Below are 70099 nucleotides of genomic sequence, written 5' to 3'. Positions count from 1 at the left end.
ATGGCGAAATTAGAAAGAAAACACATAAATAATGTGATGGTGAATCGTCGTGTCGACTACTATTTGATACTAGCGGACACAAATTCCCAGCAGGCAAATCAGCTCATTTCCAACGGAGCTTGGGCGCCATTTTGTGCATTTTTTGGCGACGCTACATTGGAGTCCTTACAGCTCAATTGATACTGAAGTACTTCTTTAATCAATTGCAAACATTTATGCTTGCCCCTTCATAACTATTTGAATCATATTCATAACTGGATGAGTAACAAGAAAGCATCTTCTCCAAATCTGAAGCCATTGTTTTGATTCTGTAGCAAGGCAGTTTGTGAAGGAGTATCCTGGCGTGACGTCACGAACAAGGGGGCGGGACCTTCTGAAACTGAAACTTTCTGAGGTCATTTTGAAGTAGTTTTAGGACACTTTTAGTCCTTTCTATTGGTGTTTTTCATTTGACTAAAAATATCAGCCTGTATGTTTTGGGTATTTTAGATGCTATAAAACGTTTTTCTGATGTCAGTTAGGAAACAAAAAAATTGCGTCGGTTGTCCTTTAAACATACATTCTATACAATATAAAACACTGAAGCAACTTACAATCAAATTCACCTAATGAATGACCGCTAGGAACGTATCTCGTTCGTAAGGTTGGGAGTGTCTGTATTTTAATTTAATAGTAAAGCGCTTTGTTACAGTTGCGAGTCAAATGAATGTGCATTGTATTGTATTCCCTATAGCATCACTCGCTCTAGTGCAAGGGTCCCCAACCACCGATCCGTGGACCAGTGTAGATCCCAGGTCGTTTGGAACTGGGCCTTACAGAAATAATAAGAAATTTAACACTACTTCCGTTTTTTTTTTACATTTTGGAATGTGAAAATCGTTTTATTTTGAAAAATGATCAGATATTTTTTATTACATGTCTACATTATATAACTCTTGACGCTCTTTTCGTTCACACAGTTGGTTTGCGTTAAAATGAATCCCAAATAAGTTTAAAAATAAAAATAAAAAAATAAATTCAATTACAGTAAAGTCTCGTTGTATCGATATTCTCCGGAGTCGGAAAAAATATCGATATAACCGGACTATCGATATATCCGATCCTGCGGCATGTAAATTTTCTCCTTGAGTTCATAGAAATAGTATTGTAATAAGCAGTACTATGGATATAACCGATATCGATATAACGAGACTTTACTGTATTCTTTTATACTGTAGTCTTTTATTTTGAAGGCACATTTAAATGTCACCATGAGTACCGGCCAGATCGGATGTTCCTCTTGTCATGATTTGTGTTTGTTATATTTCGAAAATATCACAGTTTTCATCCAGGTCATATCATATATATTTTTTTTCCTTTTATTTATTCAGTTTTTTTCTTTATATTGCTTTTTTATTATACGGTATCATCCGACATATCTGACACAAGACCGGTTCGTGGGGGGAAAAAAAGGTTGTGGACCGCTTCCTCTAGTCTAGTGGATGTATAACGCAGCCACTATTGTCGCCTCTTTTCATACATGCTCAAGAGTATGCCGTGTATTGAAAGTACGACTTATACACTGAAGTCAGGAAAATATGATTCGTTGCCAAAATAATTTCCACAGATGATGACATGACATAACAAGAATGCGGGATAGCAGGAGAGATGAAGTCAACATGACATATTGATTGATTGGTACTTCACAATGTTGGCTTTGCTTGCGAGTCTGTTTGGTGTATTCGAATGTTGACTCTGTTTGCACCGGAAAACATTTTCACACCAGCGGAATGAAACTCGACTCGTTTGCCATATGCTCACAAGAGTGATGAGAAATCTGGACTCTCATTGGACAAAATGTAAATAAAAATAATTTATATAATATTTATATTTATGATTATATAATATTTATGATATTTTGTGTATATAATTTGTGTATTACATTTGTGTATATAATTATTTGTGCATTATGATCATACAATGGCAATTATGCCGCAGTACAATACAAATGCATAGATGGGAAAAAAACAAGATGAACGGTCGCAACAGTGCAGTAAGCTGCAGTAATATTGATTTTTTTTTGGAGAGAGGATAAAGAATTCATGCAGACATATATTATTTTACTGTCTACACTGTGTTGGGATATCCATTGCTTAAAGGACAACCGATACCATTTTTTTGTTTCCTAACTGACATCAGAAAACCGTTTTATAGCATCTAAAATACCCAAAACACACAGGCTGATATTTTTAGTCAAATGCAAAACATCAATAAAAATGACTTAAAGTGACCCAAAACTACATCAAAATGACATCGAAAATGCTACATTGGAGTCCTGACGGCTCAATTGATACGGAAGTACTTCTTTAATAGATTGCAAACATTTATGCTTTCCTCTTCATAACTATTTGAATCATATTACTAACTGGATGAATAACAAGAAAGCATCTTCTCCGAGGTCCCGCCCCCTTGGTTGTGACATCACGCCAGGACGTCTTGCCTTGCTCTAGAATCAAAACAATGGCTTCTGATTCGGAGAAGATGCTTTCTTGTTACTCATCCAGTTATGAATATGATTCAAATAGTTCTGAAGAGGAAAGCATACATGTTTGCAATCGATGAAAGAAGTCCTTCCGCATCATTTTGAGGCGTCTGCACAAGATGGCGCACAAGCTACGTTGGAAATGGGCTGATTTGTCTGCTGGGAATTTGTGTCAACTACTATCAAATAGTAGTCTTGGTGCCACACACAACGATTCACCATCGCGTTATTTATGTTTTCCTTCGAATTTCGCCATCAACACGGATCAACACGATGTTTTTAGACCAAACAAAGTACCCAAAATGCATTGTGTGTCGCTTTTCTCGCTCAGGGGCGTTCGTCACCAACTTGAAAACAAGATTTCCTGAATATTCAGTGCGAGTTTTAAAAATGTAAAACATAGCTATATGCCGTGGAATCTTTATAAAATACGCTCAGTAGAAGTCATTTGAAGTGATTTTTACAAATTATGGACACAACTCGTCCGGAGGCGTCGGTTGTCCTTTGAATGGCTATACAGTCAAACCTGAGTTTTCGACCATAATCCATTCCAGAAACCTGTTTGAAAACCGATTTGTCCGAAAACTGAAACATTTCCCATTATCCCTTTGCTGCTGTGAAATGTAAATTTCTCCACTGTGAGACTAAAAGAGGCATATCCAATCCAATCCAATCCAATAATCAATATAATCAATGTTTGCTTTTTTATTTTTATCGTGATTGAACAATACAAACACACCTGTTCCCAATGGAATGCTCCACGATCGATAATGCGTCGGGCACAATGAAACGTGACACAAGGAAGTGACATATAACGAAGCGGAAGGGAGTCAAGTGGTGCATTCAGGTGCCCTCAGTTTGGTCGAGAACCCATTTCGGGTTGTAAACCAAAGCATTAAGAAATGACATTTTTGGTCGAAAACAGAGACGTTGGACAACCCAGGTTTGACTGTATTGTCATGCAGTGACATGGACGTGTGGCATTTTAAAAATGAAGTGAGTGAGTTGCGAACGCATAACATGTCGATCTCTTACTTTGACGTTAGATGACCTTGAGGAGCTGAAGAACCACTCTGATCGTAACCCCCCCCCCCCCCCCCCCCACCTCCGGCGAGAGGCGTCATTGTTGTTCTTGGCGCCGGTCTCGACAGCCTTTTGATGGAATTACGTAACTCCACGCCGAGTGCGGTGAGGCGGACCCGTCACAGGTTTGATCATGAAGCCCCTCCTGGCACCCCGTCCAAGTCTATACGGCCTTACTATAATCATCACATGGCTTCATTTCCCACAAACGCTGCGTCTTAAAAGGTGGGAATGGGATGTGACAGGATGAAGGGGATTTCACTGTTTGGCGGATCAAACACGTCAGGGCAATTTTTTTTTGGGTGGGCTTTGAGGTGGGGCGTCTTATCGCGCTCTCGGGTTACACGGGGGTGAATGTGGGAAAGGGGTTCACCTTATTTGCGAAGGTAGAACTGAAAATAAAAGATGAGCTGTGGCACATGATGCAGAGAAGCTGTTATTCTGGCCTCGGTTTCAATGCAATGGAAAAAAAAAACTGCAAAAAAATGAATTAATAAAAAAAAGAAAATGTCAACAAAACAGATTTTGTTATCATCTTCCTTTTTTTGATGTCAAAACACGGAAATAGAAATTTCAGAATAGTAGAATGTGTGGTATTTTCACAATTTTTATGAGCTCAAAATTTTTCTGGGGTTTTAGAAGAGTTGATCATATTACCACAATAAAGACAATTTTCAGACATAACTAATCTGCCTTCTTTAAAACTTTCATATTCCTCAGAGATTTTCATGGGATATTTTGGCCTTGAAATTTTCTGTCATGAACTAATTTAGTTTTTTTTTTTTAAGACAGTAGATACAAAAACAAGCAAATTAAGGGGCCACATTTTCCATTTCTAATCATTTTGCCAAAAGTGGAAAATTATGGAAAAATCGAGAAAAAAAAAACACCTGACGACAGTTTTAAAAGATTACCGAAATGAAACTCCATTTTATCTATATTTTGCCCTTAAATTTTTCAGACTGAAAGTAATGTTTTTTTTGAGACACTACACAAAAAAACAAGCAAAAAACGGCAACTTTTCCATTTTTAATCATTGTGCCAAAATGGAAAATGATGGCGAAATTGAGAAAAAAATTCCGCCTGGAGAAGTTATTTTATTTTATTTCATTTTATTTTATTTTATTTTATTTTTTATTTGATTTCATTTGATTTCATTTCATTGTATTTCATTTCATTTCATTATATATTTTTTTATTTTTTTATTACCTAAATGAAATGCCATTTTATATATATTCTGATATAAACTATAAATATAAAATAAAATATTTATATTAGTTTATTTGCGACACTAACTTTTCCATTTTTATCATTGTGCCAAAAACATAAAAATGGTGGCAAAATTGAGAAAAAAAATTCACCCGGCAAAGTCATTTTAAGAGATTACCAAAATGAAACGTCGTTTTATATATCCCAGCATGCATTACTTCTTCTACGAGGGTGGGGGGTGGAGTCGGTGGCTGCAGACAGTAGTTTTGAGACATTTTGCACCTTAATATTACTTCACAAAAAAGGTGCATCGGTTTATAAGGCGCAAGGTCAACTTTTCAAGAAAATCAAGGTGTACCTTATAGTGCAGAAAATACCGTATCGTTTTTTTTGCACTGGCCGAGTAAATGTAAAATGCTCCCTTTACCCGATTCCGATAAATCAAAGACCATTTTGCCTACCTCGGCTCATCTGCGCCGGGATGCATCCAGCCAGAACGGCTGCTCCTAAGAGCAATAGGTGGTGTAGGAATGAAGCGGTGCAGGCCATGTCGTCGTTACCTCGCCGCCTGGTTGAAGGCTGAGAAACTGGATGAAAGCTCGACCGGGAGCGAGACAAACCAAAACAAAACCAAACACTTTAGGATGGTGTTTGTTCAGCTCTCAGATGCCTTCAGGAGTGAAGACAACCAGGATTTATAGCTGAAGCATGCAAGGGGGGTGTGGCCCCTCCTGAAACATTAACTTCTCCATTTTGAATCACGCCCCCTCGACCCGTGACCCTCTCCCCCCGTCAGCCCCAAGGAGAAAGAGGAAAGTCCCAAAACACGCCAAACAAACATTCCCACCCCCCCACCCCCCAAATCGATTTACTTGATGTCCTTCAAACGGAAGTTGACGCCGTCCGTCCGTCCGTCTCACACGCGTCGTCGAGGGTCATTATGGAGGGGGAGGATTACATTTCAAATTAGTGCCCATCGCCCTGACAAACGTTCTTAAGAAATGAGAAGAGTGCAACGGGCAAACAGGACTTTAAACACTGGACAAACATCTGTCCACAAGACACGGGCTGATAAACATTGCAGCTGCAGCTGCGGGACGTAGAGGTGTGCGCGGGAAATTCACGTTGCATTCAATACGTCTGTGTAAGCTCTCAGTCGTACAGGAGTGGTCCATCGATGAGAAGGTTTCTTCAGCCGTCATCTGTACTTCTTTGAAGGTGTCGGACGTTTCGCTTCTTATCCAAGAAACTTCGTCAACAAACTAAAGTCAAGGACTTTAGTTTAGACGGCTGAAGAAACCTTTTCATCGACATTACATTCAATGTACAACCATAAAACCATATGTGGGCCACATATGGCCTCGGTAGATGTCAAGTGGGCCGGACCATTAAAGGACAACCGACATCTACGGACAAGTTGTGTCTATAATTTGTAAAATGGCTTCAAATGACTTCTATTGAGCGTATTTTACACAGATTCCACCGCATATATCTATATTTTACGTTTTAAGACTCGCGCTGAATATTCCGGAAGTCTTGTTTTTGAGTTGGTGATGAGTCCTCACCCTACGTCACTAAAGGAACGCCCCTGACCGAAAAAAGGACACATTGTAGCAGTCCTTCCATCATGTCAAATCATTTTGCTGTACTTTGGTCTGAAAACGTCATGTAGGACCAAAAAGAGGCAGAAGAGGGCGACAAACCTCCATGTCAGGAATTAATCAGCCTGTGGAAACGGGCTGATTAATTCCTCACATGGAGGTTGGTCGCCATTTTCTGCCCTTTTTGGGTGTGACATTTCCCACCCCTGATGCCTCAAAATGACAAGTAATAAATTATTTAATCGATTGCAAACATGTATGCTTTCTTCTTCAGAACTATTTGAATTATATTCATAACTGGATGAGTAACAAGAAAGCATATTCTCCGAATCTGAAGCCATTGTTTTGATTCTCCATCAAGGCAAGACGTCTTGGGGTGACACCACGAACAAGGGGGCGGGACCTTCTGAAACTGGCCACTTCCGGTTTCAAATTGAAGTACTTTTTAGACACTTTAAGTCATTTTTATTGGTGTTTTGCATTTGACTAAAAATATCATACAGCGTGTTTTGGGTATTTTAGATGCTATAAAACGTTTTTCTGATGTGAGATAGGAAGCAAAAAAGTGATGTCGGTTGTCCTTTAAAATTATACCATAAATGGTATAAATAACCAAATATCAGTCCTTCAATACCGAAACTTGAAATGTTAGGTTAGAAATGTTACGTTAGAATATTACAAGCTACTATTAGCGTTAACAGTTACATTGAATCTTTTAACAATTTTGAACAGAATTAAACATTTTAAACGTACTATTTTAATGTTTATCTTGAGCAATATTTACTATGGCTAAATAAATTTATCTATTTCCTTCAAAACACACCAAGCACAAATGTTTCCTAACCATCTCTGTAAAAAAATACTACTATAATTCTACACTCATCTACTTTTCTCTTTTTGGATAATGACATTTTGGCTAATGAGAGTGTTGAAAACGCGGTTGAAAAAAAAGAACGCTGTTTTTCTTCTACGTTGATCGAAACAGTACCACTCTGCCCTCTATTGGACAATCCTTGAATTGCACCTCGTTAAAAATATGAATTCCATGTCGTTTTTGCATTTTTTTCCACTTTTAAATAATCCTGCGGGCCTGATCAAACCTCTTTGGGGGCCGGTTCTGGCCCGCGGGCCGTATGTTTGATGAAACCCTCTCGCCATTTCGCAATACCCAAAAAAGTTGATGGGATGTCAAACCCAAGATCCATTTTTTCACAAAAGTTGAGTTCCCCCTTTTTCCCCACCTCGCCCCCGTCGCATCAGATATTTTTTTTGTTTCCACCTGTTCTCATCACCTCCCCCCCAAAAAACTCGTGTCTCGTCCAGGTGTGCCTTGTTTGTCTCTTCAGTTTGCTTGCATTTTGTTCCCCTCGGGTTTCTTTCCGCCTTTGTCAGCTTCTCAAACACGTGCTGAATTGCAATCGGAGACGGAAAAAGAATAATAAATAAAACTCCTTGCCAGGTGGCAATTTTGTGTTTTCGGTGTCAACGAACAAGCAATGCGTAGTCGGCGTTTGTGGGGTCAAATGGACATTTTTAATTCATTCTACAGCCCAACTCACAATGTCATTCCCATATTCTGCCCCTGCCTGTGCAAAATACTACCACTTTGAGCATGGGTGTCAAAGTCAAGGCCCGGGGGCCAAATCTGGCCTGCCAAATCATTTTATTTGGCCCGCGAAAGCAAATCAAACTTGTATATTAAATGATGCTTGCTAAAGTCCGAAATTTCAAATTGTTCCATGTAAACCACAATAACAGTCATTATTTCAGACTTCAAATTTGAAAACTACCTATTCATTAATTTGTTGTGTGCTCTATTATGTAATACATGGAGGGGATTAAAACATTCCAATGGCTTCCCTAAGTTCATAACGGCCGCCGACAGGAAACCGTAACTACAATCTCGCACTCGGCAAAAAGCAAAACGAGTTTGACATCTTTGACTTCGAGCGTTCGCCCAACCGCGATCTAATCTTCTTTTCAATCAAGGTTTGTAATGATATCACCTTACATTCAGTCGCATTTGGCTTTTCCCAAGGGTCACAATGTACGGGCTGCAGCTCATTTCAACATTGAGTCCACCCCGAAGCTGATCGCGGGATACACAGAGACACACGACCATTCGCGCTCAAAACTCCGGAACGTTTACAGTAGAGTGTTCAATCAACCTGCCGTGCATGTTTTTTAGAATGTGGAATGATACCAGAGTACCCGGAGAAAACCCATGCAGGCAAAGGGGAAACCAATGCTAACTACAAACACAAATGCAGAGCCCCCGGAATCAAACCTCTGCACTCTGAGGTGAACCAATCATCCACCGCGCCAGTAGCATACAATGTAATGAACAAATTAGCGACGAATGGGATTTTGGGATAGCGTTAGCTTGATGTTGGTAGCAACTATGTCATGGCAATAAAAACTGTGATCACTCAAGTCGAATGGGAGTACCCTGAGATAACCCATGCAAACACCGCAAAGCCCCACCACCACACCCCGAAAAAAGATACAGTGATACATCGAACCCCTTGGCTTACGAACTTTTCGGTTTACAAACGTTACATTTATGAAAAATTTGCCTTGGCATACAAACTTTACCTTGGCATACGAACTCTTTTCGTGCACGGAGCTGCCTCAATGAGTGACGTGTGACATTCTTCTAACAACAAAATGGCAGCCGACTGTTTATGTCCTCTATTCCCCGCCCTCAGTCTTCGGTTAAAGCCACGTGATTGGTCAAGAACGCAGCAGTGAGGGGGGGGGGGTTAAACATTAAAGAGACAGGCAGACGACAGTGAGAGAGTTTCAACTTTGCAGAGTGTCGATTGCAAGGTTAAAATATCCCATCAACCAGGCTCCACAAACAACCCGCACAAGCCATCTGTATACTTGATGCAAAAAGCTATCAACCCAGCTAAACAGAACACAATTGATGAGGAACTACATAAAATTATCACAGAGAAAGGACCTCCAAGGGATCATTCGTCAAGATGGTGAAAGAAGAAGGTCACGTTCCTCACCAAGTGTTTATTGCTGATGAAACCAGCCACTCCATTCCATCAAGCCATCAACGACCATTACAAAGGTAAATAAAACGACTTTATTATACAGTACAGTTTATTCCTTTAATTATAATAACATGGTACACATATTCTACATAAAATAAGGTCTATTTTGTGTAGTTTTAAGGCTTAGAAAATTAGAAAGTAGAAAACCATGTTTTATGGGGACCTGGGAACGGATTATTCTCATTTGATTGGTTTTCTATGGGAAATTAATTTTTGAGATACACACTTTTTGCCTTACACACTCTGTTTGGGAACCAATTAAGTTCGTAAGCCAAAGTATCACTGTACTTCAAAGTAAGCATCAGCCGATGCTGGAAGCTAAAAAGCTAGCAACCGACTTCTTGCCAAAGTTATGGCTTTGCCGCACGTGCATGACATCACGTTAGCAAACACTCCAGCTTACATAACCCGCGGAACAAAGCTGCCTATTGTGTACCACAGGACTGGTCAGCATTTGAGCACCAGACACAAAAATTCCAACCAACCACCCACTCACTCGCTCAAGGTTGGTCCCTCGGAGCGTGTTCATCATTAGCGAAGTAAAACTTTCAGGAGGATTTCAGCTTAGTTTTATTGCCAAAGACTTTCAGTGGTGGCAAGTAATGAGGTAAAAATATTGACTGACTGTACCTGAGGATATTTTGAGGAACTGGATGATTTGTTTTCCAGACAATTGGATTTTTGCTTCCTCGCTGAAGTTATTTTTTTTGATAGCAACAAAACAAAATGATACCGATGTTGAGTGGTTGATAGCGCCTCACGGGATCACTATTTAAAAAAAAAAAAAAGGAGGATCAACTTAATAAAATGATACAGATATCGATAGTGGTTGATAGCGTTTCATGCGATCTATATTTTAAAACGTCATGTATTTTCAGAAAGAAATATGGAGAAGCTACAAAACAAAATGATACCGAGATCGATAGTAAAGCGCGTTATGAGAGCAATGTCGTAAAACATATTTTCAGAAAAAAATATGGAGTAGCCACATATCTAAATACAGTATGGCTTCATGCCATAAAAGAGTATGACAGATGCAGTGTTTGCTTTAAGAATACTGATAGAAAAGTACAGAGAAGGTCAGAAGGAATTGCATTGTGTCTTTAGAAAAGTACAGAGAAGGTCAGAAGGAATTGCATTGTGTCTTTGTAGATCTGGAGAAAGCGTATGACAGGGTGCCCAGAGAAGAGCTGTGGTATTGCATGAGGAAGTCTGGAGTGACAGAAAAGTATGTCAGAGCGGTGCAAGACATGTATCATGACTGTAGGACAGTTGTGAGGTGTGCTGTCGGTGTGACTGAGGAATTCAAGGTGGAGGTGGGACTCCACCAGGGGTAAGCTCTAAGCCCCTTCTTATTCGCTATGGTGATGGACAGGCTGACAGACGATGTTAGACAAGAATCTCCTTGGACCATGATGTTTGCAGATGACATTGTGATCTGTAGCGAGAACAGGGAACAGGTGGCGGAGAAACTAGAGGTGTGGCGCTATGCCATGGAAAGGACAGGAATGAAGATCAGTCGCAGCAAGACGGAATATATGTGTGTGAATGAGAGGGATCCCAGTGCAAGAGTGATGGTACAGGGAGAAGAGATAAAGAAGGTGGAGGATTTTAAGTACTTGGGGTCAACTGTCCAGAGCAATGCAGAGTGTGCAAAAGAGGTGAAGAAGCGTGTCCAGGCAGGCTGGAGCGGCTGGAGAAAAATGTCAGGTGTGATGTGTGATAGAAGGGTTTCAGCTAGGATGAAAGGAAAAGTGTATAAAACGGTGGTGAGACCAGCCATGATGTTTAGACTGGAGACAGTGCCACTGAAGAAAAGACAGGAAGCAGAGCTGGAGATAGTAGAGCTGGAGATGTTGAGGTTTTCTTTGGGAGTGACCAGGTTGGATAGGATCAGGAATGAGTACATTAGAGGGACAACTCATATTAGAGGCTTTGGAAAGTAAGTCAGAGAGGCCAGACTGAGATGGTTTGGACATGTCCAGAGGAGAGAGAGTGACTATATCGGGAGAAGGATGCTGAGTCTTGAACTGCCAGGCAGGAGACCGAGAGGAAGACCAAAGAGGAGGTTTATGGATGTAGTCAAAGAGGAAATGAAGGTAGAGGATGCATAAAACCGGCTTAGATGGAGGACACTGATTCGCTGTGGCGACCCCTGAAGGGAAAAGCCGAAAGGAAAAGAAGAAGGTATTTTCAGAAATTAAAAAAAGCACACAAAAAAATGTACATCTGATTCTCAAGCATTTCCCAAATCCTTTTCCAGCTATGAACGACAACTCCCACAAGAGAAAGAGCACAAAAACTCTTGCAAGTTGATTCACGTTTCCAAATTTCATGATGCGTCATTCTGAATGATTGATTAAAAACTCTGAGAATTGATGTTGTCGATACTGGACTGATATTTTATGAATATTGGATTAGAATCAGAAAGCCTTTAATAGTCCCAACAATGGGGAAATTTGCAATCTACAGCAGCACAATTGAAAGGGAGATGGGGTGGGTGGGGGTAAAAGATAAAACAAAGTATTCTATGCACACGAAAAAAAACGTCAGGGGACTGAAATGCACAACTGCACAAAAAATGTTTCATTAATAGAACTGTACATGGTGCAAAGTATAAAAATATTGTATAAGAAGAATATTTGATATATGCAACTGTATTGACTGGACATAAGGTGTCTTTGCTATTTACAATGCATGAGCCCAAGGTTTATTTATTTATGTATTTATTTATTTATTTATTTATTTCATTTCATTTCAAGTCGGAAGGAACGAGCGGCGGTATTTCTCTTTTGTGCTGCGCGGATGTAACAGTCTCTGGATTTCATACAAGAAAAAAATAAACAATACATACAGCAGTGTCTGAAACTCATGACAAAATGTTAGCGGACACCCGGGCAGACAACTCTGAAAAGTTGCCTGCCCGGCCATAAAGTTTCCTGCCCCATTTTTCACAACTTGAAACACATTAAGACGACTAATCGCAAAAAAATAAAACAAAAAAACAAACAAACATCGTTGCGAAGTATAAAGATTTTTTTTTAAATTGAGGAAGTACCTACCACAAATGCTCCCTTGCTTAATTTATGGTAAATATGCCTTGCTGAAGATTTTGCTCCAGTTGTCGTTTGTCATCATGGTGCACAATGCAGGGTTTGCGTTGCGTTGTCTGCTCAAAGTCACGTGGACTCTTTCAAAGCGGCTTTCAAAACTCTCAAGTACACTTTTCAGTCACTGTGTAGTCCAAAGCACGAAACAGGCTTCTGATTGGTTGCCAGTGCTGAGTATGCAAATTAATATTTTTTTTTATTAATTAAAAATTAATAATTTGCATACTACATAAACATTCAATGCAGGGTAAGAAACATTATGTTATTTTCTTTCATCAGAAAAAAAGTTAATTCCTAAGTCATATGGTTCTGGAGTAATATGAGGTGCAACAAAGGCGCTTATAAATTTCTTATAAATTTATATAATATTATTTATAATATTTATATAATTTAATAATATATTATAAGTGGGGACGGCTGTACAAAAGGCAAATGCTGCCCCCTCGTGGGAGGGAAAACAATTGCCAGTGGCCTGATTGGCTGCCGGTGCCGAGTATGCAAATCAATAATTTGCATACTCGGCACCGGCAGCCAATCAGAAGCATGTTTCGTGCTTCGGACTATACCGTGACTCTAAAGTGTACTAGAGAGTTTTGAAAGTCGCTTAGTAAGAGGACTCCACGTGACTTGTATGGGTTTGCTTGTAGCTTTTGCTTTATTGAATAAAACAAACAAAAAAAAAACTTTTTGGGTTTTTTTTTCTTGAAGAATTTGTCGGCCACCCGGGCCAAGATGTTTTGAAAGTCGTATGCCCGACGTAAAAGTTGTATGCCCGGGGCCACCGGGGCAGACGTTATTTGAAACACTGTATACAGCTTTAACTTTAAATGGCAGGCTGGGAACACGGAAGGGGATTTTCGATGTGTGAGCAAAGATGGAAATGTGAGCCCTTATTAGAGTTGCAAATACATTTTCAAGTGCAAATGTTGAAAAAAAAAACGACCATGGTCTCCAACAGAACCATACATGGGCGGTGATTCTTCGCTTACCACACTTTTTGAAACTCACTGTTCCATAGGGTGTCGGCTGGCAGCCAGTCGCCTCCGCAGGCTCTTATGTAGCGCGCTTGATGTAATTACCTGGGCAATTGTCGTCTTTTTCTTTTCCAAATGCCTTGAACGCTTTGCCAAAACTCAGTCCAGAGGCCTCGGGATCATGTCGCCAGAGACCAAAAGAGGGAAGCCAGAACAGAGAAAATTCTTCAGGAGCTGCTGGGAAAACACTTAAGTGGTCAATCAAACGCATGTGGAAAATTCAAATAAAATTGTAAAGAGACAAACAACTTCCTCGATCACACGAACAAACATGGGTTGTTGTACTTAGTTTAGTTTCCTCTGTGACTCACAAGCGCATTTCCGATTCGGTTTCGATGTCCGGCTTGACTTTCTTGTCAGCTTTTCCAGATGAAGGAACCGTATGGGTGGACAAGGGGGACCCACGTTTTGACATCAACACAGTTCATGTCGTTTTTCAGAGGATACACACTTTCCTTCCATGTGTCGCGATTTGGAAACAGGTTTGCAGAAGTTGCCAGTGGTGCCGCCACCATATTTGCAAACCCTTCTTCGGTATTGGATGGCCTCAGATCTGCAAAGCAAAGCAGCAAAGATCTGGGCCAATTTTCCGTAGCAGCTTCAGAATGAGAAGTTCTCTGAGAAGACGCCGCACTCCAAGTTCTCCACCGCATTTCCGTTTTGTACTCCCCTTCCACCTTGTGTTCTGACTCCGATGTTCTGTATTAGCAATCATTTCGTCACAACTTCCAAGAGTCAAACCTCCCTTCAATTGTGGTGGAAGCAGATGTGACTTTTCACCCCAACATTCAAGGAGACATGTTCTTCATGTGATCCTGAATAAAATGGCCGCAGAAGACTTTTGCTGTCGTCAATTAGGCCAAGACTGAAAGGGAAATGAGGAAGCACTGTTTGTTCAGTTATGTAACAGCAACAGATGACCTTGCTGCGTCTGGGTCCTGTCAGACAGGAAACAACTGAGTTTAATGGGCGGTTGCCTTCGACATAGAAGGACGAGTGGATAGATACGCTAGGTAGCGAGCTTGCTAGCTAGTGAGCTCGCTAGCGAACTGGATGTATCCATCTAACTAGCCAGCATATCCATCCAGCTCGCTAATGAGCTCACTAGCTGGATGTGCTAGCTAGCTGGATGGAAACGCTAGATAGTGTTTCCAGCTAGCTAGCGTATCTAACCAGCTCACTAGCAAGCTCACTAGCTGGCTCGCGAATCCATTCACCTCGCTAGCGAGCGAGTTGGCTAACTGGCTAGATGAATAGCTATCTAGCAAGATGGCTAGCTCGCTGGCTAGGTAGCGAGTGAGGGAGAAATATACAGAAAACATCAAAAACTGTATCTACATGACATTTAAAAAAATATGTTTTTATAAATTCAGAAATAAACAAAGTTATGTCTTTTGATTTTTTGAATGTTGACAAATATGCTACATTGTCAAAATCCATATTTTGCTGTGATTTAAAAAACAGACAGGAGACATAGTACCGCTGTCGGAGAGACATAGGGAAACGCAGTAAAAAATATTGTCATTTTATTTTAGAAAAGGGTGCTGCTGGCTCAAACACATCTTAGTCATGTTGGTCTGTGATTGGACCGATAGAAAACACAATACAAAACTCAACACAATATTAGGCAAAGCAGCTTGTTTGCTTCTTGTCCAACACAGACATCTAGACAAACAAACCCACAAGGAAAGAATCCAAGGGGAGACATAATGTAGCTGTGCAATGTTGTTTCAAGTATGCTTTGTTTGGACATTTAGGTCGCTCAAATTTGACCGTAAAGATATTTTTTGGTCAAGTCCATATACAGAACAACATTTAGTAAGCTTTGCCGAACATTTATGCTAGAAAAATGATTTGATGTGGACCTTTCAAACAGAATTTGAAAACACGAAACAAGCTGTAGGATTCTAACGGACAAAAACAAAACCAAAAAAAATGCACATTTTGCCAATCTTGAGAAATGTGGATCAATAGCTTCTGCTTCTTTGCTAAATTAGCATGAAAATATAGAAAGATATAAAACTGTAATGTAGCATGTTAACTGTAAGGGTGTCGTTAAAAAAAAAAAAAAAGCAACTGTATCGCCAGGCTACTCTTAATCTATGACTGCTGTAAACATGCAGGGTGCATGGTTGCCCTGTGCAGGCGGCTGACCGGACCAAGCCAAGAGAGAAACAAGTGAAGCGATCCAGTTCGAAACGCAAAATGCATTTGGTTGCATCGCATCCACAAGCCCACAGAGCGACCAAGGCACTGAGGAAGTGTCATGCCGGCCCCCAAGAACCAACCCAGTAACAAAGAGGTAAAGGTTTCTGGAAAGAGGACAAAATCGCTACATTTCTTGTGCCGCGCGAGCCGTGACGGAGGAATAACTATTGGTGGAAGCAACATGGACATGACAGCAGTAAAATAAATCAATCAATCAATATTTGGGGCCTGGTTTGCAAAGAGTTTGCAAAAATTTATCAACCAGGCAACAGGTTCCATGGTAAAAACTTTTACCTCGATCTGTTCAAGTGTGTGAACATGCAATTTAGTGCTCGCTATTTAAGATTTTTGACAATCAGGCCGATACAGAAAGAAAAAAATGGAAGAAATAAAAAAAAATGGATACAAGGAGATAATGACAACCCAAAAAAGATTAGACACGATCGTGGTCAATGCTCAAAATAAAAAATAAAACCCAAAACCTCACCTCTCTCTCTCTCTCCAATCAGGAGCTACGACCGCTCCCAGTCCAAAGTTTCACAGTCGCAGACAAAGGCAGCTGTCTGTCGTAAAAAGATGCTAGCCAACCTAATTTGAATGGCAGTCGACTGCAAGGGGTGCCCGACATTTTGTTTTTCACGAAAGATCTATTTTTGAAGGAACCAAACCCCCAACTTTGAGTCATAATAGTGAGTAAACAAATAAATAATCTATCCCAACAGCATTTATCGATGGCTGCAATAGCAGAGAGCTGATCACTAACAACTTCTGATGATGGAGGTCACGCGAAGGTTAAAGGTTAATTTTATCTTGGCAATATTTTGTTCTTTGTGAATGTGAAACCAATCGGATATTACAGGACAACTGACACCATTTTTTGTTTCCTGACATCAGAAAAACGTTTTAGAGCATCTAAAATACCCAAATCACGCAGGCCAATATTTTTAGTCAAATGAAAAACACAAATAAAAATGACTTAAAGTCTCCCTAAAGCACTTCAAAATGATCTGAGAAAGTTTCAGTTTCAGAAGGTCCCGCCCCCTTGTTCGTGACATCACGCCAAGACGTCTTGCCTTACTCGAGAATCAAAACAATGGCTTCATATTCAGAGAAGATGCTTTCTTGTTACTCATCCAGTTATGAATATGATTCAAATAGTTTTGAAGAGGAAAGCATAAATGTTTGCAATCGATTAAAGGAGTCCTCCCATATCAATTCGAGCCGTCAATGACAGCAATGTAGCACCCAGAAAATGCACAAGATGGCGCCCAAGCTTCATTGGAAATGGGCTGATTTGTCTGCTGGGAATTTGTGTCAGCAAATATCAAATATTTGTCTTGGTGCAACATACAACGATTCACCATCGCGTTATTTATGTGTTTTCATTCTAATTTCGCCATCAACACGGATCAACACGTTACGTCATGGAGGGAACGCCCCTGACCGAGAAAGCGACACACAATGCATTTTGTGGTACTTTGTTTGGTCTGAAAACTTCATGTTGATCTGTGTTGATGGTGAAATTAGAAGGAAAAGACATAAATAACGCGATGGTGAATCGTTGTGTGTTGCACCAAGACAACTATTTGATATTCGCTGACATAAATTCCCAGGAGGTAAATCACCCCATTTCCACGGAGCTTTGTCGCCATCTTCTGCATTTTTTTTGGGTGGTACATTTCTGTCCTGACGGCTCAAATTGATACGAGAGGACTTCTTTAATCGATTGCAAACATGTATGCTTTCCTCTTCAGAACTATTGGAATCATATTCATAACTGGATGAGTAACAAGAAAGTATCCTCTCCGAATCTGAAGCCATTGTTTTGATTCTCGAGCAAGGCAAGCCGTCTTGGTGTGATGTCATGAACAAAGGGGCGGGACCTTCTGAAACTGAAACTTTCTCAGATCATTTTGAAGTGCTTTAGGGAGACTTTAAGTCATTTTTATTTGCGTTTTTCATTTGACTAAAAATATCGGCCTGCGTGATTTGGGTATTTTAGATGCTATAAAACGTTTTTCTGATGTCAGTTAGGAAACAAAAAAAGTGGTGTCGGTTGTCCTTTAAGTGTGTAGTGCTGACTTAAAAAAAAAAATATTGAATATAAATAACACGCAGACACACAAACACACAAATGCCCCCCCCCCCCCCCCCCCCCACACACACACACACACACACACCCCTCGTGATCGATTTCAGGCCAGTCGGCGGGCTCCCGGTCGATCGCGCTCGCCGTATTTGAACACCCCTGGTCTACTTCATTGTGAGATTTGAACATTGTAGAATGCAAAAATGTAAATGAATCAGTTTGCTGGTACATGGAGGATTGCCACCCTGAAAAGTTTAAAAACATTATTATTAGAGAACACAAAAATCAATTTAGCATACACCCGTTTAACGGAATGAAATAAAAATACATAAAGTCACGTATGGTATTAAAATTATGACCTTAGTACCTGTTAAGCTTGCAAGACGTTATGTTGTGGAGCTGCCCCGACGTTCCAGGTATCTGCACCGTGAAAATGAAACAAAAATAACATTGAATCAGTTGACAATTGACAAAAGAGCAAAATGTCACAACCATGAACAAGCCGGTTAACAGTTTCCGATTTCTCTCAATCGAAACAAATTTGTTTTCGGAATTCATATTAATACATTCATACGGTGTCAGAGTGGAAGCACTCACACTTGTGTCTGTCGCACAAAGTCTGCAAAATGTTGATCCCTGGCGCACAGCTCGATGATCCTCAGACGTTCTTGGATCTCCTGTCAGAGGTGAAAGGTCATTGATAGCGGTCCATAAAATTTATCAATGCGATGGCTTTGTTTTTTTGTTTTTTTTAAGCGCAAGGTTCAAGTGACACAAAAATTAGAGTGCAGTGCTCCCCCGCTATATTGCTCTTCATTTATTGCTGCTTGACGATGTCACTTTTTTTGTTTATTTTTTAGTCAGTTAATTTGAATGTTAATTTCTGTAGAACACGCGTGTCAAAGTCAAGGCCTGGGGGCCAAATCTGGCTCGCCACATCATTTTATTCAGCACGCGAAAGCAAATCAAACGAGTCAAATTCCATGATGCTTGCTAAAGTGTGAACCAAAATTTCAAATTGAATATGTAAACCACAATAAGTCATTGTATTTTACTTCAAAATTGAAAACTAACGGTAGTTAATCATTAATTTGTTGTGTGTACTATAGGCAATATGTGGAAGGGATGCAACATTCTAATGGTTTCTCCAAATTCATAACAGCCACTGAGAGGAAAACGTAACTCCAATTCGGCCCGCAGCAAAAAAAAAAAAAAGACTGACACCCTTGCTGTAGAATGTTTTATAATTCAATATTTAAGTATAGTGATGCCTTGGCTTACAAACTTAATTGGTTCCCAGACAGAGTGTGTAAGGCAAAAAGTGTGTATCCCAAAAATTAATTTCCCATTGGAAAACATTAAAATGAGAATAATCGGATCCCAGGTCCCATAAAATATAATTTTCTACTTTCTAATTTTCTAAGCCTTAAAACTACACAAAATATACCTTATTTTATGTATAATAAAGGTGATATGGTATTATAATTAAAGAAATAAACTGTGCTGTATAATAAAGTCATTTTATTTACCTTTGTGATGGTTGTTGATGGCTTGATGGAATGGAGTGGCCGGTTTCATCAGCATTGAACACTTGAGGAACGTAACCTTCTTCTTTCACCATCTTGAGGAATGATCCCTTGTAGCGGCTTTCTCTGCGATAATTTTACCTAGTTCCTCATCAATTGTGTTCTGTTTAGCTGGGTTGATAGCTTTTTGCATCAAGTGTACAGATGGCTCGTGCGGGTTATTTGTGGAGACTGAATGATGGAATATTTTAACCCTGCAGTCTACACTCTGCCTTTGAACTATCAAAGTTGAAACGTGTCCAAATGTCATAGTTTTCTATCCATTTTGACACTCTGTCGTCTGCCTGTCTCTTTAATGTTTAAACCCCCCCCTCACTGCTGCGTGCTTGACCAATCACATGGCTTTAACCGAAGACTGGGGGCGGGGAATAGAGGACAAAAAAAAGTTGGCTGCCATTTTCTTGTTAGGCGAACGGGCTCGTTCGCGAATGACACATCAGTCATTGTGGCGCTCTGTGTGTATCCCAAAAAATAGTTTGTATGCCAAGGTAACATTTTCATAAATTTAACATTCATAAACTGAAAAGTTCGTAAGCCAAGGGGTTTGTAAACCGAGGTATCACTGTAACTGTGCGTACTTCTGTAGTCCTTGTCTCAAATATATAAAGTATAAATACTATTTGCATATTTTAAACAAGGTGGTACCCCACATGCACTTAAACAAAAATTACTTGGGGGGGGGGGGGGGTGTCGGTGTATGGGGGCAACCCTGCTTTGTGGTTTTTCACCTGTCGCAGTAGGGTCCCGGTCCTCATTAACCGCGAGAAGTGAGGGACCACTGTATGTGTATGGCAGTATGATGGGGGGAAGTGGGAGGGGCTTTTGAAATGTGATCATTTTGGAATTTGTCGAAATGTGGACTAAAATCCAGCATAAAGCTGTAACTTGGAAAACAAACACAAATAAAGTACAGTAAAGTCTCGTTATATCGATATCGGATATATCGATAGTCCCGGTTATATCGATACTATTTCTATGCACGCACGGAGAAAATTACATGCAAACAGGGTCGGATATATCGATAGTCCCGGTTATATCGATATTTTTTCGGACTCCCTTGAATATCGATATAACGAGACTTTACTGTATGTGCACATGCGGTGAAGACTTTCTGTTCACTTCCACTAACAACCCAGGCTAAAGTTAGCTTCTTCCGCGACAATACAAAAATATTCTACCACAGTAGGGATGCATCCCTTGGGCATACTGTATTGCCATAACACCATTTTTCTACTTCTGTTCACGTTGTAAATGTACTGCGCATGTTTTTGAAAAAGACAAATATTTGCATTAACATAAGAAATAAGTGCATAGGTGTCACATGAAATGTAGTAATAGATACGAGCATTGAATCGGAATTAGGCACTTGAAAAGCGACTGTCTTGTCAAAGACAACATGAAACGTGGCACAGAAATTTGCAAAATGTCACAAGACAAAGGGAGATCAAACCACAAATGTCTCGCACTTCTTTGGTGAGCGCCATATTCTGGTAGATGTGCCGGACCTCGTCGCTACTGAGCTCCTTCGACGTGGCGGTGGGGCTGCTGTATTGGGGACAGTCGTCGTCGTAGCGGCGGTAATACTGGGTGGTGACAGGATCACTCTCAAACATGGGGTTAAATTTTGTGGCACGTTCCAGAGTTGGCACGCTGTCACCTCGTCTGCAACACAGAATATTCGTCACTTGTACAAAGTATCTCCAATCCCTTGAGGTGGTCTTATAAATTATACTAAAGTGTAAAACAATGCTTACAAATACTGATTGAGATTCCCAAAACATTTCAATGTTATAACAATAAATTGCATTCGACAATGCCCATAACGTATTGAGAAAAAAAACGGAAGATTTTTGTTGTATCAATACAACGGACATTGTGCATCTTAAAAGTGCTCACTAAACTGCAGAAATATTCATTATTTTCACAGACTATGAAAAAGGTATGCCTCTGTGTATTGTTACATTATCTGTCTACATGTGATGCTACAGCATTTGTGTGGAAAAAAATCCATTGCCCAAAGGGGTACGACGCCATGACACCAATAATATTTGTTACCCCATCTGTGGCATTTTGCAGTCTTCTTCGGGAGACTTTAGCCATAGCAATGTGTTGTTTGACATGACAGGTGTAATTCTCTTTGTGCATTTAGTTTGGCAGTAAACATCCACAGGGAGCGACGTTAAACAGTTTACAGTGTAATTGTATTTATTTTTTGAAGAAGTAAAATTATTCACTATCTGCCAAACAGCTGCTTTGGTGTAATGCGGTTCCACAGGTTAATTGAACTTCAAGAGATGATATGAAAGAGCTTTTAAAGGACAACCTCCGTCTCCGGACAAGTTGTGTCCATAATTTGTAAAATGGCTTCAAATGCCTTCTCCTGAGCGTATTTTAATAAGATTCCACCGCATATAGCTATATTTTACGTCTTTTCAGACTTGCGCTGAATATTCAGGAAGTCTTGTTTTTGAGTTAAAGGAACGCCCCTGACCGAAAAAAAGACAAATTGTAGCAGTCCTTCCATCACGTCAATGTATTTTGCTGTACTTGTTTGGTCTGACAACCTCGTGTTGCACCCAAAAGCCACCAGAAGAGGGCATCCAAGCTCCATTGAAGTAATTTATCAGCCTGTGGAAACGGAGGTGGCCACAGGAAGTCGCCATTTTGTGCCTCTTTTTTGGGGCAGACAGTTCCCCCCAATGTTGCCTCAAAATGGCACGAAATAAATTCTTTAATCGATTGCAAACATGTATGCTTTCCTCTTCAGAACTATTTGATTTTTTGCAGATTTTGGACACTTTAAGTCATTTTTATTGGTGTTTAGCATTTGAATAAAAATATCATACTGCGCGTTTTGGGTATTTTAGATGCTATAAAACAAAAAAGTGACGTCGGTCCTTTAAATGTATTTTCTGTCAGCAAAAAAAAATATCCATCCATTTCTATATCCATGTATTTATGTGTTTATTACCAAGGCCTATTTATTTATTTATTTTATTTATTTATTTATTTATTTGGTTTTCTATTTAGCTATGTATTTGTTTATATAAATATATATTTATGTATCCATCTATTTGTTTATTTATATATTTGTTTATTATTATTTTTAATTAATTGACAATTCATTTATTCATTTATCTATTCATCTATTTATATATTCTCTTTATTGGAGAATATAGAATGAGGTGAAAGTGGCTAATTTCCCGCGGTGCTCTTATCGAGTCCTCACGGCGCGGTGGGAGGTTGGGTGTCACTGGGTTTAAAAACAAGCATGGAGCGACCGCCTGACTGACCTCAGCGGATCCTCCATATCCTCTGTGTCATACTGCTCACGCAAGGTCCTGGCAAGGAAGAAGATGATTCCTGCCGCCACTGCAAGGAAACCCGCAACCGAGGCGATGGCAATGCCGACCACTAGCGGCTCTGACACGTACTCTTCGCAGTGTTCGCCACGGTACCACCAGTTCTCTCCTACGCGGCATCTGCGGTTGTATAACAGAAGTAAAAAAAGGGACAAAACTGTAGACGGCGTGGCCCACATGGCCTTCGTGTGAAAAATTAAACATGCATGGGTCACATCTAGTTAAGACTGGAAAAAATATTTAATTAGATTTATTATTACGACCCCTTGCTTTGGGGCTATACAGTAAAGTCTCGTTATATCGATATTCAAGGGAGTCCAAAAAAATATCGATATAACCGGGACTATCGATATATCCGACCCTGTTTGCATGTAATTTTCTCCGTGTGTGCATAGAAATAGTATCGATATAACCGGGACTATCGATATATCCGATATCGATATAACGAGACTTTACTGTATAATAATAATACATTTAATTTCTAAGCGCCTTTCAAAACTATCATAGCTCATTTGATGTCTCGAGAAATGTCAACGTTATTTATTACCATGACAATTTTGACATTTCGGTTTAGATTCCAGCAAGAATCATCAGGGTTGAAACACATTATATCTTCCTGCGGGCCACATAAAATGACATGGGGGGCTGGATTTGGCCCCCCGGCCTTGACTTGGACACAGGTGGGCTATGGTGCATTTAATTGCTTTGAAAGAAAGTGGGGAAATATGAAATGTCATTATCGTTCAACAGCATATAAATGCAGATGAAAAATAATGATGTTTCATACAATCTCGATTTTGCATTTGCATCAAAATAGTCTGACCTGCAGATGGCGCCCTTGCCGGCAATGATGTCGCATTTGCCATCATTGAGGCAGAAGTCTTCCTGCACGTCGCAAATGCTTTGGCAAGGCAAACCGTCCACGCTCAGATATCCGGCATCGCAAACACATTCGGCTTCTCCGGACCAGCGATTGACCATACACTGCGAGAAGGCATTACATGCCTGGAATTTACAGGGGTCCGCGTTGTCACCTAGAGAGGATAACCAAATAAGTCTCATTCTTATGACCTACTTTGAACAATCATGCTGAGTGCCCGTCACTCAATATAAATACATAAATAGATAAATAAGCGGTTAACTAATTAATTAGTTAATTAATTTATGAAGTAGTGAATTCATTAGTTTAACAAATAAATATATAAATAAAAAAATCACATGAATAAATCCATCGATGAGAACGTTTCTTCAGCCGTCATCTGTACTTCTTTGAAGGTGTCGGATGTTTCGCTTCTTATCCAAGAAACTTCGTCAGCAAACTAAAGTCTTACAGGTAGTTTAGGCCCTATATGGACCATTCCTGTACGACTGAGAGCTTACACAGACGTATGAATAAATCAATGTTTTTTTAAGTATACATGTATATGTAATTACATGACTCAATAAATTAATTGTATTGGGTTATAACAGTTACATTTCCAGAAATGGAACTTTCAAATTTGACAACACGGGTGGCAAAAATCCTCACGATCTGTACAATTACAAATACATGTATTTATATCATGTATCATATTATGTACTGTATTATAAAAAGAAAACACGACTTGAAGTATAAATGCATTACTGAATGTACTCCTTTACTGTAGGTAAACTAAAACATATACTTTGAAGTGTATTAAAGTTCAATACATCTATATGTATATAGCTAGCTAGCTAGGTATGATACATTTCTACCGAGCTAGCTCGCTAGGTATTGGGTATCTAAAACTACTGTATATCTACAGTACATATCTAGCTAGCTAGGTGGGTACTATATCTATATAGGTAGCTAGAAAGCGATCCAACTGGGTAGGTAAGTAGGTAGGTTGGTAGATAGGTATGTGTGTGTGCGCGCACGCGTGTTTTACAGTAAAATTGTTTTTGGTTTTTTTACTTGTTGCACGGCAGTAACAGACTCAACTAGACAGTTAGAGGTCACCAAGATGGTGCAGCTGACCAGGACGACTCTTGTTCCGTTCACGTTCCTCCCAGACAGATTAACTCAGGCGTATGTGACCTGACTGCTGCGATGGCGTGTTAAGCGTCTTTCCAATCAGTGACACAACTCGGACCGGAGTCCCCCCCCTACTATACATTAAGCGGTTTTCGGTGGGTGTAAGTGACGATAGACCGCAATTCCACCCCAGTGTCGCATATGTACCAGTGGTTAATTTGAGTCATTTCCAGCGCTAAAAACTTTCTCTGGCCTTTGAGAGCCATTTTCAAGTTCTTGCCAGAGAATGGCTACCCATAAGCATTGGTGTGTAAAAAAACGGAATGGCCTATTTCAAGAAAATTGAATTGTCATTTTTGTGACATTTCATGCTTGAACTCAAGGTCAGCCATCATCACCGATCAATTGTCAACAGTTGTAATCAGCAGCATTATGTCTTTATATGCTTGGATAAAAATTGTGCGCCTGTTCGAACAAATCAGCAAGAGGCTCTGTATTACCTGACTCGACATCCAGTGAGTACTTATCAATGGCGAGGTTCATGGTCTGGTAGGCGGTGTTCGCAAAGTCCTCGAGGATGAGGAAGACAACATTGGCAACGCCTTGAGAAACGGGTTTGCCAAATCTCATCCGGCTATTGACCACGATGCTGCCATTTCGGAAATTGAGGATCTCTAAGTTCTGGAAGTTGTTGAGGTTGGACTGCAGATATGGGACAAGCTGAAATAACCACAAACATGTCACGTTATTCTGGTGGCAGGTCTTTCCCTCTGTCGTGGTCCGGTCCTCACCAGTTGTAGAAACCGTTGCTCAAGTGATTTGTATTCGGGGGAACTCTTGTTGAAAAGGTCCGTGGAGAATGCCATGTTGGTCACCCGAAGTCTGAAGAACACCGTCAGAGCTTGGATGGGCTTGGTGGGTAGGGCGATAGCATCCAGCTCAGAGCCCCTCGCCCCGCTAGCATAGCCACTGCTGTCGCTTTCGGTGACCATGCCGCCATACTGGAATACGTCAAGGCTGACGCCGATGCCTGTCACACTCGAGGGGTTGCGCCGAACAGTTTGCATTTCCGATGCTTCTGTGCTGTTTATGTTTTCCGGAGGAATCAACGTTTCCGTTTTAAGGATATCAAAGTGACTTCCCAAATCTCCATCAGTTTTTTTTTCATCGACTTCTGAAGACATTGTTCCGAAGAGACCATGATCTTGGTGATGAAGCGAATCGTCGTCTTCGGGAGCTGAATCCGACACTCGAGTGAAAGGTGAATCCTTCTCGGGAGAGAGGGCAATGGGGTTGGGTTCTGAACTGACGGGAGAAAAAGTGACAACAGGAACAGTGGCGGAAGAAGTGGTCTTTGTGACAACTAAGATTTCATCCACGGCCAGGTCTTCGTCGAGGGTAACGACCACTGGCGTTGGTTGAGAGAAGAGGATATGTTGCTCCTCTAACACTTCCACCTCATCGTGGTGGGTTTCCGGAAGTGGCAAACTCGGTTCTTCAGGTAAGACTTCCTCACGAGGCATTTGAGGAGGTAGGTGTGATTCTTCAAATGCAGCTTCATCTGCTGGCCTTGAGATGGCCTCGTCAGGTTTTTCAGACATAATCGCTGTTGCAGAGTCAGTGTTTTGCCGCGCAGCAGAAACTTTTGTGGTTTCCCTTGTCACTGCCACATCAGGTGTAAAACCTGGGTGCTCATTTGACCAGGTCTGCAAGTGAGGTGCGCCAGTGAATGCCAGCAAATTGTGTTGATCCTGTGTCACCTGGGCCTCTTCATCCAGGCCGGATGCTTCCACTGTTTGCATCGACAACTCAACTGTCAATGTGCCTTTGGGTGAAAATACGGGTGGGCCACTGGTAGCAAAGCGTGGGTCCGTGCTGATGTGCGGTGTAAATAAAACCTGATCCAAGAATGGCTTTTCTGCGTCCCCACCCGGCATAGAATCCTCAAATGTAGCAAGTGTGGCCAAAGGTGGAGAGGGGGTTGACTCGGAAGCCATGACGCCATCCTCTTTGCTGGTAAGGGACTGACCAAGAGTTTCACCCACTTCCTGGATTCCATCATCTTCATCTGTGTCTTCCAGATCCGGTGGCGGTAGGACCTCCAGATGGCTCTCACCGTAAAAGCTTGCTTCCACTTCCCAAGACTGAAGAACTCCTTCGTGATCATCTCCTGAGAAACCGGAGCCAGAACCAAAGTCTGTTGTGACCTCGAGGTCTTTCTGTGAAGGTGGGGTTTTGGAAGCATGACGGTCCCCTTGGGAGGGTTTGCTTCCTTCATTGCTCATGAGAAAACCCTCCTGTTCGATATTTTCATCAGCTGTCAATCACCAAAAGGCATGAACATTAAAACAATGCATAGAGCAGAACACAATCTTAGTAGACGTGCTGGAAATGATTAAAAAAATATCTAAGATCATAACTAATAAATCACCATCTTGTCCGTTTAGCAGAAGACTTGGTATCCTCTCAAGGGTTGGTGGAAAAGTAGTACTCTCATCAACCGTAAAGACGTCATTTTCGCTCACTGCTCCGCTCTTTACATCTTTCCTCGAATCAAAAAGGAAGTCATCTTTCTTCAGAAAACCATCACTGTTCTCCATCTCGTGACTCGGTGCGTCGGGTGGTCTCTCCGCGGCGAGGACATTATCCTGTCCAGATGATGGTTACAGATTAATCAGTGGGAAGGAAAATGGATTCGGGCACATTTGAGTGGTGAGTCACCATGTTGTCGTAGAAGTCGTCCGGTCGAGTTGTCGGGTAGCCCGGAGGTAACACATTTCCATCTGTTAAACACAAACCATAAATTTCAACACATTGTGAGTCTGAAGTTGATCAAGGTGGGTGGCGACGCCTCTCGTTTTGAAGAGATAAAAATTGAGTTCCAATCACCGTTCTCTGGGTCAGATTGGGTCCCCAGACTGCTGTTGGTCAGCATGTTGTCTTTACGAAGAGCTTCAGTAATGTAGTTGCGGAAATCGGTGATGGTGTAAACGACAGTTGGCTCTTCGGCGGCAGCGGGGTAGTTCTTCTCCACCAGGTTGTTCTGCTGAGTGATGAAATCCATTGTGGCACTGGGGATTCCGTCACCACCAACCGCCAAATTGATGGCATAGTGGACATGAACCACCAGACCCCTAAAAAGACGACAAACGACCCAGATACATGTTGGTTGCCTGCTCTCTTACCTCCTGGCTTTAGATGAGGGCTTACCGTTCTAAGTCCTTTTGAGGTCTAACAACAGAGAAAAGAAAATCACAGAAAAACTGGAATTAAGAAGTCCTAAACACAAATCTATCATCAATGACTTCAGCAGACCATATCCGTACCTGAATTCGATGACAAAAACATTCTTGAAGCCTGGCAGCTTTTCAAAGGCGTGTCTAACCTGGACATAAAACAGTCAATAAAAGATTTATGACTTGTTTATACAGTCCTACCTCTTCTTTATACAGTCCAACCCTGACAACGCTGGCATTTCAAAGCCCCGATTTCAGATTCGTCACGAGGTTGGACGGAAAAGACCCTTTTGAAGAAAAATTGTTCACCCATTGAACGTAAGCACCGAGACGATCAAGGGCGTTGAAAAATAAAATTGACGCAGAGCTTAACTTGAACGTACCCTGCGGGTAAAGTGTCGAACTAGTTGCTGGTATTGTACACTGCTTGGGTCTCTCAGAGCACCGGTATAGGATTCTTCCCTTAGTGTCATACTGAGTTCCACCATCTGGTCATTCGGAAGCCTCAGGAAATTGTCGATTTCATTATGAAGCTGAAGGTGTGAGAACATGGTAAAGGTTTAATGAAGTTGAAAAATAAAATTGGTGGTCTGTGGATGTGTACAACTCACCGAGTTCTCCTGCTCTTCCAGGGGGAAACGTAGTAAGTCATCATCAACCTTCAAGGGGGTTTCCGTGGAATCTGGGAAATTTCCGTTGTTGTATTCCACAATGTATGTTGTGGCTACTGGCATGTAGCTTCTCGGTGTGGCCTCGACCTCGGCATCGCTTTCCACAGTGGATTTAACGACCGTTTCATGGGAGTGTGCCTCCGTGTGTATTCCTGCTTCTGCCGTTGCGTCTGTCAAGATGAGCTGGATGGCGTCAGGAGGAACCTGTGCGGGACTGGGCCAGACACTTTCTGGGGGGTCTTCCTCAGGGGCCACTAGTGGGCTGACGTCTTTACCCGCAGAATTCTGTGTGGTCATTTCTGAAGGCCGCTCCAATTCAGAGTCTTCCGGAGGTTCTTCTGTAACTTCCAGCAACTCTGAATTGCTGTCAGGCAGTAATTTTTCAGAACCATCCAGAGAAATAACCGGAGTAACAACATAATTGTTTTCATCCAAAGTTTCAACCCCAGGTTTTGGGGACTTCTCCACAAGATGGATTCCGTTTGCGCCAATTGCGCCAGGTCTAGTTTCACTTTTCACAGATTTTGCTCCCGAAGGATCCGATTCTTCCCCAAGCTTGATATCATGTGACGGTTGTTGTTCTTGCAACGTTTCGGTGACACCTATTCCCGCAGGGGGAATAGGTGCTTTGGCTGGATTTTCGGTAGCTTCAACAAGTCTTTCCTCTTGTGCCTTGTCAACAAATTTGACACTGTCTTTTGTGGCCTCCATCGGCTCCTCCTCATTTGTGGCATCCTCATCAATTTCGAGTGGATCTTTTACCGAACTGGTTTTCTCGTTTTCCAATTGTGTTTCTTCAGTCACCACGTCTGATTGAAATGGATCTGGGAAACCTTCCACCGTCAAAGAGGTGACCCCTGGATGACTATACTCTTGCAAGGGCCGGGGAGTCGGCTTAGAAATTAGCTCTACAATAGCATCTGAAGGTTCCTTTGTGGTCTTGTTAGAGTGACTCGCGACATTAGAACCACAGGCGACAACAACAGAGTCAAAGGGCGAATCCACATGAGTCTTTGTTAATTCTCCTTCAAGGACTTGTTCATGTGGGGAGGTTGAAGGCCTCCAAGTTGGGGCCTGTTGACCAGGGGTTTCTAGAACAGCAACATCCCAGGAAAAATAAACATGAAACACCAATATGTTTTTTTTTAAAAGAGATGAATCACATGTGAAGATAAACCTTGTCTCTTCACCCACAAACATCATACACTGATGTCATCTGACAATAATGTTGCGAGAATACAAATTTGTGACTGCCCCTCGACCCGTTTTTACCAAACCCAGACTTTATGAGTCGGTTGTGATGACCCTCGTCTCGCACTAAGCTGGGGAACACATCGTCTTCGGGTCTGCCATTGACCAGGCTGTGGCGTGTAAATAGGCTTAATGAGCTATTCTGGACAGAGGGCACATTTGTTCCGGCGCCCACTGCTTGTGGGGTAGAGGCGGACACTGACCATTGCGGCTCTAAACCGATTTCTTTTTTTTTTTTTTTTTTTTTATGGTCTAAATGTCCCAACTTCGGTTGACAAAATATCTCGATTCTCCCACTCTGGAAAGTTCTATTTTGTGAATTGAAATTTTTACTCGCATGCAGATGGTACTCGGTAGTGCCTCTCCGGCATCCCTTTTCGACTTTTCTCCCCTGATCGACCGCCTCAGCCCAGCCTTGTCAAACAGTCACAATATAGAAATGGAACCAAACCAAGCCCAAGGCTTGGTCGGCGGTACACCTCCCAACGCTAAATGCAGTGTGAAAATACCTCTTTGCTCACGACTACGCAATTTTATTTATCAATGAAACATAAAGAAACCAATCACTTATCCTAACTTGAGGCGTGCCTTTTAGAAACAATGACCTGCGAGAATTCCAAGTTTTTTTTCACCATTTTGACAAAGTTTCTGACAAAACCCAACTTATCAATAATAATAATAAAAATAATACTGACTCCTTAGCGCCCAGGAGGTGGGAGGCAAAGTGTCCAATAACATCATGTATAAGATATGAGATAAGAGATTGTTTTGCCCCCCTGCCACAGCACAGTGAGGACCCTTTGGTTAGGGTTTAAAATTCAGTGCTCACATAAAACGAGTCTTAAAGGACAATTTTTTTTTCCAAAGATGAAACAGTTTTCAATTCCTCGTCTCTCTCCGATGCAGGGGGGGGGAAAAAACTAGTGCATCCTTGTGACCTCTAGCCTGGATTATTGTAACTCTCTCTGAGCAGGCTGCTCCATCAAATCGCTAAAGACTCTCCAGCTGGTTCCTAAATGTTCTGGCACGAGCACTCGAACAAGCAGAACAGGTCTTTTTTCCGCTGTACTAGCTTCACGACGCTGGCTGCCGATAAAATTTTGAATGAAAATTCAAATTCACCACGTCGGAAGGCACTAAAAGTGGTGTCTTATGAAGCTACAAGAGCTATGGACCCCTGGGGGCCGCCACACATCGAGTGCTGCGGTGGAATTCCACTCAACATGATTTCACGAGTGCCTGAAGCTCAGCCACTGGTTTGGTGTTGATTCAAAACTTGAATCTTAGTTGGAGAATATATCTCTATCTTTGTCTGTCTATATATCTCTATCTTTGTCTGTCTATATATATATATATATATATATATATATATAGCCATCCACTATGGAATTGTCTGCTGGTCAGGCAGCATCTGCACCCGGGACAGGAAAAGACTGGAGCGCCTTGTCAAGAGGGCCAGTTATGTCCTGGGCTGCTCGCTGGACTCTCTGGAGGAGGTGGGCAACAGACGAATGCTTGCTAAACTAAAAGCTATGATGGACAGCCCCTCCCACCCCCTCCTGCCCACCCTGACACCACTGGGTAGCTCCTTCAGCCAGAGACTGTTACACCCACGCTGCAAGAAGGAGAGGTACCGCCGCTCGTCAGGCTTCGCAATTCTCAATAATCACATGTGGAAGAAAAGAAAACTGGACACTTGTACTGTAAATATGGGGTGATGCAATACAGCTACATATATCAATTTGCCTTTCTTGATACTTGCACTATCTACAGTTTTTTTATGAAACGGTTTTGCACATTTACAGTATACAGTTGAAATTTTTATTTTACTATGCTTAGAATATCTTGTTTTTCTATCCTTTCAGCCCCCCCCCCCCATCCCCTTTCAAATTGCTGCTGTGGACTGCAAATTTCCCCATTGTGGGACGAAACAAGGTTTTCTGATATATATAGTACATATACAAGAAATAATAATAATAATAATAATAATAATAATAATACATTTCATTTATAACAGCCATTCAAAACTGTCAAGGACCCTTTACAGTCACAGTACAGGATATATAATGTAATCTAATTTTAATTTCATCTGTGCTGTATGTCATGCATATACTTTGACTTGATATATATACAGTAAAGTCTCGTTATATCGATATCAGATATATCGATAGTCCCGGTTATATCGATACTATTTCTATGCACACACTGAGAAAATTACATGCAAACAGGATCGGATATATCGATAGTCCCGGTTATATCGATATTTTTTCAGACTCCCTTGAATATCGATATAACGAGACTTTACTGTATTGTAATTTTATTTGCATAGATTTTTTTCGCCCCTATTACTTTCAAACGGTGTTATTGTACTGCACAAAAAAATGTAATATAAAATAAAATAACCAAGTGAACTACTCAAATTAGGGTTGTCAGAGTTACTTAATGACTACGTCACAATCATATCAAAGCTTTTAATAAGCCGACAGCTAAGGTAGGAAGAAGTAATTGGTTTAGTACGTCTGTTTAATAGGCGCTTCGCTCCCCACCATGTTCCAGGAAATGATGCAACAATAACTGATTGAAAATTATATTTTTGGATCCCAAGCTCTGGCTTGAGGACCTCCAAGGGCCCCAGTTTGAGAGCCAGCGCACTAGAAGACTACGATTACCCAAATCGGTGGATGTTGGACAGAAAGGAGAACCTTCAAATTTTTTTCCATCAACCGTATGTCTGGGAGGCAGACGCTTTCTCGTCATTTGAAAAGCAGACTCAAGTATCCCTCTGGTTCTGGTCAGGGCTGACTCAGGTTTGCCCTGGGTCAACCCCGAGATAAGCCGCCGTAGGCCTAGACTGGCGGGAATGTGAGGATACACAGAGCCCGGTTCTCTCTTTCTCTCTCCCTGCAGCGGTTTGTATTTCAACTGTGTGCCGAAATTTACCGCTGGCATACCGCAAAGGGGGAAAACTATGAAATGCACTATTTGTTTATCAACTATTTGTTAATTTTATTTGTTGAAGCCCCCGTCAGATTCATTCGAATATATAAAATGAGCATTACATCCATCTTCCTATCCGCTTATCCTCAGGAGGGTCGCTGTCATGATGGAGCCTATCCCAGCTGTCTTGTAGTAGACTGGGGACACCCTGAACTGGTTGTCAGCCAATAAGAGTGCACACAACCATTAGACGAACAACCATTCACAATCTAGGGACAATTTAGATCGGCCATGCATGTTTTTTTGGGGACGTGGGAGGAAACCAAAGCACCCGGATGAAAACCATTCAATCCCTGCATAGGATGGATGGAGCTCGAATTGAACGCTGCATCTCTGCGCTGCAAGGCAGATGTGCTAACCAGTTGCTCACCGTGTCCCCAAAGCTAACAATAATTTTGGAGTGTGAACAATCATTACCAGAGTAATGAGGGATTTACCTGGTTTGGCGCTGGTCAAAAGCCCTCCGACTGGAACACTGGACAAACTTTCAGAACTACAGGAACAGAAACACAAAATAAATTTGGAGAAGATAAAAAATGGTTTGTTACGTCTCATTTTTTCATGCGTTAATGAACACCTGAAGCTACCATAAGCGGCGGGAATGGATAGCCAGATGTTTTTGAAGTAGATATTTACAACACTATGTTTTTTTTGGAGGGGGGCCCAGGTTTCATCTTATTCGGTGTATTTCAACATTGACAGTCATTTTTTTCTGCTTCAGTCATAGCAACAACGCTGATTTTTTTTCTTTTTTTTTGTCTTCAAGGTCACCGCACAACAAAAAAACAAAACAAAATCAAGAGAAATGTAAAGCGTGACATCTTTTGTGAATTGATGCATGGAGGCCTACCTGCACAGGGGTGGGCCTGAGCTGATGGGAACACTGCAAGCAGGTGAAAAAAGCAGAACAAACGACACATGTTTAATCAACAAGACATCAACGTTTGATGAGCTTGCACTTTGTAGAACATGCTCCACAATTGGTTTTCATTCTGCGGAAGGCCATTAAACATCTTGGTCGAAACCCAAGAAAAATATTTCCGCTCTGCGGACCTTTGGGGATCACGGACATGCAACAGAATCATAACAAAAAACAGGGTACCTCAAATTTATATAAATATAAATATACTAAAGTGGTATATTATGAAGCTACAAGAGCAACAGTTATCACACTTCATGGGTCCCAATGGGGACCCGTGAGGTCCGCCAAACATAGAGCGATGCGGCAGAATTCCACTCAACACGATTTCACGAGTGCTTGAGTCTTAGCCACTGGTTTTGTGTCTATTCAAAACTATATATATATATATATATATATATATATATATATATATATATATATATATATATATATATATATTTTTTTTTACAAGCGACGTACCTGCTTATGGGCGCCGCCATGCCAACTCTCTGAAAGAAACACCAAAAGAATCTTTGTTAAAGGTGTCGATCTAAAACATGATTCGGGCCATACCAGAACGAATAAGGCGACTCACGCTGCGAATGAGGCGGGTGTGCTCCTCCGATTGACTGAAGAACTTTCCAATGTCTTTGATGCTAATGGAGCCATCCATGCAGCGACCCACCCAGTCCCGATACTGTTCGCGTTCGGGCAAATGGTCCCAGAATATCTTGAAGGCCTCCCAGATAGTCTCCTGGCACACTGGAGGACGACGGCAGACCAGGTCACATGATAAGGAGACATATTTTAGGACAGGCATGTGGTATCACAAATCACAATTTGTTATTATATGAGCACCCATGATAGTCTTGGAGGGTGAGACTATCCCCGCTGACTTTGGGCAGAAGGCAGACTACACCCTGAAATGGTCCCCAGGCAGTTGGGGGACATGTATAGAGACAAATGCACATTCACACCCACATGCGTCACCGAGTGAGAACCGATTCTGTCAGGAAACCTGTCCAAGAATTGGACCACGAAACCATCAATCAGCATTTTTGAAGTACTCTATTTTCCAGACTACAAGGCACACCCCCAATGAATGGTGTATTATCCTACTTTTTTCTGGACTATAAAGCGCATCGGATTATAAAGCTCACCTTGAATGAATGACATGTTTCAAAATGTATTCCACACCACATTGTAAGGCGTGACAATAGAGGCAGAGGTTACGTTATGCACCCATTAGACGGACACTGCTGCGCTAAAGGGAATGTCAAGAGTCAGATTTCGCCATCATTTTCCTTTTTTGAGGTTCTCTCCATTTTTATGAGCTTAAAAATATTTGAGGGTTTTATCAGAGTTTATCACAATACAAAAACCACCACTTTTTTGTTTCCTAACTGACATCACTAAAACGTTTTATAGTAGTTTTTGCTTTTTTGAATGTTGCTGTGCCGATGACCATTTTGTGTTTGGGAGCCTTTGACTGAGTGAGTTGCTTGTTCTGTAGCCACAAAGGGACATAAGTCTTCTTGTGCCGGTCCCAAGCCCGGATAAATACAGAGGGTTGTGTCAGGAAGGGCATCCGACGTAAAAGCTTGGCCAAAACAAACATGCGGATTAAACCTCTAAAGATGGAGGACACTGATTTGCTGTGGCGACCCCTTGATGGGAAAAGCCGAAAGGAAAAGAAGAAGCATCTAAAATACCCAAAACATGCAGGAAGATATTTTTAGTCAAATGCAAAACACCAATAAAAATGGTAAGTTACGTGTAAACTTAAAGTGTCTAAAAACTACTTCAAATTGAACCCGGAAGTGGTCAGTTTCAGAAGGTCCCGCCCCCTTGTTCGTGGTGTCATGCCTGTCAAAACATGTCAAAACATCTGGCCTTGCTCGAGAATCATAACAATGGCTTCAGATTCGGAGACTATGCTTTCTTGTTACTCATCCAGTTATGAATATGATTCAAATAGTTCTGAAGAGAAAAGCATACATGTTTGCAATCGATTAAAGAATTTATTTTGTGTCATTTTGAGGCAACATTGGGGGGAAATGTAGCACCCAAAAAATGCAGAAGATCGCAACAAAGGTCCGTGGAAATGGGTTGATTTGTCTCCTGGGAATTTTTGTCAGCGAATATCAAATAGTTGTCTCGGTGCAACACACAACGATTCACTGTCGCTTTGTTTATGTGTTTTCCTTCTAATTTCGCCATCAACGCGGATCAACGCGAAGTTTTCAGACCAAACAAAGTACCGCAAAATGCATTGTGTGTCCTTTATCGGTCAGGGGCGTTCCTTCAGTGACGTAGGGTGAGGACTCGTCAACAACTCGAAAACAAGACTTCGTGAATATTAAGTGTGAGTCTTAAAACGTAAAATATAGCTATATGCGGTGGAATCTTTGTAAAATACGCTCAGTAGAAGTCATTTGAAGCGATTTTACAAATTATGGACACAACTTGTCCGGGGGCGTCGGTTGTCCTTTAAGACAAGAGCTCTGCACATTTTTACTAAAATATCAAATGACAAACCTCTAAGGTGAAAGTAGTTGAGGTGGTTGGAGACGGCTTGGTCCAGTGTCTCCTGACTGCATAGTTTGACTCCGCTGGGAAACAGGAGGTTCCTTTTCCGACGAGTCATGGATCCATGATGCCTCAACAGAAGGCGCAGGTCTTCAGAAGAATCCTCCGTCTCGTTGCCTGAGAGCGGCCAGGAAACACAAAAAGTCACCACGACAGGTAAGCGACTCGAATTTAAACGGCGAGAAAAACTGACCCGTGTCTGCGTCAACGCAGCCGGACAGAAGCAGTAAGCCTAACGTCCATAACCACAAGCCGCGACGCTTTCCCGCCATATCGAAAGCCAGAGGCCGCCGCTCACGTCCTCAGCTCATGCGTCAACGTCACCTCAACCTTGTCCAGACGTGGTTTGGTGACACGGCGGAGGGGACGGGAGCTTCGTCTCAGGTGAGCAGATGGAACCTCTAATCCTATTTGTTAAGCTGTCGGGCTGGATGAGCGTTAGCGGGCAGACGTTATTTACTTGACCCGGCAAGCTTCCTCAATGTGTTTCTCGTGTCAACTAAAACCAGCGGTGAAATGCCCCCCAGAGTCCATTTTTTTCTTTATTTTAATTACAGTTCTCAAAATAACTACAAATTTACAAATGGCCAAAAGGATAATTCTTTTTGCTACCCGGGGAGATTACACATCCCTCGATCAAATGCCGACTTTTCCAATATTACAAAAGAGAATAAGAAAAATGATTTATGAGATAATTTTACCACATTTATTGTTGTGTATTATCTGACAGACTGAAGTGAAAAGAAGGGTAAAAAAATCGGGAGGTTGCATTAGTGTGCACACCCTTTTATAACTGGGATGCAGCAGTCACATTCCAACTTGTAATTAATGGAACTCATGATAGTGCCAGTCCTAATTCCATTTCAGGTGTTCTGGTAGGCTTTTTTCGCCCTTTTTTGCTCTCAGCAGAAATCTGGAGGGTCTTTGCTGATTGTTTTTGCTACATGTGGAGATTGCAAAAGTCTACACAACCGTCGATCACATGCCAACAAGAAAAATGATTTATTCGATAATTTTGCAATGTTTATCTGCCAGACTAAGGCAAAAAAGAAAGGTAAAAAAAATAGGGGTTGCATTCATGTGCATACCCTTTTATAACTGGGATGCAATAGTCAAATTCCAACTTGTAATGAACTTATTCACTCCCATTCACAAATGTATTCAGGAATTGAAAATATCACATAGAGCAAGTTCTGTTTTTTCATGCTTGGATGCCGATAAAGCGCTGGCCATGGCCTCTGGTAATGTTTTTTTCTTTTCCACAAGAGGGCAGCAATGCCTTTCTTTCCATGTTAGTGCTTTGTTCCAGCTTCAGCTGTTGTTCAAGCACTATATAAACCAATATGTATGTATTGCATTGTATTTTGGACAGCTGCCCTCATTTCAAGCTCAGCTAACTTCAGACTCATGTAACTTGGGAATTAACGATTTTTTTTCTGATGAAAGAAGAGAGTCTAAGATTTCTAACGCTGTACTGGATGTTTATGTAGTCATAAAACTCAATATCCTACGGGTTCTGGAATTCAAGTGACAATAACAAAAACCCTGGAACTGTAGTCAACACACTTGCACGTCTGGCAGTGAATGAGTTCATTAAACGCAGGACACACGTGATTTTATCTAAAGTGCCAATCTTAATTCCATTTTCTGGTGTTCTAGTAGGCTTTTGCTGCCCTTTTTTTGCTTTGCAGCAGAAATCTAGAAGATATTTGATGATTGAGTTTGCTACACGAGATAGCAAGTCTACAAACTCCTCAATCAAATGCGAACATTTGTGATATTACAAAAGAGAGCAAGATAAATGATTTATGAATGAATGATTTTCCACATTTACCGTGGCCTATACTCTGAAAAGAAAAGTAAATCGTGGGGTTGCATTGGTGTGCACACCCCTTTATGATTGGGATGCAGTCTAAAGTGCTAACTCTAATTTCATTGCAGGTGTTCTAGTAGGCATTTGCTGCCCTTTTTTGCCTTCCAGCAGAAATCATTCTTTCTACTATTCGTAATTTATGACCAGTACAGAAAGGAACTATTATGACACAGGTGTCAGTCTGGTCCGCCAGATCATTTTATTCAGCCCGCGTGTGTTCTCAATGTAGTATGTGGCCTTGATCCATGTGGAACAAAAAGTGGCTTCAACGCTGCCAACAGTGTTGTGTTTGTGAGAAACATACTGTACCTTGGAGAATTACAGCCCTGGTCGGTTTTAACGTTGGTTACGTCACAACATGGAAAAATTCAGATTTGTGATTTGAGCTGTTTTTTCTTCAGCGGGACCTGCGATCTGAGACCAAATGAAGGGAATTATATCAAGTTTTAAGTAGCAGTCTTTGTGTACATCATGAAATAAAATTACATTTAATTTAGCATACCATCTAAATTTGACTGTGGCTCATTTTGATGCCCCCAACCCCAAAATATATTTACTCAAGTCCGTAACAAATCCCCCCCCAAAAAATTCACTGAATCAAAATTAGCCTGATTTTATTTCAACATAAACGTAATTCCAGTTTCCCGTAACACCTCCGCCTCCCTTTTCGTCAACAAGAGCGGACATCTTTTATTGGATAATGAGCTTAATAGACACCAGGGGGACAAAGTCGAGAGCTCCAGGACATTTGTCTCAAGATCACAGCACAAAATACTCCACACAAACCCCCCACCCCACCCCTTACGACGCTTGTTTGAGTTTGAAGTCGAATGGACGCAGTCGATCGGGATCAGTATCTTAAGGACAAAGATTATTTTTGGAGTCTAGGATACAAATCCGTTAATCTTTCCCTCCCATTGAGCAGATTAGCCAAGGCTACGATGGCATGAGTACCACGCATTGAGGACCAGACCGGGTGGAGCTGGAGGGGGGATTGAATTCATGGACATCAGACGTCATGTTGAAGAGAAACAGGAAAGGTTGAAAGTCACTGAAGTAGCGAGATGCCCGTATGAAAGATTGTTTAGCAAAGTGAACAATCGAACTGAAGATGGCGTCGTTGGAAAAAAATAAAATAAAAAAATGAAGTCGACTTACTGCTGTGTGATCCCGCTAATGAGCCGTAAGCTGACTGATGGTCTGCAGGCTCTCCTTTGTACCCGACCTTTGACCCCATCAATGGTACCGAGACCAAACGCACTGAACTTTGAAGGTGTCGGACGTTTCGCTTCTTATCCAAGATGCGTCTTCAGCGAACTAAAGTCGTACTGGTACCAGTCCGACTTTAGATGACGGCTGAAGAAACCTTTTCATCGATGGACCAGTCCTGTACGACTGGGAGCTTACACAGACCAACCAATGGAATCATGAAATAATCAACAAATAGTGCTTTATTGTACTTGCATCAACAGCGTTTCCAAATGTACAGCAAAGGAAAAAAAAACAGAGTATCATCTTCAAATTGTTTCAACCTGTGTCTGACTCTTGTGAAGCCTCATAACCAAGTGGCGGATCTCGTCACGTTTCTGTCGCACCCGTTGCCGTGGAAACCAGTGGCCCAAAAGTAGAGGGGGTTCAAAGTGGACCACAGGGTTCTGGAAAGAATGAAATTGATCAATGTGTGACAGACTTTGGCGGGGGTCGGGGGGGCAAGGGGTATGCCAGCCGGTGCCGTTTGAAGGACATCAATGTAACTTTGCTTTTTCTACAAATATTCCAAATTTCAACTTGTTAACGTGTTAAAATGATCCCCCCCCCCCCCCCCCCCCCCAAATGTGACTCAACTGATTTTTGGATGTGAGACGAAAAAAAAACAGCAACGGTCACGACATGGGGGGTCATCAACCAGGAGGCATAGAAGAAAGAGGTGATTTATGGCCTCGGTAGCTATCTAGCGAGACAGCTAGCGAAACAGCCAGCCAGCTAGACAGCGAGACACACAGCCAGAGAGACAGCGAGACAGACTGAGAGACCAAGAGACAGAAAGACAGATATATGCACGCGCATACACACGCACAGGCTCACGCATATACTCACGCACACACTGTCTAAGTGGGAAAGTGGAGTTTGGTGAAATGTTGTCATCTCACCTGGAAGAAGCTCTCGACGTACTGCAGCAGGTACAAACCACAGTCACTGCAGTTATCCTGCTGCGGGACGCTGCAGCTGTAGCTGTGCATGCTGCGCGAGGAGAAGCGGCGATGTCGTCCCTTACGTTCTTCCCACTCAACTTGCAGGTAGCTGTACACGCACGTGACTTAGGTGAATCGCTTGCAAAGTTATCACTGGTAGGAGGTTTGTGGGAATGTACTCACGGGAACAAAGCACTTTGAAAAAGAAATGTGTTTTTTTTTATGCCATAATATTTTTGGGGGGGTTGAATTATTGTCAGGTTTATTTTATTATATATATATATATATACACACAGTGAGACCTCAACTTACAAACACCTCAACTTACAAACTTTTTGTCTTACAAACGTCAAATTTATGAAAATTAAACCTTATAATAAGCACTACTTTCATAATACACACCCACTACGGCTGGCGGAGTGATCTTCGGCGGAAGCACACGGCCGAACAGCACCAGAAGTTAAGTTACCAACAGTCCTTATGGAAGGTGACTCTCCTTCCATAAGCCATCAACGACCATCAAAAAGGTAAATAAAACTTTATTTTACAGCACAGTTTATTCCTTTAATTACAGTTGTCATGTAATGCGCCTCTCTTTCCAAACAGCAATTCCCTTTGACCTTCGGCCTCCAACGCCATTCCATCAAGCCATAAATGAGCATCAAAAATGCAAATAAAGTGACTTTATGATACAATGCAGTGTATTTCTTTCATTACAATACAATAGCAAATTTATTATACATAGAATAAGGTATGTTGTGTGTAATTTTAAGGCTTAATTAGTTGAAAAGTATATTTTATGGAAACCCGGGAACGGATTATTCCCATTTTAATGGTTTCCTATGGGACATTTTTTTTTAGATACACACTTTTCGCCTTACACACTCTGTCTGGGAACCAATTAAGTTCGTAAGTTGAGGTCTCACTGTGTGTGTGTGTGTGTATATATATATAAAATTCCCCTTTTATAAATTGATTTGGATTCTGAGTATAACGCTATGAGATTACAAATTGTGGGAAGAGTGAAGCACTCTGAACACCTCAATATTTTCCCGGCGAGGCACTCTCTTGGAATTGAATATAAATGCTCACTCTTGTAGAAGCTTGCAAGCATTTTCGTGCTGTTGCACTTTCAGAGAGTCCATGACGAGGATGCACGGCCTGCAGGCCAACGTGAAATAAGAGTCAAAAACAAATGATGTCAATGGGGCTATGCACCAGTTCGGTAAAATACTCACTTGGTCGACGTGACTTCCCTCATGCAGCCATCCTCCGTACATGCCTGTGAGAGAGAAGAAAAAAAAACAATCTGTCCATTTTTGATGCACTCACAAGGGTTGCGGGGTGTGCTATATCTTATTCAAGCTGTCTTTGGGGAGTAGGCTGGGACACCCTGAACCGGTTGCCAGCCCATCGCAGCAACAACCATCAGCGCTCACACTCACACCAGGGAACAAATTTTGTCGTGTTGTGTTCGCCTGCCGTGCATGTTTTTGAAAAGTGAGAAAAAACCGGAGTCCACGGAGAAAACTCCACACAGGGAAGGTCGGAGCCTGAATCGAACTGTGCACCTCTGTATTGTGAAGTCGATGTGCTAACGACTTGTCCACTGCAATGCCCAAACTGTTTTTATCTTGTTTTGGTTGCAAGGTAGTGCTATTTTTATTTGTCTATTTATCTGTCTACTTATTTATGTATTTATTTTTCTGTCTGTTTATTTAGATTAGATGAGCCTTTATTAGTCTTACAGTGGAGAAATTATCCATTCGCTTATTTATTTATTTGTCTATTTATTAATTTTTTTATTTTAATTAACTTTCATGTACTACTGGGTGAATAAAATCAACAAAGATGGAGCATTTTCAGCCGCAGGCAAGTTTTACAGAATTTTACTTTGAAATTGACTTGCAGTAAAAATAAATCAAATCTGATTTTGAGCATCCATCTGCAACATTTACCGGCGGCAGCTGCTCCGATCTCATACCAACGAGCTTGGATCCACCTAAAAACAAGAGAACAGATCAAAATGCCGCTGATGACTCAAGCAGTCGATTGAAATCTAGCTTGCTAGCAAACGAGCTTACTTGAACGTTGCACAGAATGGTTGCCATCCTGACCTGGGAAACAAATGACAGCCAGGTACCAGTGAGCTCTGCGGAAAACAACGGGTTGGGTGTGAGCAAAAAAATAAATACAATAGAAATAGCAGCAATAAATAATAATAATAATAATGATAATAATAATAATAATAATAATAATAATGATGATAATAATAGACAAATAAATACCCAAATGAATAAATATACACAGGAAAATAAATAGATAAACAAAAACATAAATAGATAAACAATAAATACATCCACAACCACACAAAAAGACAAAAAAAGTGTCCTTGAGAGTTTTGAAAGGCGCTCAGAAATAGAATGTATTATTAGTATTATTATTATAAATAAATGTTTCAGGTAGTCTTGGCTAACTGGACTTACTCCTCATTGATAGGCACAAAGAGAAAATCTTTGGTGAAAATGTCAACATGGCGAGTCCACGTCTTCACCCTCTGGTGGCGCATGTACTGATCACTGAGAACACATACACACAAATAAATAAATAAACATAGCATTTTTCACGAATGATGGGCAAATGAAGCTTCATGAAGCACTTGTGAAAGTTTTTGACTCCTCTAGATGGCCCTCTTTGTTTGAGGGTGTAGTGTATGTTTAAGACATTTCCTTTGCACTAACCATCATATTTAAACCAAGAGCACCATCTGGATGAATCAAAAAATATCACAAGTGGTTCATGAAGCTTCGTTTTCCCCATCACTACTTTGCACACATTGTCATTTCCTTCCACAAGTTTTTCCTTACGGGACAAGAGCAGCACTCTCGGTGTAGCTTTGCCGTCTGCTTAGGTGCTTGAAAAAGAAGCTGCTGAAGATGTGACTGCGCTCTGCCATGGCGCGGCTGCCGCCCTCCACAAGGAGGAATCTGGGGGTAAAGACGCCGGCGACTGGAGTCAAGCAACGATCCTGATGTATGACTTGACATTTCCAGTCGACTCACTTGAGGTAAAAGTCGATGATGACATCGTTAAGGAACTGCCCGCGTTCCAGACAAGCTAAGTCCTCCTTGGTCACGGTGATCCGGCCTTTGGAGGGGGGCGCCGGGTACTGAATCAACCTGTCAGATAAATAATGTCATAAAACATTTTGATTGGATGTAAGGCAGTGAGGTGTCAAACATACAGCCCGCAGCTCAATCTGTCTCAGGGGGGGAATTTGAAGGTGGAAAAAAATATGTGAGGATACAAATGTCTGTCAGGTGGTGATTAAGTACATGCGAAGTTAAGACAAGTCCCTTGGAAGAAAATAAAAATATTGAACAGACAAAAGAATTTGTTGTCATAATTTTAGCGCAGTTACAGCCAATAATTCGTCTGAAGGTGTGCAAACTCCAATCGCTGCGGCCAGATTTAATGTGCATGTACAATTTACAGCGTACAATTTGGTACATTTCTCAACTAATCTAATCTATTGTGTGATTTTTGGCATGTCTTTCTTGTGAAATCGGAGGGCCTTATTCATGTTTTGTGGAATGATACTACAAGACGGGATGTACTCCTCCAACTGCCCGAGGACAACCGGGATAGGCTGCGGCATGCCGGCGGCCCTTTGTAAGGATAAGCGGATTAGAAAACGGATGGGTGGATATGACATCATCATTTTTCTTCATGTTCTTGTATCGCTTTGCACGGAAAAAAAGAACAAGCAAAATCTCAAACTGACTGTGATACATGTTCGTGATTTTACTAGTCAAATCTGAATTCCACCCCCATTCCCCTTATAACGCCCCCTTGACAGCAGACAATGGTAAATATAAGGATGAGGTAGTTTTTGACCTGCCCGCCAGCTGCAGAGCACATGCCTGATTCCTGCAGGTTCTTCTCTGGGGGTTGGCCATCTCCTGGGAGACAAACACGATCACACGTGAGAGGTGGACAACCCCCAATGCAACCATCACGGGAGCGAGGGGGCCAACAAAAAGTTCGTCTCACCGACAATTGACCCAGCAGACGAAGGAGGTGCTCATCCAGTGGGGTGGGACAGTTATGGATGAGTAGTAGCCCATCGGTCCAGCTCAGGGGAGACATCAACCCCCCCGCCGAGGAAGAGCGGCCATTTTGAAATTCCGTCATCTCCATCATAGACGCCAGAAGTGCGGCCTGGGGTTCGGGAAGCTGCTCCGTCATCACCAGAAGAAGGATGGAGCACGGCGGCCCTGCGGTCCAGAGGACGACCGGTGAATCGTTTTCGGCACACGGAAAGATGTTTTTGCCATTTTTTTGTGATTAAAGAGGCAAAAATTGATATTTTCAAAATGTATTCCCAATGGATGTGACCTATCGCCACGGAGGACAACGAGGGGTCATAATGGAACTCCTGGTGATATTACCCGGGGCACTTTTGTGGATAAAGGTCATCTCCCGATGCAGAGCTTTGGCCTGAGCATCCGTCACCCAGAGGAAAAGCAGCGACGGAGCGGGCCCGACAAGTTCAGCTAGCAAAGTGCCATCCAAAGCGACGCCGCCGTCCCATAAGCCGTAGCCTCGCACTTGTGATGCAACCACACTGAGCTCGCTTCTATCCCCTCCTGTCGGACGTAGAGGCCGACACATCAGTCATCCCGACACATCGGTACGTGACTGTGAGGAAATGTTTGGCACCTTTAAGCGGCAGGATGATTCCACTTGATGTAATCTGGACACAAAGATACCCAATGTTTCATTAGAATCTTGCACTTTCTAAACGGGGGTGAGGGATATATTTGTATAATTTCAGAGATAGACAAGAAACTAGTGGAAGACTCGGCATGCACTGTGGTCAGAACATTACTTTTCTTAAAGACAATAACAATAATAATAATAATAATAATAATAATAATAATAATAATAATAATAAATTAAAAATGTCATTATATGTAGATCTGGTTTAGGATGAGCGGGATAAAGGGCATGTAGATAACTATGACTAAAAATTGAAGTATTGCTGTGTTGCAATAGGTAGGTAGGTCGTCTGATATTCAGGGGTTTATTTACACTGTACCCCTTCTGGTGCCAGACACCATTGAAGCTGAATACTGAATTTGACTCCCCAGGCCACAGGTGTCAAAGTCAAGGCACTGGGGCCAAATGTGGCCCATCACATTATTTTATTCGGCCCGCGAAAGCAAATCAAACTTGTGATTTCATAATGCTTGCTAATTTCTGAACAGAAATTTCAAATTGTCCCATGTAAACAACAATAACAGTCATTAATATTATTATGACTTCAAATTTGAAAACGAGTTATTCATTACTATGTTGCGCACTCTGCATAATTAAACGTGTTAATGGCTTCCCCAAATTCATAACCGCAGAAAAAGCCTGTGACTGTAAAGTGTCCTTGAGAATTTTGAAAGCCGCTTAAAAATGAAATATATCTTTTTGATAATGGCCCTACAATGTGGCCCACGGCAATAAATGACTGACACCCTTGCCCCAGGCCAAAGCGAAAACCAGTCAAGAAGAATAAAAATAAAAATAGCATTAGAGTGACGAAAAATTAAAAATTAAAAAAAAAAAAGAAAATAATAAGAGATAACAGAAAATGGAGAAACATAGCGACAATCCGGAGAGAAGTGGGTCGAAGATCGGCCAGGTATTTATTTTCTGTATAAAAATTAATTTGGTGTGCAAAAAGTCTTTTTTTTCAAACTTAAATCTTGAAAAAGTAGGGGGTCGTCTTATGATTAGGGCCATCTTATATTTGGGTGAATACGGTAGTTTCAAATTGGGAAGGAGTATTTAAAGCGTACGACAGTCTCCCGCTGAGCATTTACGCACGCAGTCAATAAAATAAAATATTTAAAAAATGGAACTTCCGGTCCAGTCAAACGTGTTACAAATGCATTTGTATGCAAATTGAATGCATGCTTGAAATGTTAAAAATTCTCTGCAATGTTTCGTAGTGATGGAAAAATGAAGCTTCATGAACCACCATTTATTTTGACTGCTCCAGATGGTGCTCATGATTTAAATATGAAGGTTAGGTTGTGCTAATATTTAGTGTCAACCTCCCAGAGAAAACTTCAACTCGCCACCACTCAACACAACAGGAAATGTGTCACTCAGTCACACACGATAAAAGTGATTTTATATCGCACCATCATCTTCCCGCTTGCGCGAGAGTGCATCAAGCCGACGTGAAGGGACAAAAACTCCAACTCCAGGAAGGACGGCAACTGCGGGTATCCTGGTTTCCGATGAGGTATTTGATTCCAAAGAGGAATTTGGTCAATCCGTCTTCTCTCATCAACTTCGTCTGGCTCATCGTCCTCACTGGACAAAACAACTGGAATAATAGAAGCATTGAGACGCAAGATGGTTGCAGCGTAGACGAGTTTGGGCGCAACTCACTGGGTTCCGAACGAGTTTGTTTCCTGCCACGAGAAAGAAGACCGGTCACTCTGTTCGTTTTCTTCTTCTGTCTGAAGGCCATCCAAGCATTTCGCTCTCTCTCCCCCGGTTCTTCATTGGATATGCTCCTGTTGAACTTCCTGTTGCAAATTCGATGGCCATGTGGTGTTGTCTCCAGCAAAGAAGACGCTTCATTTGTAGCCGAGGAGGACTGAGAAGAGGATGAAAGACAAGCAGATCACTTAGGGAGAATATTAAAATACATATTTATTTACATATGTTGACTGACAATACCGCAGCAACTGATCATGTGAGATTGATCATCACCTCCTGCATAATATCAGCTGTCAAGGCCGTTTCGTATCCCGACGAGGAGATATTCAACTTCCCATTATGCAGGTCTCCTCTCACCTCAGTCAGAGAGTCATACGCTTTCACGGACACGCGCCTGACTCGTGAACAGAAACCTGGAGGGAAACGTTTGCATTGAGAAAGGCAAACTTAAAATTCGATTCTCGCAAAAACAGAAAAGCATACTTTTGCTTTTACGATCACTCCTCTGTGATGAAAGACAACTCTCATCCAAGGTAGGCGGTTGATCACTGTCTGAGGCGCGCTTTGGACGCCATCTGTTGGACAAATTGGGTAATTCGTTGTTATTGTGGTACGGCGCGACACTTATTTGTTATCGTGACTTGGTTAACATGCAGAATGAAATTGATGAATTTGTGGACAGCAAACGCATTCAAAGTCAATTGGTAACTTTTGCAAGCAAACTCACCCGTCTAACACGGTAACGGAAAAACTCCGAGGACGAGGGGCTTTCGTTGACTGCTGTGATTGGCTTGTGCTGTCCCCCGCTGCCACGTGAGTGGTCGTTGATATTTCCGTGGGCGGACTTTGTAGTCCCATCAGCTTTTTGACAACTTCTTTAAAACACAGCTTGCCGGACAAACTGTCACAGACGCATTCAGAAACCTCAACTTATCGACCAAATCTCGCCCGTCTATCGGTTATCGTAGTCGTTGTAGTAGTAGTAGTAGAAAACGGTCTCCTGACCTCTGACGATGGAGGCTGCCATGACTCCACCCATAACCCGATTTCTAATCGAACACAACAAATACAAAAATAAATAAATAAATACAATAAAGGAAAAACGCGTCTGATACCTACTCTGGCGATGAGACTTTCAAGGACAGGAATAAAAAAAATCACCTTCGAGTGAAGCGCGGAGCTTTGCGGTGAGTGTAGCGGTTGGTGGGTGTCAGATGCTGCGATCGACGTCTTCTTGGGGATTCTAAAGAAACGTCATCGGGTGACAATTATTAACAAAACATAATATCAGCACACACGCGCAGTCTTTCTCGTTGTCACTGTTTTATGTTGTATAGTTTCGTGTCTAAACTTTGCTACGCGTGGGTGTAACGTTATCCAAAATAATGTAACACTAAAACATACAAGTAACTACCCGGGCGCGTTTGGTTAGTCATCTAGTGCCTATCACACAAATATTAAGTATACCAAGTTTTTAAAAATGTATCAGCTGTCTTCGTTAGAATCCGCCAAAACGTTGACCGCAGGCGCAGCCGAATGTTTTCTTGTATCCCCATTGCAAAAAAATATAGAAATAAACAAATCTGCTCGTCCATAAACGCGTAGCAAAGAGGAAGGAAACAGCTTTCCAGAAGAACTTTTCTCCGAGCGAACTGGTAACCGCAAGCTACTTCGCTAGCTACGGTATAGCTACCAAAGCTGCTTTGCCAGCCGGTTAGCCACTTGCTTAGTGACTACGATACAGCCAAGTGAGCTGTTCAGTTTCGACGATCTCAAAACAGTGAAGCCCAAGGACATACTAACACTTTGGTCATTGCGGCTCGTGAAACATTAAAACTTATTCCCGCAACACGCTGGGAAGCATTTTTTTTTCGTCGACCATAAATAGAGCTGCACGTTACGCAAGTACGTATTTACGTAATCTGCGTAGCTTCATACGCCACTTACGTATAAATGTGCCGATTGTCACCATGTGAGCAAATCGTTTTTGCTTGTTCGACTAGCGATGCCTGGCAAGTGCACAAACAGAGATGAGCGAGTCAGTCATACCAGTCGACGAGATACGGACGACAATTGCTTTTTCCCTCCGACCTCGACGGCAGTCCTACTAAAGAACCTCAACTCAACCCAGAATTTGAATCATTTACCGAACCCGCTTGTGAAAAGCAATAGACTGATATGTACCAACAACCACTTTTTCCACAAATAAAATGTATTATTATTATTATTACAAAAACAAAAACTGAATAGAAACCGTCATATAATTTGATTAGTCCAGTTTAATCAAGGTGGGTGTACTTTTTATTTTAAAAAAATCATACATTTTGTTGTCTGGTTCTTTTCTTTTCGGCTTTTCCCTTTAGGGGTCGCCACAGCGAATCAGTCTCCTGTTGTCTTTGGTTCAAAACTGTTATAGGTACTATGACGTAGACCAGGGGTGTCAAAGTCATTTTTTCCGCGGGCCACATTGTAGTTATGGTTTCCTCTCGAGGGCCGTTATGAATTTGGGGAACCCATTAGAATGTTTAAATCCCTTCAAATATTACATATAGACCACACAGCAAATTAATGAATAACTCGTTTTCAAATCTGAAGTCAAGAATAATGACTTTTATTGTGGTTGACATCCAAAAATATGAAATTTTGGCTCAGATTTTAGCAATCATCATGGAATTTAACAAGTTTGATTTGCTTTCGCGGGCCGAAAAAAATTATGTGGCGGGCCGGATTTGGCCCGCGGGCCTTGACTTTGACACCTGTGACGTAGACACTGCCATAGTATGATACTGTATTCCATTATCACAGTAAACCTATTCTTTTCCTTTCGGCTTTTCCCTTCAAGGAGTCGCCACAGCGAATCAGTGGAGGTTTGATTTGCATGTTTGTTTTGGCCAAGCTTTGATGTCAGATGCCCTTCCCGACACAACCCCCTGTATTTATACGGGCTTGGGACCGGCACAATAAGACACTGGCTCATGTCCCCTTGTGGCTACAGAACAAGCAACTGTATGAACTTAATAAAGAATATACAATGTCAACGAGTTTCTAAGATTTCACACTGGGCTGCACTGACCTTACTGGATACTGAATCATGGAGAAAGCAAAACTACTGTCGAAGAACCTGCCAGGAATGGTATAGGTTGAATTTTATAAATCGTGAAACATCAAAAGCTATCTAAAGATTTGAAGAATGCTGATACAACTTCTGGATATAATTGAGGTTCTGGTAATTGAGGTGCGGCCTGGGGTTCGGGAAGCTGCTCCGTCATCACCAGAAGAAGGATGGAGCACGGCGGCCCTGCGGTCCAGAGGACGACCGGTGAATCGTTTTCGGCACACGGAAAGATGTTTTTGCCATTTTTTTGTGATTAAAGAGGCAAAAATTGATATTTTCAAAATGTATTCCCAATGGATGTGACCTATCGCCACGGAGGACAACGAGGGGTCATAATGGAACTCCTGGTGATATTACCCGGGGCACTTTTGTGGATAAAGGTCATCTCCCGATGCAGAGCTTTGGCCTGAGCATCCGTCACCCAGAGGAAAAGCAGCGACGGAGCGGGCCCGACAAGTTCAGCTAGCAAAGTGCCATCCAAAGCGACGCCGCCGTCCCATAAGCCGTAGCCTCGCACTTGTGATGCAACCACACTGAGCTCGCTTCTATCCCCTCCTGTCGGACGTAGAGGCCGACACATCAGTCATCCCGACACATCGGTACGTGACTGTGAGGAAATGTTTGGCACCTTTAAGCGGCAGGATGATTCCACTTGATGTAATCTGGACACAAAGATACCCAATGTTTCATTAGAATCTTGCACTTTCTAAACGGGGGTGAGGGATATATTTGTATAATTTCAGAGATAGACAAGAAACTAGTGGAAGACTCGGCATGCACTGTGGTCAGAACATTACTTTTCTTAAAGACAATAACAATAATAATAATAATAATAATAATAATAATAATAATAATAATAATAAATTAAAAATGTCATTATATGTAGATCTGGTTTAGGATGAGCGGGATAAAGGGCATGTAGATAACTATGACTAAAAATTGAAGTATTGCTGTGTTGCAATAGGTAGGTAGGTCGTCTGATATTCAGGGGTTTATTTACACTGTACCCCTTCTGGTGCCAGACACCATTGAAGCTGAATACTGAATTTGACTCCCCAGGCCACAGGTGTCAAAGTCAAGGCACTGGGGCCAAATGTGGCCCATCACATTATTTTATTCGGCCCGCGAAAGCAAATCAAACTTGTGATTTCATAATGCTTGCTAATTTCTGAACAGAAATTTCAAATTGTCCCATGTAAACAACAATAACAGTCATTAATATTATTATGACTTCAAATTTGAAAACGAGTTATTCATTACTATGTTGCGCACTCTGCATAATTAAACGTGTTAATGGCTTCCCCAAATTCATAACCGCAGAAAAAGCCTGTGACTGTAAAGTGTCCTTGAGAATTTTGAAAGCCGCTTAAAAATGAAATATATCTTTTTGATAATGGCCCTACAATGTGGCCCACGGCAATAAATGACTGACACCCTTGCCCCAGGCCAAAGCGAAAACCAGTCAAGAAGAATAAAAATAAAAATAGCATTAGAGTGACGAAAAATTAAAAATTAAAAAAAAAAAAGAAAATAATAAGAGATAACAGAAAATGGAGAAACATAGCGACAATCCGGAGAGAAGTGGGTCGAAGATCGGCCAGGTATTTATTTTCTGTATAAAAATTAATTTGGTGTGCAAAAAGTCTTTTTTTTCAAACTTAAATCTTGAAAAAGTAGGGGGTCGTCTTATGATTAGGGCCATCTTATATTTGGGTGAATACGGTAGTTTCAAATTGGGAAGGAGTATTTAAAGCGTACGACAGTCTCCCGCTGAGCATTTACGCACGCAGTCAATAAAATAAAATATTTAAAAAATGGAACTTCCGGTCCAGTCAAACGTGTTACAAATGCATTTGTATGCAAATTGAATGCATGCTTGAAATGTTAAAAATTCTCTGCAATGTTTCGTAGTGATGGAAAAATGAAGCTTCATGAACCACCATTTATTTTGACTGCTCCAGATGGTGCTCATGATTTAAATATGAAGGTTAGGTTGTGCTAATATTTAGTGTCAACCTCCCAGAGAAAACTTCAACTCGCCACCACTCAACACAACAGGAAATGTGTCACTCAGTCACACACGATAAAAGTGATTTTATATCGCACCATCATCTTCCCGCTTGCGCGAGAGTGCATCAAGCCGACGTGAAGGGACAAAAACTCCAACTCCAGGAAGGACGGCAACTGCGGGTATCCTGGTTTCCGATGAGGTATTTGATTCCAAAGAGGAATTTGGTCAATCCGTCTTCTCTCATCAACTTCGTCTGGCTCATCGTCCTCACTGGACAAAACAACTGGAATAATAGAAGCATTGAGACGCAAGATGGTTGCAGCGTAGACGAGTTTGGGCGCAACTCACTGGGTTCCGAACGAGTTTGTTTCCTGCCACGAGAAAGAAGACCGGTCACTCTGTTCGTTTTCTTCTTCTGTCTGAAGGCCATCCAAGCATTTCGCTCTCTCTCCCCCGGTTCTTCATTGGATATGCTCCTGTTGAACTTCCTGTTGCAAATTCGATGGCCATGTGGTGTTGTCTCCAGCAAAGAAGACGCTTCATTTGTAGCCGAGGAGGACTGAGAAGAGGATGAAAGACAAGCAGATCACTTAGGGAGAATATTAAAATACATATTTATTTACATATGTTGACTGACAATACCGCAGCAACTGATCATGTGAGATTGATCATCACCTCCTGCATAATATCAGCTGTCAAGGCCGTTTCGTATCCCGACGAGGAGATATTCAACTTCCCATTATGCAGGTCTCCTCTCACCTCAGTCAGAGAGTCATACGCTTTCACGGACACGCGCCTGACTCGTGAACAGAAACCTGGAGGGAAACGTTTGCATTGAGAAAGGCAAACTTAAAATTCGATTCTCGCAAAAACAGAAAAGCATACTTTTGCTTTTACGATCACTCCTCTGTGATGAAAGACAACTCTCATCCAAGGTAGGCGGTTGATCACTGTCTGAGGCGCGCTTTGGACGCCATCTGTTGGACAAATTGGGTAATTCGTTGTTATTGTGGTACGGCGCGACACTTATTTGTTATCGTGACTTGGTTAACATGCAGAATGAAATTGATGAATTTGTGGACAGCAAACGCATTCAAAGTCAATTGGTAACTTTTGCAAGCAAACTCACCCGTCTAACACGGTAACGGAAAAACTCCGAGGACGAGGGGCTTTCGTTGACTGCTGTGATTGGCTTGTGCTGTCCCCCGCTGCCACGTGAGTGGTCGTTGATATTTCCGTGGGCGGACTTTGTAGTCCCATCAGCTTTTTGACAACTTCTTTAAAACACAGCTTGCCGGACAAACTGTCACAGACGCATTCAGAAACCTCAACTTATCGACCAAATCTCGCCCGTCTATCGGTTATCGTAGTCGTTGTAGTAGTAGTAGTAGAAAACGGTCTCCTGACCTCTGACGATGGAGGCTGCCATGACTCCACCCATAACCCGATTTCTAATCGAACACAACAAATACAAAAATAAATAAATAAATACAATAAAGGAAAAACGCGTCTGATACCTACTCTGGCGATGAGACTTTCAAGGACAGGAATAAAAAAAATCACCTTCGAGTGAAGCGCGGAGCTTTGCGGTGAGTGTAGCGGTTGGTGGGTGTCAGATGCTGCGATCGACGTCTTCTTGGGGATTCTAAAGAAACGTCATCGGGTGACAATTATTAACAAAACATAATATCAGCACACACGCGCAGTCTTTCTCGTTGTCACTGTTTTATGTTGTATAGTTTCGTGTCTAAACTTTGCTACGCGTGGGTGTAACGTTATCCAAAATAATGTAACACTAAAACATACAAGTAACTACCCGGGCGCGTTTGGTTAGTCATCTAGTGCCTATCACACAAATATTAAGTATACCAAGTTTTTAAAAATGTATCAGCTGTCTTCGTTAGAATCCGCCAAAACGTTGACCGCAGGCGCAGCCGAATGTTTTCTTGTATCCCCATTGCAAAAAAATATAGAAATAAACAAATCTGCTCGTCCATAAACGCGTAGCAAAGAGGAAGGAAACAGCTTTCCAGAAGAACTTTTCTCCGAGCGAACTGGTAACCGCAAGCTACTTCGCTAGCTACGGTATAGCTACCAAAGCTGCTTTGCCAGCCGGTTAGCCACTTGCTTAGTGACTACGATACAGCCAAGTGAGCTGTTCAGTTTCGACGATCTCAAAACAGTGAAGCCCAAGGACATACTAACACTTTGGTCATTGCGGCTCGTGAAACATTAAAACTTATTCCCGCAACACGCTGGGAAGCATTTTTTTTTCGTCGACCATAAATAGAGCTGCACGTTACGCAAGTACGTATTTACGTAATCTGCGTAGCTTCATACGCCACTTACGTATAAATGTGCCGATTGTCACCATGTGAGCAAATCGTTTTTGCTTGTTCGACTAGCGATGCCTGGCAAGTGCACAAACAGAGATGAGCGAGTCAGTCATACCAGTCGACGAGATACGGACGACAATTGCTTTTTCCCTCCGACCTCGACGGCAGTCCTACTAAAGAACCTCAACTCAACCCAGAATTTGAATCATTTACCGAACCCGCTTGTGAAAAGCAATAGACTGATATGTACCAACAACCACTTTTTCCACAAATAAAATGTATTATTATTATTATTACAAAAACAAAAACTGAATAGAAACCGTCATATAATTTGATTAGTCCAGTTTAATCAAGGTGGGTGTACTTTTTATTTTAAAAAAATCATACATTTTGTTGTCTGGTTCTTTTCTTTTCGGCTTTTCCCTTTAGGGGTCGCCACAGCGAATCAGTCTCCTGTTGTCTTTGGTTCAAAACTGTTATAGGTACTATGACGTAGACCAGGGGTGTCAAAGTCATTTTTTCCGCGGGCCACATTGTAGTTATGGTTTCCTCTCGAGGGCCGTTATGAATTTGGGGAACCCATTAGAATGTTTAAATCCCTTCAAATATTACATATAGACCACACAGCAAATTAATGAATAACTCGTTTTCAAATCTGAAGTCAAGAATAATGACTTTTATTGTGGTTGACATCCAAAAATATGAAATTTTGGCTCAGATTTTAGCAATCATCATGGAATTTAACAAGTTTGATTTGCTTTCGCGGGCCGAAAAAAATTATGTGGCGGGCCGGATTTGGCCCGCGGGCCTTGACTTTGACACCTGTGACGTAGACACTGCCATAGTATGATACTGTATTCCATTATCACAGTAAACCTATTCTTTTCCTTTCGGCTTTTCCCTTCAAGGAGTCGCCACAGCGAATCAGTGGAGGTTTGATTTGCATGTTTGTTTTGGCCAAGCTTTGATGTCAGATGCCCTTCCCGACACAACCCCCTGTATTTATACGGGCTTGGGACCGGCACAATAAGACACTGGCTCATGTCCCCTTGTGGCTACAGAACAAGCAACTGTATGAACTTAATAAAGAATATACAATGTCAACGAGTTTCTAAGATTTCACACTGGGCTGCACTGACCTTACTGGATACTGAATCATGGAGAAAGCAAAACTACTGTCGAAGAACCTGCCAGGAATGGTATAGGTTGAATTTTATAAATCGTGAAACATCAAAAGCTATCTAAAGATTTGAAGAATGCTGATACAACTTCTGGATATAATTGAGGTTCTGGTAATTGAGGTGCGGCCTGGGGTTCGGGAAGCTGCTCCGTCATCACCAGAAGAAGGATGGAGCACGGCGGCCCTGCGGTCCAGAGGACGACCGGTGAATCGTTTTCGGCACACGGAAAGATGTTTTTGCCATTTTTTTGTGATTAAAGAGGCAAAAATTGATATTTTCAAAATGTATTCCCAATGGATGTGACCTATCGCCACGGAGGACAACGAGGGGTCATAATGGAACTCCTGGTGATATTACCCGGGGCACTTTTGTGGATAAAGGTCATCTCCCGATGCAGAGCTTTGGCCTGAGCATCCGTCACCCAGAGGAAAAGCAGCGACGGAGCGGGCCCGACAAGTTCAGCTAGCAAAGTGCCATCCAAAGCGACGCCGCCGTCCCATAAGCCGTAGCCTCGCACTTGTGATGCAACCACACTGAGCTCGCTTCTATCCCCTCCTGTCGGACGTAGAGGCCGACACATCAGTCATCCCGACACATCGGTACGTGACTGTGAGGAAATGTTTGGCACCTTTAAGCGGCAGGATGATTCCACTTGATGTAATCTGGACACAAAGATACCCAATGTTTCATTAGAATCTTGCACTTTCTAAACGGGGGTGAGGGATATATTTGTATAATTTCAGAGATAGACAAGAAACTAGTGGAAGACTCGGCATGCACTGTGGTCAGAACATTACTTTTCTTAAAGACAATAACAATAATAATAATAATAATAATAATAATAATAATAATAATAATAATAAATTAAAAATGTCATTATATGTAGATCTGGTTTAGGATGAGCGGGATAAAGGGCATGTAGATAACTATGACTAAAAATTGAAGTATTGCTGTGTTGCAATAGGTAGGTAGGTCGTCTGATATTCAGGGGTTTATTTACACTGTACCCCTTCTGGTGCCAGACACCATTGAAGCTGAATACTGAATTTGACTCCCCAGGCCACAGGTGTCAAAGTCAAGGCACTGGGGCCAAATGTGGCCCATCACATTATTTTATTCGGCCCGCGAAAGCAAATCAAACTTGTGATTTCATAATGCTTGCTAATTTCTGAACAGAAATTTCAAATTGTCCCATGTAAACAACAATAACAGTCATTAATATTATTATGACTTCAAATTTGAAAACGAGTTATTCATTACTATGTTGCGCACTCTGCATAATTAAACGTGTTAATGGCTTCCCCAAATTCATAACCGCAGAAAAAGCCTGTGACTGTAAAGTGTCCTTGAGAATTTTGAAAGCCGCTTAAAAATGAAATATATCTTTTTGATAATGGCCCTACAATGTGGCCCACGGCAATAAATGACTGACACCCTTGCCCCAGGCCAAAGCGAAAACCAGTCAAGAAGAATAAAAATAAAAATAGCATTAGAGTGACGAAAAATTAAAAATTAAAAAAAAAAAAGAAAATAATAAGAGATAACAGAAAATGGAGAAACATAGCGACAATCCGGAGAGAAGTGGGTCGAAGATCGGCCAGGTATTTATTTTCTGTATAAAAATTAATTTGGTGTGCAAAAAGTCTTTTTTTTCAAACTTAAATCTTGAAAAAGTAGGGGGTCGTCTTATGATTAGGGCCATCTTATATTTGGGTGAATACGGTAGTTTCAAATTGGGAAGGAGTATTTAAAGCGTACGACAGTCTCCCGCTGAGCATTTACGCACGCAGTCAATAAAATAAAATATTTAAAAAATGGAACTTCCGGTCCAGTCAAACGTGTTACAAATGCATTTGTATGCAAATTGAATGCATGCTTGAAATGTTAAAAATTCTCTGCAATGTTTCGTAGTGATGGAAAAATGAAGCTTCATGAACCACCATTTATTTTGACTGCTCCAGATGGTGCTCATGATTTAAATATGAAGGTTAGGTTGTGCTAATATTTAGTGTCAACCTCCCAGAGAAAACTTCAACTCGCCACCACTCAACACAACAGGAAATGTGTCACTCAGTCACACACGATAAAAGTGATTTTATATCGCACCATCATCTTCCCGCTTGCGCGAGAGTGCATCAAGCCGACGTGAAGGGACAAAAACTCCAACTCCAGGAAGGACGGCAACTGCGGGTATCCTGGTTTCCGATGAGGTATTTGATTCCAAAGAGGAATTTGGTCAATCCGTCTTCTCTCATCAACTTCGTCTGGCTCATCGTCCTCACTGGACAAAACAACTGGAATAATAGAAGCATTGAGACGCAAGATGGTTGCAGCGTAGACGAGTTTGGGCGCAACTCACTGGGTTCCGAACGAGTTTGTTTCCTGCCACGAGAAAGAAGACCGGTCACTCTGTTCGTTTTCTTCTTCTGTCTGAAGGCCATCCAAGCATTTCGCTCTCTCTCCCCCGGTTCTTCATTGGATATGCTCCTGTTGAACTTCCTGTTGCAAATTCGATGGCCATGTGGTGTTGTCTCCAGCAAAGAAGACGCTTCATTTGTAGCCGAGGAGGACTGAGAAGAGGATGAAAGACAAGCAGATCACTTAGGGAGAATATTAAAATACATATTTATTTACATATGTTGACTGACAATACCGCAGCAACTGATCATGTGAGATTGATCATCACCTCCTGCATAATATCAGCTGTCAAGGCCGTTTCGTATCCCGACGAGGAGATATTCAACTTCCCATTATGCAGGTCTCCTCTCACCTCAGTCAGAGAGTCATACGCTTTCACGGACACGCGCCTGACTCGTGAACAGAAACCTGGAGGGAAACGTTTGCATTGAGAAAGGCAAACTTAAAATTCGATTCTCGCAAAAACAGAAAAGCATACTTTTGCTTTTACGATCACTCCTCTGTGATGAAAGACAACTCTCATCCAAGGTAGGCGGTTGATCACTGTCTGAGGCGCGCTTTGGACGCCATCTGTTGGACAAATTGGGTAATTCGTTGTTATTGTGGTACGGCGCGACACTTATTTGTTATCGTGACTTGGTTAACATGCAGAATGAAATTGATGAATTTGTGGACAGCAAACGCATTCAAAGTCAATTGGTAACTTTTGCAAGCAAACTCACCCGTCTAACACGGTAACGGAAAAACTCCGAGGACGAGGGGCTTTCGTTGACTGCTGTGATTGGCTTGTGCTGTCCCCCGCTGCCACGTGAGTGGTCGTTGATATTTCCGTGGGCGGACTTTGTAGTCCCATCAGCTTTTTGACAACTTCTTTAAAACACAGCTTGCCGGACAAACTGTCACAGACGCATTCAGAAACCTCAACTTATCGACCAAATCTCGCCCGTCTATCGGTTATCGTAGTCGTTGTAGTAGTAGTAGTAGAAAACGGTCTCCTGACCTCTGACGATGGAGGCTGCCATGACTCCACCCATAACCCGATTTCTAATCGAACACAACAAATACAAAAATAAATAAATAAATACAATAAAGGAAAAACGCGTCTGATACCTACTCTGGCGATGAGACTTTCAAGGACAGGAATAAAAAAAATCACCTTCGAGTGAAGCGCGGAGCTTTGCGGTGAGTGTAGCGGTTGGTGGGTGTCAGATGCTGCGATCGACGTCTTCTTGGGGATTCTAAAGAAACGTCATCGGGTGACAATTATTAACAAAACATAATATCAGCACACACGCGCAGTCTTTCTCGTTGTCACTGTTTTATGTTGTATAGTTTCGTGTCTAAACTTTGCTACGCGTGGGTGTAACGTTATCCAAAATAATGTAACACTAAAACATACAAGTAACTACCCGGGCGCGTTTGGTTAGTCATCTAGTGCCTATCACACAAATATTAAGTATACCAAGTTTTTAAAAATGTATCAGCTGTCTTCGTTAGAATCCGCCAAAACGTTGACCGCAGGCGCAGCCGAATGTTTTCTTGTATCCCCATTGCAAAAAAATATAGAAATAAACAAATCTGCTCGTCCATAAACGCGTAGCAAAGAGGAAGGAAACAGCTTTCCAGAAGAACTTTTCTCCGAGCGAACTGGTAACCGCAAGCTACTTCGCTAGCTACGGTATAGCTACCAAAGCTGCTTTGCCAGCCGGTTAGCCACTTGCTTAGTGACTACGATACAGCCAAGTGAGCTGTTCAGTTTCGACGATCTCAAAACAGTGAAGCCCAAGGACATACTAACACTTTGGTCATTGCGGCTCGTGAAACATTAAAACTTATTCCCGCAACACGCTGGGAAGCATTTTTTTTTCGTCGACCATAAATAGAGCTGCACGTTACGCAAGTACGTATTTACGTAATCTGCGTAGCTTCATACGCCACTTACGTATAAATGTGCCGATTGTCACCATGTGAGCAAATCGTTTTTGCTTGTTCGACTAGCGATGCCTGGCAAGTGCACAAACAGAGATGAGCGAGTCAGTCATACCAGTCGACGAGATACGGACGACAATTGCTTTTTCCCTCCGACCTCGACGGCAGTCCTACTAAAGAACCTCAACTCAACCCAGAATTTGAATCATTTACCGAACCCGCTTGTGAAAAGCAATAGACTGATATGTACCAACAACCACTTTTTCCACAAATAAAATGTATTATTATTATTATTACAAAAACAAAAACTGAATAGAAACCGTCATATAATTTGATTAGTCCAGTTTAATCAAGGTGGGTGTACTTTTTATTTTAAAAAAATCATACATTTTGTTGTCTGGTTCTTTTCTTTTCGGCTTTTCCCTTTAGGGGTCGCCACAGCGAATCAGTCTCCTGTTGTCTTTGGTTCAAAACTGTTATAGGTACTATGACGTAGACCAGGGGTGTCAAAGTCATTTTTTCCGCGGGCCACATTGTAGTTATGGTTTCCTCTCGAGGGCCGTTATGAATTTGGGGAACCCATTAGAATGTTTAAATCCCTTCAAATATTACATATAGACCACACAGCAAATTAATGAATAACTCGTTTTCAAATCTGAAGTCAAGAATAATGACTTTTATTGTGGTTGACATCCAAAAATATGAAATTTTGGCTCAGATTTTAGCAATCATCATGGAATTTAACAAGTTTGATTTGCTTTCGCGGGCCGAAAAAAATTATGTGGCGGGCCGGATTTGGCCCGCGGGCCTTGACTTTGACACCTGTGACGTAGACACTGCCATAGTATGATACTGTATTCCATTATCACAGTAAACCTATTCTTTTCCTTTCGGCTTTTCCCTTCAAGGAGTCGCCACAGCGAATCAGTGGAGGTTTGATTTGCATGTTTGTTTTGGCCAAGCTTTGATGTCAGATGCCCTTCCCGACACAACCCCCTGTATTTATACGGGCTTGGGACCGGCACAATAAGACACTGGCTCATGTCCCCTTGTGGCTACAGAACAAGCAACTGTATGAACTTAATAAAGAATATACAATGTCAACGAGTTTCTAAGATTTCACACTGGGCTGCACTGACCTTACTGGATACTGAATCATGGAGAAAGCAAAACTACTGTCGAAGAACCTGCCAGGAATGGTATAGGTTGAATTTTATAAATCGTGAAACATCAAAAGCTATCTAAAGATTTGAAGAATGCTGATACAACTTCTGGATATAATTGAGGTTCTTTGTTAGGACAGCTGTGTTGGTTGGAGGGGGAAGGCAATTGACATATGTGCCTCTCGTAGGCTCTCATCGGACTCACTTGCAGCAGCGCGCATGCTCCTTTGGTCTATAGCCAGGCATCACTAGTCGAACATGCAAATACGATTTGCTCATATCATTACAGTGCCATTTGTCTGTCATCGCTGGACAGCTTTGGGGCAATTGTGCATTTTTGCTTCATACAACACAGAGGCTACAGAAAGAGCTTAAGATTGAATGCCTGTCAGTGTCTTTTGTGTTGTGTTACATTATTTGTTATTTAGTTTTTTGTTGTTGTTTTGACTTCAAGATGGTGCCGTAAGAATGGCTGCCTTTACAGCTAGTCCTGTGTTTTGTTTCTCGACTTCTTCCTTTCCTTTCCTCTTACTTTCATAATTTTGCTGCTCTAAAATGTATATTTCTCCACTGCGAGAAAAATAAAAGCTAATCCAATCCAATGAATGAGTTTCAGTTCATGTCCAACCGAATCACATGATTTTTGGCTCCCTGAAAATGATCTTTTGAAGACTCAACTTTGTCAGAAATAAACACGAGAGCATGGTTGTATATGATGTTTGCTTTTAGGTTCCTTCTGTCTGAAGAATCACATTCCGTAATACCCCCCCCCCCTTTTTTTTTAAATCAGTGACTTCCACATGATGTTTATCAAGTTGGAGTAACTTATTGTGAGGCCCTGAAAGAACTTTGACCAGATATCCTACCAGGTGATTGAACATTTAGCATTGTCTGCTTGCAGGGCATCTACAGCGGGGTCGCCGTCTGCTGTGTACTCAACATTTGTGATGACCTACTGTTAATGATTCAGCTGTGTGTGTGTGTCTGTGTGTGTTTCTACGTGTTTCAGATGTGAACAGATGTATCCGTCCAGTTCTTGACGGAGGTCAGCGTGACGACATGATGGCTTCTGAGTTGGTTGAATGCGTCCCCAACTTCTCTGAGGGCAAAAATCAAGAGGTCAGTTCTTTGGCTGATGTCTCCCGTTGCTTGTTACTTTGCTAATGCTAAACATGCTCATGTCGTATGTATAACCAATTGACTGCAATGGAAAATCTGTATTATGTGTGAAACGTCACCACATTATGGCTATCGTTTTGTTTTTTTTCTTGAAGCACCAACAAACAAGGGATCTCTCGGCAGCCGGGCTAGCGTAGAAAAAGAGCAAGTGGGTTCAAAACAAAGAGCGTCTGAATCACAATTGGTGTTGTTCAATAATAGAGACTCTCCACATTTGACTCTTTAGATACAGCTAAGTATAAAATGATCAATATTTTTCTTAAATGTTGGGGAGTTAAAAAAATTTCAAAACATCACATTTGACTTTCTGGAAAACAAATTACTTTTTAAATCACATGGCATTCATGGGTGCACTGGAAAGTTAATCTCAGCTGATGAGGGCGTGCTTAAAACAGGGGTGTCCAAACTTTTAGCAAAGGGGGCCACATTTGTGTGTTAAAATGTAGGGGGGTGGGGGCTAACTTGGCGGACATTCTTTACATATCACAGCAATTCATTTCAATAAATTCTTTCAGTGAGCTATTCTGTGTTTCCCATGTGCTTTTTTTTAATTTCAGCTCTCTTATGCATGATTTTTTGTTCATTTGAAACATGCAGATCAACATTGAATTGACAATGAAAATTTAACTTTAAAACTTTGTTTTAACACTTGAATTAACTTTGTTGGAACAGTTGAATAGAAGTACAGTGACCCTTCACTACTTTTCGCAGTTTCAGTGCATCACAGATTTTTTTTTGGTGTCACCCAATGACAGCACGATATCCCATGGTGCATCTTCTCAGCCCCACCCAGCACACCCTTCTGTTTTATGTAACTTGTCGTCTCAGATTTTCATCTAGCGCGGGTGGTCCTGGCCCCCATAAACCACGAAAAACGAAGGAGTCCTGTAATTGTTCTTTTGGTGATTGTGGCCATTTTAGAAGTTTTTTAAATGTAGAAAATCGCCATGTGATAAAATTGAGTCTAATGCAGTCAATTCCTCCTATACTAATTTGCTGTTCCTAATTGAGCCTCTAGATGTCAGCACTTAGCACACACAGGTAAAAGCCCGACTGCCCAATAATAATAATAATACATAATAATAATCCATTTCATTTATAAGCGCCTTTCAAAACTCTCAAGGTCACTTTACAGTCACAGGATAAATTTGTCTGTGGGTGAGCAGCGGCAGCCACACCTCAGCGCCAGCGTTCACTCAACCCAGATGTAACTCAAATAGAATAGTTAGACAAATAGATAGAAAGCTATCTAGCTATCAATCCAATGGATAGCTAATAGCTAGCCAGCTAGATACATAGCTAGCCAGTCAGCCAGATTGCTATTGTACGGTCTTCATTCGACATGCAGGCCAGACGTTATTGATTTTATGACGGGAGGCTGCCTTTTGAAAGAAAACTGACCCCGGGACAGATGTGGCCGCTGGGCCTTGACTTTGGACATGCCTGCCTTAACAGCAGTTCACCCCTGGAATGGTCCATGGAAGGGTCCATGGAAGGGTGCGGCGAGAAGTTTGAAAACCTCAGATTTGAACCATATATCCCCCCAAAAAAATTTTCTCACCGTTGTCAACTTTCAGGTCATTGATGCTATCTCGGCGGCCATTCGCGGCACACCCGGATGTACCCTGCTGGATGTAGACCCTGGAGCCTCCACCAACCGGACCGTATACACGTTTGTGGGTTCTCCTGACGCTGTGGTGGAAGGAGCTCTGAATGCTGCCCGTCAGGCATTCAGCCTCATTGACATGAGTCGTCATTCAGGTCATTTCTAGAAGCAAATTTAAACATAACATCAGAACCAGTCTGCTGTGAAAAATTGAGTTTTGAGGTCCTCAATTGTACATCTCCTCGAGCAGGTTCTTCCAAAGACTTCTTGCCCTAATTGGGTTCAGAAACATGCTCAGTGTTTGGGATCTAACTCAAAACCCCTGAACTTTGTTTGAAATGCGCCATTCAGTTTTACAGAGTGCCCCAAATTGGAACATTGAGGTCTGGCAGTTGAGTTGAGTTGAAATTAATCAAGTATGAGCTTCTGATTGGTTTCACACATTGCGTCCTTTAGCTTGATTATTACGTCGCGAGGTGGCCAAAGATAGAATCATCGTCAATATCAACCGTAGCAACGTTATGAACAAAACCAGACGGGGGAGATGGATATTTGATTCATATTGTAGAGCAAAGGGGTCAAACACATTTTTTGCCTCGGGCCACATCGTAATTATGGTTTGGTCTCGGGGGCTGTTATGAATTTGGGGTGGCCATTTGAACGTTTAATCTACTCCACATTTTACATACAGAACGCACAGCAAATTAATGAATAACTACAGTAAAGTCTCGTTATATCGATATCGGTTATATCGATAGTACCGCTTATTACGATACTATTTCTATGAACGCAAGGAGAAAATTACATGCGCGCAGGGTTGGATATATCGATAGTCCGGTTATATCGATATTTTTTCGGACTCCCGAGAATATCGATATAACGAGACTTTACTGTACTTTGCATATCAGAAAGTCAAGAATAATGACTGTGATTGTGGTTTTCATACGATAATTTGACATTTTGGTTGGGACGTTACCAGGCATCATCAAAGCTGAGTACTGGATTTGCTTTCGCAGGCCGAATAAAATGATATAGCGGGCCAGTTCTGTGCCCCCGGGCCTTGACTTTGACACTGTGTTGTATAGCAATGAGTTATAGTAACTTAATTGTTAGAAACTAAGCAGTCTGATTCCATACATGCAGGTGAGCACCCTCGTATGGGAGCGCTCGATGTGTGTCCTTTCATTCCTGTCCAGAACGTCAGTATGGAGGATTGTGTCCGCTGTGCCAACATCTTTGGAGAGAAACTGGCCGATATGCTTCATGTGCCAGGTAGGGGATACCGCATTGTTTTGAAAATGAAAAGTCAAGATAAATTTTGAACTGAAAATTCTAAAAAATGAGTTTTGTACCCTCAGTCTTTCTATATGGCGAAGCAGCAAGAAATGAAGCACGCAGAAGTCTTCCGTCTGTGAGAGCTGGCGAGTATGAAGCTTTAGTGGACAAGGTCAGACCTTAAGACGGCTTATGATTTGCAATTTACATTTCCTTCCTTTTGCGGAGTTCCACCTACAGTAGCACTTTAGGTGAACATAGTTCGGGCTGGGGGCCAAATATGGCCCATGGTCAATTTTCATTTGGCCCGCAGGCTCTCGTCATGAAATCAATCACATCTGGCCTACACGTAGAATGAACACATTGGCTGGTAGCGCTGTTACCTGCGTCAGCAAAGTGCTGCCGTCTAGAGGCTCAATTAGGAACAGTAGATTAGTAGATGAGGAATTGACGAGATGAGCCCCCAATTTTCTAAGATGGCAAAAAAAAAAAAAAAAAAAAAAAACTGGTGAATTAAAAAAATCTAAAATGGTAATTTTCTTATATATATATAAATATATAAATATATATATATATATATATATATATATATATAGGCTGGAAACCAATTCATGGTGTGTGCCTCGTGCCGAATACAGCTACTACGGCACCCCCCGCGACCCTAATAAGCGGGACGGAAAAAAAAAAATATATATATATATATTTAGAGAGAGAGAGAGAGAGATAGATAGATAGATAGATAGATAGATAGATAGATAGATAGATAGATAGATAGATAGATAGATAGATAGATAGATAGATAGATAGATAGATAGATAGATAGATAGATAGATAGAAAATGCCAATGCTCTATTTAAAAAAAATCTAAAATGGTGATTGTGTAAATTTAAAAAAAAATCTAAACTTGTGAATAACAAATATTAAAATGGAAATTTTCAAAAAAATCTAAAATGACGATTTCTTTTCAATCAAGAAAAGAACAATTCAAGTGTTACAAAAAAGGTAATTAAAATGTTATAAAAAAGTGAAGTGAGGTGAATATTCAATTTTAAATGTTCATTAAATAAATGTTGATATGCATGATTCAAATAAAACACATGCTTAAGATAGCTGGAAAAAAATCAAATGTGAAACACAGAGTGGCTCACTGAAATGTATTTCAATTAATTGCTGTTATATGTAAAGAACGTTTGGCAGGGTTGCCCCCCCCCCACACACACACACATTTTTAACACACCAAATCTACTCCCCCTTTGCAAAACGTTTGGACACCGCTGACCAAAAGAAAACCTTTTTTTTCATGTTTCTACTCTCCAGCTGAAACAAAAGGAATGGGCTCCGGATTTTGGCCCCTCCACTTTTGTGGCGTCATGGGGCGCTACCGTAACGGGTGCACGCAAGTTCCTCATTGCCTACAATGTAAATGTGATCGGCACCAAGGAGCAGGCGCATCGCATCGCGCTGGACATTAGGGAGCAGGGGCGAGGAAAAGACCAGGTACGTGTTGGGAATATTTAACTCCATTTTTGACGATGAGCATGTCAAACAGTGACCAGATGTGTGCTTTTGGCTACGTCCCAGCCGGGGTTACTGAAAAAGGTTCAAGCCATCGGCTGGTACTTGGATGAAGCCAATCTCGCTCAGGTGTCCACCAACATCCTGGATTTTGAGCAAACGCCCCTCCACCGTGTCTATGAGGAGATCTGCAAGGATGGGGAGGTCAGACGTTAAGCATACCAACAATAAGACACAGACAAGACTCATTGGGTCCTCGTTTCTGTGTATAAAATTGAGCTAGCTTCGCCCCTGTAATAATAATAATAATAATACATTCGATTTATAAGCGCCTTTCAAAACTCTCAAGATCACTTTACAGTCACAGGATAAGCTTTTCTTTGGGTGAGGAGCGGCAGCCACACGCGCCAGCGTTCACTCAACCCAAAAGTAACTCAAATAGATAAAAAACAAGCTAGCTAATAGATAGATATATAGCTATTCAGCAAATAGACAGTCAGCTAGATAGCTATTAAGCTAATAGATAGCCAGCTAGATAGTTCATAGATTGCCAGCCAGATAGCTAGCTAGCTAGCAAGATATATATTATATAGCAAATAGACTGCAAATAGATAGCATATAGATAGCTACCTAGGTAGCTAGAACACGCATTATGATATTTTTAGTCAAATGCAAAACACCAATAAAAATGTGTCCAAAAACTACTTTAAAATGAAACCGGAAGTGGTCAGTTTCAGAAGGTCCCGCCCCCATGTTCGTGGTGTCACGGCAAGATGTCTTGCCTTGCTCGAGAATCAAAACAACGGCTTCAGATTCGGAGAATATGCTGTCTTGTATACTCATCCAGTTATGAATATGATTCAAATAGTTCTGAAGAGGAAAGCGTACATGTTTGCAATCGATTAAAGAATTTATTCCGTGTCATTTTGAGGGGGGAAATGTAGCACCAAAAAGAGTCAGAAGAGGGCGACAAAGCTCAGTGGAAAGCTCCGTGGAAACGGGCTGATTAATTCCTTACAATTTTTGTCAGTGAATATCAAATAGACGCTCGGTGCCACACACAAGGATTCACCATCGCGTTATTTATGTGTTTTCCTTCTAATTTCGCCATCAACACGGATCAGTTTTCAGACCAAACAAAGTATTGCAAAATGCATTGAGGTGATGCAAGGTATGTCCTTTCTCGCTGAGGGGCGTTCCTTCAGTGACGTAGGGTGAGGACTCGCCACCAACTCAAAAACAAGACTTCCGGAATATTCAGCGCGAGTCTTAAGACGTAAAATATAGCTATATACGGTGGAATCTTTCTAAAATACGTTCAGTAGAAGTCATTTGAAGCCATTTTACAAATTATGGACACAACTTGTCCGGAGACGTCGGTTGTCCTTTAAGGGCTTTGACATTTTTTCAAAGTCCACATCCCCCCAGGTGTCCAATAAAGGCAAGCTCAGAGCCGTTTTATGGGGAGGTGCGAGCAGTATCCACGGACAATCCATCAACGGACTGACCATCAATCCATTCATCTATCCATCCATCCACTCACCCAACCCTTCATCCACTTCCATCCAACCATCCATTCATCCATCCAACAATAAATCCATCCATACACCCATCAAACCATCCATCTATCCATCCACCCAACAATCTATCCATCCATCCATCCAACAATCCACCCATCCATCCGACAATCCATACATCCATCCATCCACGGACTGTCATTCCATCTGACAATTCATCCATCCATCCATCCACACATCTATCTTTGGACTGACTATGCATCCACCCACTCATCTCCCAGCCTCCATTCTATGCATCCATCCAACAATCAATCCATCCATCCATCCATCCATCCAACATCCTTCCACCCATCCATCCACAGACTGACTATCCATCCAACCATTCATCCAACAATCCATCCATCCATCCACCAATCCATCCACCAATCCATCAATACATCCGCGTCCCTTCTATGCATCGATCCATCCATCAATCCATACACCAATCCATCCATCCACCCATTCAACAATCCATCCATCCGACATTAAATTCGTCCATCCATCCACAGACTGACTATCCATCCAACCATCCATCAATGCATCCATTCATTAATCAATCAATCCATTCATCCATCCACAGACTGACTATCCATCCAACAATGCAACTATCCAATCATCCACCCATCCTTCAATCCATCCATTCATTCAACCATCCATCCAACAATAAATGCATCAATCCAACCATCCCTGTATGTATTCATATATGACATTGACAGAATTAGATTAATGTCATGAAAGGGGAAGAAGCAGCTTTCTGCTTCAAAAAGGTTCGCGAACCTTGGATATCAAAATTCAACATAAACAGAAGGAAAAAAAAAAAACGAAACAATACTACAGTTAGCATGACGTGACACGAATGCCCGTTGTGAAAGTTACCGTGAAAGTCTTCTACTGACACTACTCATACCACCACCACCACCACCACCCACCCCGATCTCCAGGATTTGAAGCTGCCCATCGTCGGCTCTCAGATCGTCGGTTTGATTCCCCTCAAAGCCCTTTTGGATGCCGCCGACTTCTACATTGCTCAGGAAGAACTCTTCATCGTGGAAGAGGAGCATAAAGTGCGCCTGGTGAGGAAAACTTGGCCTCCAGAGTTCTTTAGCTTCCTTTTGGGTTTCTAACCTCTGAAATCTTGCCTTTCTGGTCAGGTGATCAGCAAGCTGGGCCTCGACTCTCTGGGTCCGTTCAAAGCAAAGGAGCGAATAATTGAGTGAGTTTCAATTCGAAATACTTTCAAGGCTCAGGGTTTCATATGATCAAAACAAAAGGTTTCCATAGCTTTGTTTACAAAGCTTCAGGCAGTTCAAATATATTTGACCAGTCGGCGCAACGACAAGGCACTCTAAAACAGCAAAGCCGGTGTCCAGATTAGCACCAGTTCTTTATTGTAGGAGTAGGCATAACTAGCTAGCTAACTGCCCATCGTAATCGTGCTTGTGTCCAGATTAGCATCAATTCTTCATTTTGGGTGTAGGCATAGCAAGCTAGCTAACCACCTATCGTAATCGCGCCGGTGTCCATATGAGCCCCAGATCTTTATTTTTCCAGCCCCAAGGTTAGTTTAAAACTGCCGCTTGAGCTAGCTTCAATTATTTGTGGGGGAAAGACTCTGCTATCAGGAAATCCATGATGGATGTGCTAAAATAGCATGTGATCTCCGACTGTAGCATTGTGATCATCTACAATGATTACTCAAGATAGAAACATTTGTTGATTACACATCCCTGACAGTTT

General features: G+C 41.6%; 6 protein-coding genes across 14 annotated transcripts in view; 1 reads left to right on the top strand and 5 right to left on the bottom strand.

Moving 5' to 3' along the window:
* Positions 1-5527, bottom strand: part of LOC148903718 (target of Nesh-SH3-like) — an 18278-nt gene extending 12751 nt beyond the window's left edge. Inside the window, exon 1 of the mRNA XM_089007531.1 lies at positions 5275-5527. Coding sequence (XP_088863657.1) covers positions 5275-5362 — 88 coding nt within the window. The 5' untranslated portion in view covers positions 5363-5527. The remainder of the gene's footprint in view (positions 1-5274) is intronic.
* A 12461-nt stretch (positions 5528-17988) lies between these two features.
* LOC148903717 (interphotoreceptor matrix proteoglycan 2-like) lies at positions 17989-36895 on the bottom strand. 2 transcript variants are annotated; one of them, XM_089007512.1, is made up of 21 exons: positions 36700-36895; positions 36456-36623; positions 34513-34679; positions 34398-34426; positions 33867-33899; positions 33454-33509; positions 28709-29859; positions 28481-28630; positions 28188-28246; positions 28072-28092; positions 27751-27995; positions 27583-27647; positions 27293-27509; positions 25653-27178; positions 25362-25581; positions 23692-23902; positions 22800-22988; positions 20973-21168; positions 18518-18597; positions 18288-18340; positions 17989-18165 (listed from the first exon to the last, which is right to left on the bottom strand). In XM_089007512.1, the coding sequence occupies exons 1-20, from the start codon at positions 36776-36778 to the stop codon at positions 18307-18309; spliced, it is 4896 nt and encodes a 1631-aa protein (XP_088863638.1). In that variant the 5' UTR covers positions 36779-36895; the 3' UTR covers positions 17989-18165; positions 18288-18306. The 2 variants fall into 2 exon arrangements, with proteins under 2 accessions (XP_088863638.1, XP_088863645.1); XM_089007519.1 differs by having other exon boundaries at positions 27583-27644; positions 36700-36894.
* A 2917-nt stretch (positions 36896-39812) lies between these two features.
* On the bottom strand, positions 39813-49201 carry LOC148903716 (sentrin-specific protease 7-like). Of its 4 annotated transcripts, none has more exons than XM_089007345.1 (21): positions 48546-49201; positions 48240-48321; positions 48084-48127; positions 47806-47979; positions 47562-47653; positions 47352-47491; positions 47025-47235; positions 46772-46959; positions 45294-45327; positions 45023-45220; positions 44625-44848; positions 44469-44533; positions 43634-43750; positions 43439-43558; positions 43058-43150; positions 42656-42723; positions 42530-42573; positions 41810-41853; positions 41664-41732; positions 40530-40680; positions 39813-40034 (listed from the first exon to the last, which is right to left on the bottom strand). In XM_089007345.1, the coding sequence occupies exons 4-21, from the start codon at positions 47934-47936 to the stop codon at positions 39897-39899; spliced, it is 2127 nt and encodes a 708-aa protein (XP_088863471.1). In that variant the 5' UTR covers positions 47937-47979; positions 48084-48127; positions 48240-48321; positions 48546-49201; the 3' UTR covers positions 39813-39896. The 4 variants fall into 4 exon arrangements, with proteins under 4 accessions (XP_088863471.1, XP_088863477.1, XP_088863462.1 ...); XM_089007351.1 differs by having other exon boundaries at positions 48772-49201; XM_089007336.1 differs by having other exon boundaries at positions 48882-49201.
* A 138-nt stretch (positions 49202-49339) lies between these two features.
* Positions 49340-54729, bottom strand: LOC148903715 (uncharacterized). The gene is made up of 11 exons (XM_089007428.1): positions 54410-54729; positions 53768-53849; positions 53612-53655; positions 53334-53507; positions 53090-53181; positions 52880-53019; positions 52553-52763; positions 52300-52487; positions 50822-50855; positions 50551-50748; positions 49340-50376 (listed from the first exon to the last, which is right to left on the bottom strand). Exons 1-11 carry the CDS (start codon positions 54418-54420, stop codon positions 50243-50245), a joined length of 1308 nt encoding a protein of 435 aa, XP_088863554.1. The 5' UTR covers positions 54421-54729; the 3' UTR covers positions 49340-50242.
* A 138-nt stretch (positions 54730-54867) lies between these two features.
* On the bottom strand, positions 54868-62294 carry LOC148903714 (uncharacterized). 4 transcript variants are annotated; one of them, XM_089007417.1, is made up of 11 exons: positions 62232-62294; positions 59296-59377; positions 59140-59183; positions 58862-59035; positions 58618-58709; positions 58408-58547; positions 58081-58291; positions 57828-58015; positions 56350-56383; positions 56079-56276; positions 54868-55904 (listed from the first exon to the last, which is right to left on the bottom strand). In XM_089007417.1, exons 4-11 carry the CDS (start codon positions 58990-58992, stop codon positions 55771-55773), a joined length of 1128 nt encoding a protein of 375 aa, XP_088863543.1. In that variant the 5' UTR covers positions 58993-59035; positions 59140-59183; positions 59296-59377; positions 62232-62294; the 3' UTR covers positions 54868-55770. The 4 variants fall into 4 exon arrangements, with proteins under 4 accessions (XP_088863543.1, XP_088863517.1, XP_088863524.1 ...); XM_089007391.1 differs by lacking the exon at positions 62232-62294 and adding an exon at positions 59938-61989; XM_089007398.1 differs by lacking the exon at positions 62232-62294 and adding an exon at positions 59602-61987.
* The window catches only part of ftcd (formimidoyltransferase cyclodeaminase), a 9751-nt gene continuing 1898 nt past the window's right edge, over positions 62247-70099 (top strand). For both annotated transcript variants that reach the window (XM_089007355.1, XM_089007354.1), the window contains exons 1-8: positions 62247-62350; positions 63988-64171; positions 65160-65288; positions 65375-65463; positions 66609-66788; positions 66873-67010; positions 69304-69435; positions 69514-69575. In XM_089007355.1, the coding sequence (XP_088863481.1) occupies positions 62291-62350; positions 63988-64171; positions 65160-65288; positions 65375-65463; positions 66609-66788; positions 66873-67010; positions 69304-69435; positions 69514-69575 (974 nt within the window). In that variant the 5' untranslated portion in view covers positions 62247-62290. The remainder of the gene's footprint in view (positions 62351-63987; positions 64172-65159; positions 65289-65374; positions 65464-66608; positions 66789-66872; positions 67011-69303; positions 69436-69513; positions 69576-70099) is intronic.

Source organism: Hippocampus bargibanti, linkage group LG01 (assembly GCF_051943395.1).
Source record: "Hippocampus bargibanti isolate YZ-2025 linkage group LG01, ASM5194339v1, whole genome shotgun sequence".
Classification (NCBI taxonomy): domain Eukaryota; kingdom Metazoa; phylum Chordata; class Actinopteri; order Syngnathiformes; family Syngnathidae; genus Hippocampus; species Hippocampus bargibanti.
The sequence above is the reverse complement of the archived record's forward strand: the minus strand, read 5'-3'. Positions and strand labels throughout refer to the sequence as shown.

Excerpts from the sequence above, each read along its gene's own strand:
- LOC148903717 (XM_089007512.1), bottom strand. The coding sequence starts at position 36,778 with ATGGCGGGAAAGCGTCGCGGCTTGTGGTTATGGACGTTAGGCTTACTG. Across the intron at positions 34,680-36,455 it reads CAACTACTTTCACCTTAGAG|TGTGCCAGGAGACTATCTGG; the intron begins GTTTGTCATTTG and ends GTCGTCCTCCAG. Across the intron at positions 28,247-28,480 it reads TTCGACACTTTACCCGCAGG|GTTAGACACGCCTTTGAAAA; the intron begins GTACGTTCAAGT and ends TTTTATGTCCAG.
- LOC148903716 (XM_089007336.1), bottom strand. Across the intron at positions 46,960-47,024 it reads ACAAACTCGTTCGGAACCCA|TTGTTTTGTCCAGTGAGGAC; the intron begins GTGAGTTGCGCC and ends CTATTATTCCAG. Across the intron at positions 43,559-43,633 it reads ATCATCGACTTTTACCTCAA|ATTCCTCCTTGTGGAGGGCG; the intron begins GTGAGTCGACTG and ends CTTTACCCCCAG.
- LOC148903715 (XM_089007428.1), bottom strand. Across the intron at positions 53,656-53,767 it reads GCTCCGCGCTTCACTCGAAG|AAATCGGGTTATGGGTGGAG; the intron begins GTGATTTTTTTT and ends GTGTTCGATTAG. Across the intron at positions 52,488-52,552 it reads ACAAACTCGTTCGGAACCCA|TTGTTTTGTCCAGTGAGGAC; the intron begins GTGAGTTGCGCC and ends CTATTATTCCAG.
- LOC148903714 (XM_089007391.1), bottom strand. Across the intron at positions 58,710-58,861 it reads TCCGTTACCGTGTTAGACGG|ATGGCGTCCAAAGCGCGCCT; the intron begins GTGAGTTTGCTT and ends TTTGTCCAACAG. Across the intron at positions 56,277-56,349 it reads AATCATCCTGCCGCTTAAAG|GAGGGGATAGAAGCGAGCTC; the intron begins GTGCCAAACATT and ends TACGTCCGACAG.